Source organism: Mercenaria mercenaria, unplaced genomic scaffold (genome assembly GCF_021730395.1).
Source record: "Mercenaria mercenaria strain notata unplaced genomic scaffold, MADL_Memer_1 contig_1922, whole genome shotgun sequence".
NCBI lineage: Eukaryota > Metazoa > Mollusca > Bivalvia > Venerida > Veneridae > Mercenaria > Mercenaria mercenaria.
This window is the reverse complement of record NW_026459941.1, coordinates 3495-75583: the sequence shown is the minus strand read 5'-3', so window position 1 is coordinate 75583 and position 72089 is coordinate 3495. Positions and strand designations below refer to the sequence as shown.

General features: G+C 34.2%; 2 protein-coding genes and 1 long non-coding RNA gene across 3 annotated transcripts; 2 read left to right on the top strand and 1 right to left on the bottom strand.

The window, feature by feature from the left end:
- Positions 1 to 11465: 11465 nt before the first annotated feature.
- On the top strand, positions 11466 to 18530 carry LOC128551997 (uncharacterized). The gene is made up of 3 exons (XM_053532980.1): positions 11466 to 12166; positions 14207 to 14561; positions 16460 to 18530. Exons 2-3 carry the CDS (start codon positions 14230 to 14232, stop codon positions 17820 to 17822), a joined length of 1695 nt encoding a protein of 564 aa, XP_053388955.1. The 5' UTR covers positions 11466 to 12166; positions 14207 to 14229; the 3' UTR covers positions 17823 to 18530.
- A 15068-nt stretch (positions 18531 to 33598) lies between these two features.
- Positions 33599 to 48306, top strand: LOC128551995 (uncharacterized). Its single transcript, XM_053532979.1, has 4 exons — positions 33599 to 33645; positions 40035 to 40389; positions 45550 to 46802; positions 48194 to 48306. The coding sequence occupies exons 2-4, from the start codon at positions 40058 to 40060 to the stop codon at positions 48304 to 48306; spliced, it is 1698 nt and encodes a 565-aa protein (XP_053388954.1). The 5' UTR covers positions 33599 to 33645; positions 40035 to 40057.
- A 19727-nt stretch (positions 48307 to 68033) lies between these two features.
- LOC128551996 (uncharacterized) lies at positions 68034 to 70300 on the bottom strand. Its single transcript, XR_008368943.1, has 3 exons — positions 70009 to 70300; positions 68770 to 68905; positions 68034 to 68164 (listed from the first exon to the last, which is right to left on the bottom strand). It is a non-coding gene; the product is annotated as an uncharacterized LOC128551996 (long non-coding RNA).
- Between the last annotated feature and the right edge of the window lie 1789 nt (positions 70301 to 72089).

Genomic DNA, 72089 nt, shown 5'->3' with positions numbered 1-72089 from the left:
ATCTTTGAAAAGGCCAATTCTTGAATACGGATCATGTGTTTGGTCTCCATACTTAAAGAAGCATATAAAGAAATTAGAAGACATTTAGAGAAGGGCGACTAAGCTCGTTAGATCATTGCAAAATTTATCATATGAACAAAGGTTAGGAAAACTTGGTCTTGTGAGTGTGACTCTGGAATATCGAAGGGATCGTGCCAATATGATACAGATTTATAAATCAGTTCATAATCTTGATGATTTGAAGTGGGACAGTTTGTTTTCATTGGCTCAGGATGATTTGCGTGGACATTATCTGAAGTTTAAAAGCAAAAAGTGTAAACACAATATGAGATTAAATTCCTTCAGTCAGAGATCAATTTCTTTTTGGAATAATTTATTAGAAGAAACAATTTCTGCAACTAATCTAAATCAGTTTAAATGCCTACTAAATGAAGAGGACTGGAATACTAAGAAATTCAAGAGTAGTTGTTACTAAGCGCAGTATGAGAACATTGATTTAAGACTACTTATTTAGAGAAGAGGATTGTATGAAGAAGAACTTTACAAGAGGGGCCATTAAAGCTTAGGCTAATACTACGGCCCTGGATACAGGTAGATTACAGGTAGGTAGACTCTTCTTTTAAAGTGAATGTAGGTTTTCGTGAATTCTTTTGAGTACTAAGTCACTGTAGTGAATAGTTTCTTTGTTACATATAAATAATGTATATATTTTTAGCTAAACCTGATTTCTTTGAGCTCGCTTTGAAGCTTTGCCTTATTTCATATTAATTCATTTGAACATCTACCAGTAAAACTAAATATAAATAGTGTTGAAACATCTATAGTTTTTGTCATTGAAACTGTCTAAAATCACTTTATAACCACTGGAAAACACTGCTAGCTGAACTAAAACAACATCTTATTGCTGTTGTATTAATTTAAATCATAATTACTGTTATTTCTAGAGCAACGCAGCGGGGCGCCCCGCCCTGCCCTTTTAATTGCCGCCACGCTGCCCTTATAATGTGCCCTCCTGCCTTTGATCTTCTGCTAAATCCCACCCTTTATCCTGTAGACATGCCTCGCTGATTTTTTGATCAGCAAATTACGTAACAGCGAGTGCACACAGGTAACGAGAATCAATGAGGTGTTATGATTAATTGATAAAGTATTGATTATGTGTACTGTCAAAAAAGCGCCAATTAATAAATTATCCGTAAGTGGCCAGCTGATTACCGAGCACGTGAAAAGCGCCCTGTAAAATTTCTTCATGCAAGCTTTAAATTAAACCATTGTTTAGTATAATAAGAATATATCTTTGCAGTCTAATCCTACCTTCATTTATACTAGAAAATCCACAAATTTTAATGAATTTCGAAAGCAAAAATAAGTTAAAAGATATCCGTTCACGATTCTCATTACACCCGATGTCGTATGCAAACAACAACAACAACATGCAAATTTTCAATTATTCCTTCAAAAAAGCTGAATATCGCTGTTATTTTTTATGAAAAGTATCATCATAATTTGAGGAATTATCTCTGGTTTACCTTAGTGAGTCAAGTAAACTGAACAAAAACCACTTTCACATGTCATTCCGAAAGTGTACCAGTATCCGGATAGTACATTTTGGATACATTTTTTACAAACTTTTATAGCACTTTTCTGTTAATGAAATATTGATGAAAGACCTAATTAATATGACATAAATTTTGATACATATAAGTTTACAATGTGACCTGAAACTGACCTTTTTATTATGTTGTAACATGATCTTGGCTTCAAGCTTATTAGACACATATAACATATAAAAACCCTCCACTATATCATAATTATCCATATGAGTTGACATCCTTGGTAACATTTTTTGAGAAAAAAGCTTCAATGAATGGTTTGACAAAAAATATAAAGTAATGTTAAACCCCTTGTAAACTCTGTTACTGGTTTTGGGAACATATCTTTTACCACTTTATTATGTTTTTAAAGTATATGCACAAAAATCATAAGTGTAATAAATACATAACTATAAACACATAGAAACGAATTCCGGACCATTCACTCCCAAGTCTTTTCCTCCCCTGTCTTTTCCTCCCCTGACTATTCACTCCCAAAATGGGAGTGAATAGTCACCTTATGGGGTGACTATTCACTCTCATTTCATTTTTTTTCTATTATGATAATTCATTGTTTAATATTTAGGTTGGAACTGAATTCTAAATAGATATTCCAAGAATATTTGAATATTATTGCAAGTATGATATATAATATTGAAATTTCATATTTCTAGATATAACTGAAACTGGATAATTTGATTAAATGCTATACATTACAATGATATATTCAATGACATTGTACATACCGTATTTTCCCGAATTAAGGCCCCCCCTCTAATTAACGCCCCCCACCCATTTTGGATGGGGAAAAAAGTCAATCAAGAACGGGAAAAAATCACCTACCTCATTTTTATAAGTCCACATAATAAGTAATTTACAGTACTAAAGTCCAATGTATTAAAAATTAAACACACTTTTAAACAGTCCATGTACCGTAAGTCCAAAACATTTGTACTAAGTACGGTATGTAACAGAAAATTAAACGGTAAATACATTTTTGATTTGTTTTTACACCACTCGCGCACACGCTTCCTGCCGACTTTAAACAAACTTGCAGCAATGTGTTTACGATATACCCTTTTCTTCGGCAGTTTTAAGAACTTTTAATTTAAAAGCAGGCACAGCAACGTGTCAAACCATTGACATTGTGTATTGCGCAATTAGCTACCCGCATGTACTAAGGAAAATGTTATCGGAGTACACAGCTGTTTGGGTCATGATGTAATGTGTAGTGTCGCGAGCGTGTCAAAAAGCCAGACATGGAATACACGAGGTACCGTATTTAAATGCATAAAAGACACCCTGCATTAAATTGGATGCCAAATAATTACGTTTTGGGGGGATTAAACAACACAGAAACACTTTACAGCTAGTTTGAACGATGTTTTTAAGTTTTGTAAAAATTTTCATTTTTTATTTTTTTACCTCAAATAAACGCCCCCTCTTTGGAAAATGTAACGCCCCCGGGGGCGTTAATACGGGAAAATACGGTAATAACAATAATAATTATTATATAATTATTATAACAATATTAATAATGACAATAATAATAGAGCCCCGTCAAGCAAAAAGGGTTCTTATAGTATTTTTTTTATTGCTTTTACTTTTTTTCCATTTTCTGAAAGAACGATTTATTTTGTATCGGAAACGAAGTTTCAGTTGCCTATCATCAGTAATTATTGAAATATGAATAAGATGTAATTTAATTAAGTTATGTATTGTTACTACAGCATCTTTGATGTCCTTTGATGATTTAATAAGAGAAGTGATATAAAAAAAATATGCATTGTTATATTAATTATCAATCCCTCATTGAAAAACTTGTTATAACCACCGTTATATTCCCTAGTATATAATCCAAGCATTTTAATTTATTTCATTCTTGAGTATTATTGTATAATTATGCTAAATTTTATTCTGGTGTCATAACTGTTTGAAAAGTGAATTATGAAATTGTTGGATTATGTATTGTAAATTAAATTTCATTAATTATGTCACAGTTAGATTTATGTATTGGCTGTAACAGGAAGGTTCGTCCGAGCAATCCCCCAACTATCTTACTTCAAAATTTAACCACAGCCAAATATCTGATGTGAACTTAGATCAAATCAAAACAATGAACTAAAGATACCAAAAGAAAGCATAGAATTTTTTCATAAATCTTTGAGCTACTCGGGACCCACAGTCTGGAATAACATACCTAATCATATTATGCTCATCTAATAATCTTGCAAAATTCATTACGTTAAAGCGTGCAAATTCACGACATGCTATATTTCTTAAGAAGGCTTTAAAACTTAATTATTGACAAACTATAGAATCTACTACAGAAACACATGAGAATTTGCTGTTTTTAATACTTTACCCTTCCCGGCGCATTCATCTTTTTTTTCTTTCTTTATTTGGAATTTTAAAAATATTTTAGAAACAAAAACTCATATTCTTATGTTTATAATATGACCAAACTTCAATTTGAAAGAAAGATGTTTCAGCCAGATCTTTACATTACTCTTCTTTAAAACCTACTGTAATACTTAAAATCATTCTTGCTTTGGCTTAAAGATCTTTTTTTATCATGCCAGAAAATTTTTAAGTCTCATTTCCTCAAAAATTCCTTAATTTTGTTTTTATAAGATTGTTTTCTTTACACTCTATGTTTTGTATCATTTTTGTTGCACTAACAATGATACTTAAAAAAAACAGTCTTGGGTAATTATTTATCTTATCTTACATATCTACATTAAAAAATAAAAGAGAAGTGAATAAATTAATAAATTATTCAGTTTTGTTGTCTCTAAATATAATCCAGCTAATGAACATACAAGCAATAATTAATTAACCTAACCTAAATTATGTTATGTTGTGTTATCTTATGATGAATTTTAACTTTAAAGACATGGGAAGTATTGGTTAGCAATTTCTATATGATATTGATCTGAAAGGTGATGATTAGGGTAGCAACTTTCAATCAAGGAGTGTTAAACAAACACAAGTGATAATTGATAACTTTGTTAATATACAACTAATCAAGGAGGTTTATACATCTCATGTGATGAGATAATTGGTAGCTTTTAAGTATACGGAATATCAAAGATGTTTCACAAATTATTTCACAAGGTATAAGGTAATGTTATTACAATTTAAAAATTTATCAAACACAATGCTATAATGACTTATGAAAATTTTGACCAAAAGACTAAAAAAATACACACATAATAATCAAAAGTTTTCTTTTTTTCTTTTGATACAGTGAAGTATGAATTTTGTTAGAATGTTTTCCAGTTACATTTTTAGTCTCTATTTATAGCTTCTATTAGTCCATTTCAATAAATGCAAACCCAAAAGTTCTCAGCAGTTTAAATTACATATTTAGGCCATCACAGTAAAGTTTTATTAAATAGGTATTTTCTTAATATACTCTCTCTTTTTCAATATCCTCTTTATACTGAAAATACTCAAAACAAACTAAACTTGCATTTTCAGAATATTAATAATTAAACTTGCATTTCAGAACTTATTAATAATAACACAGTCAATAATATATATATAAAAATAAAAACTTCATTAATAGGGTTGGATATCGTTAAGGACGAAGCGGTCCGATACCGATACCGATACCAACGAAACGATACGGTATTTTTAACGATACCGATACCGATACCATGCTTTGTAATACATTACATAAGCAATGATTTGCTTAGTATTATATACACCTATGTAAGTATATATACATGAAAATTTGCTGTGATAAATAAACATTTTAAATCTGTTAATGGAATGTTGTATGTATTAGATTATGAAAGAGTAAAAAATAAACCTATCTTACAGACTAGTTTTCCAAAATAAAAATCTAGAGCAGATACCTCGCTCACTATGCAATTTAAATCTATGAATACACTCACTGAAGTAATGCTTTTAAAGCTCAGTACTGTCTAGAACTGTTAACTAAACACTTACTAGCTTTCAAATTACCCCTCTAACAAGTCAGACTAATTCTCACTCATGATAATCTTGGACTAGGTTGACCAGTAATGTTTTTAAAGTGAAACACTTTGCAACACATTTTTAATTGAACAATAACCTTCAAAACACTTGAAAGAACCAACATTCCAACAATAACATTATTTCTAATGGTTCGCGAAAACCGATAATTTGTTTACGTAGGTTACAGCTTAGTCTCGTAATTTTTTTATTTACATCATTTTTTTTTCATTGGTTTTAAAAGAAAACTACAAAGAAAAATAGTGTCGTATATTTTGAAATTATGTATTGGTTTGCGTTGTATAAAACGACGAGAAAAGAAGTATTTCAGGTAATATTTAGCATACGAAACTATTCGCACGGTTAGCTCTCCATGTCAAGGGAGGTTACTCTGAGTGAGCGGTATCACAGTAAACAATGTCGATCGCGTTATTACGCTATTTGCTTAAATTTCTGCTTTATTTTGCCGCAGATTTTGTAAGAATTTTGTTTTTACTTTTATGGAAATACCAAAATCGGAACCGGTTCTTTTACGAAACGGTATATACCGGTACTTTACGAAGTGATTATTCGGTATTGTACCGATACCGGGAACCGGTATCCAACCCTATTCATTAATATTTCCAAAGTATATTTTGGATTATCTTTACAGTACCCCTCTCAGAAAAAAATAATCCTACACATTTTCACAATACTCAGTATATATAATCTGCATTATAAAAAAATACATAAAACATTAAAATTTTCAAAATCATTAATTTTTATTGACCTCCCAATAATTAAAACAAAATTTCTAGAGAACAAAATAAAAATGTGAGTGAAAAGTCAACTCTTTAAAGAAAATGGGAGTGAATAGTCAGGGGAGGAAAAGACTTGGGAGTGAAAAGACCTGGGAGTGAAAAGACTTGGGAGTGAAAGAGCTGACACCCCATAGAAACTACTGCTGTGGTAACTTTCCAGTTTAAAACGGCACTATGCCCCTTTTTGGCAGCACCCTGCCCCTTTTAGACAGCACCCTGCCCTTTTTGAGCTCTAGAAATAACACTAATAATCATGGGTTGTCATGTTAAGCAAACATGAAAGGAAAAAACAAATATCCGATTTTACTTACTATCCGAAAATGAAAATGAGATGAAAACAAAACGATGACACAAATAGAACACTTATGTTGAAAATATATTGCGAAGAAAAGGACTGACTATTGGCGGAAGAAAACTGCATTATCAGTGCGGTTTCATGATGCAAAGTTGACAATATCAGACGATATACTACCAAGAAATTCCAATAAATGTTTTGTTTACCTTCCCAAAGATTCCCCATGTCGGCCATATTAGAATACACGGTGTCAAAATCGCGGAACAACGTAACTTCATAAAAGAAGAAAAACTACATTATTATTAAACAGAAATACAATTCTTTGTAGTTTAATCAGTAGCTTAGTCGTTATTTCAAGAAATATGAAATAAATAACATTTTTAAAATAAAATATGAGCAGCTTGCTTTTATTAACGACTAAAATAGTTCATAGTCAATGTCATCCACTGACTAGAAAGCTGAAATACGGGAAAAGTAGAAAAGTAAGGTATCTACTCACCTCGCATCTTATCTTCGTCGATGACTTGTCCAGTAACAATACACTTCTCTTGATCCATGATTTAATTTGCGTCACATTTAAATATATTATATTTTATGTCAATCGATCTTGTAGGACAATATATAGAAACAGCAGGCATGAACAACAGCTGCCCGACAACAAGAAAATCTGTACCATTCAATAACTTCATTTAAAAGTGAATGGTAATGTTGTATACAAATATGCAATGTACAGGTTTATAAATGCATCCACCGCACGACTCTTGTTTTGTCAGGGTTAGTATTGCATGTGTCAACCCTAGAGTGCACGAGCACATGTTGATAACCATACATACTAACCTGATTCAAGTAGATTATAATCTAAATACCAACCTGTATGGAAACCACCTGCAAAATACTTCACAAAACGTATGCTCTAACCTGAGAACTAAGTTTCCCATCTTAGTTTCTTACTGATAAGTTAGGTCTGCCGATAGCTTAAAATCGTATATGGCCAACAAACAACATGCGCTACAATTTAAAGCTCTTGTACGACCAACTAAGTATCCGACAACATGTACTTACCTGTACGCATTTACCGTCTCTCTCTCTCCCCTCCACGATGCAGTCGTTAGATACTAGTACTGAGAGCCAAGCAAGGGAGCTAGCTATACCAGTGCCGCGTTTTACATTTTTGATGTATCGTTAAAGGAGAGTGACCCGGTGCATCCACCAGAGAGCACACAAACAGGGTCATGGTACTATATATTGCTCTGTTATCTCTTTGAAGCGAGTTCAGGTTCTGACTTAGGACCTACATGTTGGTTTTCAAGTCAAAGTTGTGCACAATTATTATCAGAACCTAGGTTTTTACAAGTAAAAAAAACATGTTTTGGGCTGAGAACCGAGGTTCTCAGTTCAGATGATAAGTTTCCCAGAGAACCTAGAACTTCAAACTGCTGTTTGCTCAATTCTGAGTCTAAGTTTAGTTCTTATATGGACTTTTTAAAAATATTTGGATGGGTAAAAAAGTACATTATGTTTTAGAGCTCAAAATGTAAAAATAAAAATAAACCGAAGATGAGATTAGTAGCCTGAAACATATCTTCTGTAGGGATGAATTAATATTTCCCGTGTAAATGAGTAGTTAATAGTATACATTTCACAAAATTAAGATGTGATGATAGTGAGCCTACGTACAGATTTTAAGAAAAGCTTGTGCACTGATGTTGTGAACCGCGATTTGCAAATACTACTTACAATCATAAGATAAGAATGTTTCACAACATTTTTTCTCCACAGTAGAAAATATGATTGCATCAAATAATATTAGTAACTACTATAAAGTAGCATTAAAGTATTGGGCTAGACTTAGAAACTGCTTCAGTCCAGAAGCAACATAGGACATAGGAAATATGTATATTGTTTGCAATAATGAAATAAAACATCGCGGCGATCCTTTAAATTTCGAATCCTTTTTAAAGAGTAACATCATTTCGTTAAAACAAATCTGGGATTTTTCCAGAAATACTTTTATTTCATCTGAAAGCTTTATCTAGACGAGCTGCAATTAAAACATATTTCACGAAAGTATATGAAGCCGGAAAATCTAAAACTAAACCAAATATCCGAGATATTGAACAGGAAAAATTTTAAATTCAAGTCGGAACATAAATGGGAAAACGCGCTTAATAGCACCTTACCTTGGGAAAGAATCTGGATTCAGATTTCACGTTCTTACTCTTCAAAAAAGGCGAAACAGTTTTAGTAGAAATTTATACATAGGGCTATTTTTACGGAATACAGACTAAATCTTATGAAATTATCAGATGGGAAATGTATCATATGTAAACAACATCAAGAAACTTTATTACATTAGATGTGGGAATGTGATTTTGCCAAGATATCTGGAATGTTTTGACTCAGAAATTTCAATACCAAACAATATCAAAGGATCGAGTCGGGTGATGACTGCAGCGGTCAATTTTATTAACAGAATGGGGGCGTGTATCGGGGAAGGGAGTTCTACACTCACATTCTTTATCTGCTGTCAGACCATGATCCCTATTTTTCGTGGATTTCAAGTTTATTAGAATTATTCTTTTATCGATGTGGGTTCAAGCCTCACACGGGGCGTTGAATTTTTCATGCGAGGTAGCCATCCAGCTGGCTTACGGAAGGTCGGTGATTTTACCAAGGTGCCCGTGATGAAATATTGCACGGTGGGGCGGCTGGACTCTTTCTCTACCATCAAACCTGGAAAGTCGCCATATGACCTATCAGTGCTCCAGCTAGGATTAAAAAAGGGCAGGGTGCTGGCACTGAAAAGGGCACTTCTGGGGTGGTGGTCGGTCCGGGACCGTGCTCCCCCGGTAAAAAAATATAACTGGTCCATGCATACAGTGCATTTTAACATACTTTAGGCATGGAATTTGGTATAATTTAGGCATGTTTTTGGCACACTTTAGGTATGGTCTTTTAATAGGCTATGTCTGTCATCTCTAATGCACCTATTTATTAACTAAAAATTCTGCTGTTTGTATTTTACTTGGCATTGATTTTCAACTTGTAACATTTCTTTGTAATTGCATACTGAATAACAATATCTATCTGTTTAGGCCTATTTTACTTGTTACAATTTCAGTACACATCTTCTCCATGTAGGCTACTTGATATTTATAAATTTATACCTGTAACATATTATATACAGAAAATAAAGTTTAAACTTCCACATAAATAAATGAAATCGGGCAAAGTTTTTAACTTACAACAGTCTAAAAGCAAGTTTAGCACTTGTAATAGACGTATTCCGGGTATCCAAAATTTTATATCCGGATATGGTTACACTTTTTTCTAAAAGTCGTCGAATGTCCAGTTTAAACAATATTTTTGAAAAAATATTATGATGCAAAGACAGTTTAACAGCATTTCACAGTATCTGACATTAAAGTGTACCCTGTCATTACATCTTAGTAAACAAATTTCAAAGAAATCTTCATGAAAAATCGGCAATTTCACATAGCAGACGACAACTTACTTTCGATTTCAAAAACTTGTAAAACGATAAAATCAAAATATTTTCCAATTTAAATTTGATTGTGATCGATTTTTATTAATTACATATAAATGTCTGTTGTCTGGACTTTAGTTTCAGTTGTGTATAAAGGGGTATTTACGACTATATTACCGAAAACGAAAGTACACTTTGACAGGTGGCGCGAAATGATAATGATTTCAGACTGGTTTGCAAACTGTTTTAACACTAAGGTTCAATGATTTTAATGCTAGTGGAGCAGTCTAAAATATCATGGTCTGCCTCGGGCACGATTACAGCAGGTAATTGTTTAATTGTTTGCTAATTATGTCAATGCCCCCCGGCGTGTATCACTCGATAAAAAGGGGCAATAAAGCAGTGTATTATAATCACTGAGGCAAAAAAGGGAAGTGTGGCTAAAAAAAAAAAGAAATGAATGGTTGTAAAACGGGCAGGGTGCCTGGCGGGGCAACAGGGCGGAACGAATTTCGGAACGGGCGATGCGCCCTGCTGTAAATAGCTAGCTGGAGCACTGCCTATATATAATTGTGTGAAACCCATCAAAATAAATTTTCTGCACACGGTGTATTTTCGATTATATTAAAAATTTCGAGTATTAAAAAGATCCAGAATATAAATATGAGAGATACATTATCTATTTTCCTTAAGTAAATGAATTCCAGTCGTGATTTAAGTCCTTAATACGATTTTTTTTTACTTATGAACCAGCTCCGTCACGTGATATATTAGACCGCGTACGCACTAACTATGGCATTGATGATTGAAGGGCATATTAGCCGGCAAGTCACACCAAAGATATATGCATAGGCCTTGAATTAGGTGACATCCTCGAAATTACTTTTACAAGACAAATTTTCTGGTCTTGATCACCAAGGTGTCCTATGTTTTATCATAGTTATGTCACAAATATAAGGAACAACTTTTATATTTGTTTTGTGAGTGGATCTAGACTTGCGGATGCTTGTTTTGTTAAGACGAAAATATAACCATAGGCGGCTTCTCAGGTAAGATATAATTAAAACATATCTATCTCTAATCAAGGCATTCTGTACAATAAATTGAGTGATCAAAATCTTTTTATGTTGGCAAAATAATTAGTAATATAATGATGATTTAATTTTGGCTACTAATTGTTGAGTAGTCTTCTGTTTTAAAACACGCAAAGTGCGCATGCGCATTAAAATCAAAACATCCGGTAAAATATCATGGCAACAAACAACGTCGTAAATTCGTCAATACAAAGTTTTTTGTTTTAGGTTATATATTAAGTTTTATCAGCTTCAGTTTACTTCTTTACCTAGACTTTATGCCTTCCAGAAGCAACAAGACTACCAAAAGGTTACTTCAGATACACAAGAAGTTAATGACTGTGTTAACTGAAGTTGTATCTTGATGCAGGAATGTGAATTTAGTTGCTATCAGGACCGTTACATAATACTAATTCCAGTCCGTCAACTGTTCTCCAATTAATTAAATCCAAACCGTTACACACTTGGTACATGCGGTTGACTTAAGATGTTTTTATAGTTTCTATATGCTTACAGACCAATGGCAATATATCCAAAAATATTTCTTCTTTTTTTCTTTTTCCGTTTTTCCTGATGATACAATTTCATTTCGTTTCTTGACTGCCATAATTTGCACCTTTTCTCTTAGTAATTCAAACTAGAACGGATGTTAGAATGAAAACTTAAACCGTAATGAATTGTTATGCAAATAGTTATGATTGATAGATATCAGCAAAACTTAAGTTTGAGGCCATATATTGGACAGTTCCAAACATACGGCTACCGCTGTAGTTACCATACAGTGATACTAGGTAACAAATATTAGTGCATACAACTCGGAAGTACTTGTATATGGAGTTGATAAACGGCAAATGATACGAGATTAAGACGGGTTATATTCTAGTATGGGGTTAACGAAAACGAAACTAAAACAAATCTGTTAGTGCATCTACTTAAGGGTAAGTGTGTCTTTTTTCATTTTAGCATTTTGCAAGATTTTATCACGTAATTTTACGTCTACTAAGAATAAGCAGCATAATGTACAGTGTACTCCGTATTCCGAACCAGTTTTCAGAAAATGAGATTGTACAAGTTTTTTGTTTTTTATATATTGACTCTACTGAAATTCGTTCAATCCACATTGGAAACTCTTGATACACACAAAGCAATTAATAAAATAAATTTACCCTACTTCTAGTGTGCTGATTTTATAACAGGAAGCTGCTGAGAAGTTCCATGGTTTGTGGCACAGTGCCAATTTATAATATATACTATTAGGTTATTTAACATTGTTCTGTACAATACGGAGATATATTTGGATGAGTACCCAGCTGAGAAAACCATATTGGACGAGCCGCTAGGTTTTCTCAGCTGGGTACGAGTCCAAATATATCTCGTAGGCCTATTGTACAGTACAATGTTAAATAACCTTTTTATTCTATATCAATTTTATCTTAGTTTAAATTAAAAATGTTTCACTGAATATTGTATTCCTGCCTTTCCTGTATTTTCCCAGCTTGGTATATTATACAGAACAATGTTAGGCCCTAAACAACCTTTTTATTCTATATTTATTTCACTTCATACGTAATGTACGTAATTCATTGAATGTTGTTTTTCTGCGTATCAGTATTAAATAAAATATATGGTGCAACCTCCCTACAACAGCCATTTGGCGATTTTGGTAGTTATAATACTTGGCTGAGATATTATGCCCACAAACATTGTCAGTAAGTTTGGTGAAGATCCGATGAAAACTGAATTAGAGAGCGTGCTTTTGATGCCGACCGCCCGCCCGCCCGCTGCCACGGGTGTTCACATAATATGCCAAGATATTATGCCCATAAACATTGTCAGCAAGTTCGGTGAAGATCGAATGAAAACTGTTGGATTTAGAGAGCGGACAAGGCTAAATTTGCAGTTTTCCTGTACGGACTCTCTATAGGTCCGGTTACCAGACCCCTAGCCACTGCCATTCAAAATTTTCTCAACCTGTGACAAAATAACAGATTTTTCCAATCAATAAGATTTTCTTCCAGTTATATCTAGATCTATTTAATTTCTATTTGGGAATACCTGTTCTTTTTCTTCTGAAACTTGTTCTAACTCAGATAGCATTGCCATCACTTGAATCGTTTTAATGTGTTGTAAACAAACAAACAAACGACAATCAAATCCTGATTTCAAGATGATAATCAAACTCTGTACGTAGAGCGCCTACTTCATCCGATTTACATTCGGAACATTTTCACGCGTTGCGGGCTTAATCGTATGTTGAACTTGGGACTGTTGAACCGTCCAGATACAGAAAATACAGGAGCTTTTGTACGCACGTGCGTCCAAATACAGAAAATACAGGATTTTTGTACGCACGTGCGTCCAAATACCGTAATAGTACGGTCACGTGTTGCAAATGAACGTCCGCGATTGGAAAGATAAAATAGATATAGAATAATATAGTATATCAAAGAAACATTTAAAATATTACACACCTTTTCGTATTTTATATTGATTTTAAAGAGTTTTCAAATTTTACATTTGGGGTATAATAATAACATTTAACACTATAACTGAGTTTAACAATGATATGTGATATCTCGTGTTTAGTTAATCTGTGGCCGGCTGATAACAAGTTTACCAACATTTTTAGCAGGAGTGACAATCACGAAACAAGGCTACGTCAGTATCCTATATAGATTAGCAGACTACACGTTTGCGGAAATCGATAAAGGAAAAAAATAATTGGTGCATACTTTATAATTTTTATTGATTGAACAAAACAATATTTTGAATAGGATTTGTCATATGTTCCATCAGTGATATTATAAATTCGTTATCTTAAGAGCATTTCGGGTGTATAGCGTAATTGATGCTTTATTCAAAACGATCACGCCCTCTCTTACTGTTTACTGCCTCAACAATTTCAATATTTTCTATAGGCCTACGCTGAAGTAACAAAATGACAGCAGTAAATGTTTTTAATATTCATTTTATTGAAGGAATGGGTACAGTCAAATGAAATATGGCTGAAGGAGGTGACTTCACATCTATAAAAGATGGGTCGGATGCTGACTTTGAGTTAGTCTGTACGCCCTGTGGTGAAGATGAAATCAGAGAAGAAGCTGTCAAATTCTGTGTAGAATGCAACCAGTATCTCTGTACAACATGTTCTAGATGTCATAGAAGAAATACGGCTTCGAAATCTCACAAGTTGTTGGATAGGGAAGACGCCAATGATGCGTCTATGGTTGCCATGACAACAAAATGTCGATACCATCCAGATCGAGACATCGAGATGTTTTGTGGAACACATGACATGGTCTATTGTGCAAAGTGTATAGCCACAGAGCACAGGTATGTTTGACTGCAATCCGAGGCAACTGCAACAAATCCGCTTCACACAGAAGTGCAGCTTTTACATAAATGTACATAAACATTTTAATTTGCAGGAGTGTACTTGCTGTCCTTTCTTTTCTTCAAAAATAACTTTTGATAAGATTGGAATGGTGACATATTTCTTCCAAGCTTTAGTCCAATTACTTACGTAGATGTTTTAGAAAAATGTTAGAACCATTTATCATCTTCCGAGTGGAATAAAATTTGAAAAGTTAACTGATATAAAGGACATGGCCCTGCGACTTTCCTTTAGAGAAGTAACACAAAATTCTGTTCTTTGGGGTTATATGCACAAACTAGGTCACCAGAAAATGCTCAAATGGGTCTGTCAACGAACATCCTTAAGGCTTTACAATACTATTGGAACTAATGCGGGAGTCATCTGGTCTAGTTGATAATGACGGACAGTTATTAAACACTAATATTTTATTTGAGGTGGCCACAGTGGTATGAATTCAGGCAAGGTCTCTTTTAAACATCATTGTGGATCTATTTCTGGTAGAAAAAATAACGAGAAACAAGCTAGGCTGTACTTTATGAAATAAAACATAGTTTTAAGAAATAGTAATACCAACGGTTACTATGATCATTTTATGTTATTTTTTCTTTTGGATAATTCTTCAAAATGACAGAAGAATAAATTCTCAGAATGTATGTAGCTATGTGTTGAGCTCTGTGAACATTGTCAGTTTTATATAGAATAGGGAATAACATTTAGGTCTGTTGAACCTATAGGGTTTACTGCATAGCGTATTTTCGAGGCCAATGTCGCGGTCACTAAAATTGAAAAAAGTCACCAATAATTTGAGTTAGGAATGATATATTACATAGAGAACAGAATTTATATAGTTTACATGGAGACTAAGGTTCATTTACATTTAGTGTTGCTAAAGCCAAGGTCACAGTCTAGCTTTTGCTCGATAACTCCAGTTGTGAATAAGATGGATAGATCATAGGTGGAAAAATATATTTAGTTTGTATAGAAATCAAGGTTTGTGGTTGTAGCTTGGGTCAATGTCAACGTTTCTAAATATAGAAGAATGATTTACTTTAATGACTTTTTTTTTGATTGAGTTAAGTTAGGAATGCGGTATTTTGACCAAACTTAGTATATAAGTATATTGACTATTGGATATTACTATTGGCAATGATGTACTTTTACTGTTATATATTAACTGATTTAGTTATATAATTTCAGCCAGAAATGAGACATAGGCACGAAACTGACCTCCATTTTGAAAAATAAATAAAGTTTTTTTGTAGGCAGGGAATGCTTTTAAGTATTCATCCTAGGTCCGTTTGTCGGGCAATATCAGTTCATTAAATTTGTTTCATTATTATATCAAATATGTAGGCACGTTACATGTATTAATTAAAAATAGTAACACAGTAGATGGTTACCAGGGTAATAATAATACTCTGACTACATTCGAAATGACACTATTAATTTGTAATTACTTCCATTTATACCGATTTAATTCATAAGCAGAAACAATTTACCTTTCTGAGAAGTTATTCTTTATAATTGTGCCATAAATATTTCTTGATTATGTTGTAAGTTTATATAAGCTAGTGTTTTAATACTAAATAGTAATAAATACCATGGATTGTCCCAGATAATCAAAATTTAACAAATGTATATTAAGACGAAATTATATTTTTATGGAACCGGTGATTAATAGTGAAAATGCAACTGTCATTCTCACTATACAACGAGAGTATATTGTTATCTGTTTGGATTTAATTGAATAAATCAGGCTAATGAAATTGTTTACTGCACATTCTTGCTTTTTATGTAGTTATTTCATTCATTAGATCTCATTAAAGACAAAAACATTCTGCATCTCATTTTCCAGGGCTTGTGAAAATGTTAAGAGCTTAGACGATATGACGACATTTCTTATCCCACAGAATGACATACAGCGTTTACAATTTGAAACTAAAGCTGTTCATGACCAGTTAGTAGCTGCAAACAAGAAGAAGCAGAAAAACGTCGATTCTCTTGAAGTACGGAGAAGCGATATACTACACAATATCGAGGATATAGAAAACACTATTGTAGAATATATCGGGAAATTGAAAAGCGAAGCAGTTGTGAGTTTGAACAAAACGTGTTCAGAAGTAAATGGCAAGCTGGAATCTGAAATCAGCTTGATGGCTGATGCAATAACAGAAGTCGACAAATCGAAAAGTACATTGCAAACTGTAAATAGAGTGGATGCTAGACAACAATTTGTTCAAATAAAACTGATAGAAAGGACTGTGAAAGATGCAAAGAAATTGTTTGAAGAAAGTGAGTCAGAGGGAACTACAATTGTTCGTTTTACAGAAAATGCAGACCTGAAAAGCATTTTAACGACTGTCGCTGATTTAGGACGTGTGGAGCCATCGAGTGAAAACAAGACGCAGATTACACCGAGACAATACAAGGTAAAAGCGAAGAAAGAGCATAATGTCAGAATGCAGAATGACAGTCAGAAATGTTATATAACTGACCTGTGTCTGCTTCAGGATGGTACCGTCGTTCTGGCTGACTACGTTAACACGAAAATAAAGAGGCTTGATACAAATTTTAGTATAAAGGACGCGTGTATTCTAACTTCCAGTCCTACGACCATCTGCTGTACTGCTAAGGATGAAGTTGCAGTAAAATTGGCTAACGACACAGTTCAGTTTATATCAGTTGGTCGGGCATTGTCTGTTTTGAGAAATATATCTATAGTAGGGGGTAGTTATTTTGGAATGGTGTATTTTGCTGGGGAGCTTTGGGTATCTAATGCAAGTAGTGTCAACGTGTACAATACATCAGGAACACTACTGAAGTCTATCAACAAAAACATGAATGGACAGAGTATATTTAAATCTTCTCCTAAACGTATGGTTGTCAGTGGAGAGACTGTTATTGTAACAGATGGAAGTGATGGAACCGTCTGTTTAGGAAGAGATGGTGAAGTGACGCGTGAACTGCGGGACGCAAGACTGAAATACTGCATAGGTGTATCTGTATCAGCTGATGGCACCGTCTTCCTGTCTGGAACTAGCTCCCATAATATCGTGATTTTTAGTGGTGAAGGGAAATGTCAAGGAGAACTACTAACGAAAGGAATGGATCTTACTCATGTTTCCTCTCTCTGTTATGTTAACAAAAGAAATTGTTTAATGCTAGCACGTAACATTTATGAGCATGACAGTATCGACATTCTTCAAATGTACGATTAATTTGGCAAATTACAGATAAAAATATGTAACTTGGAGTCAACAGAAAATATCGATAATTTGCATATGTTTTCAGTCCTTGCTACTTCGAACATGATATCTATTTTATTCAAAGATATTTGTTTAATAGTCAGATTTGGTAAATAGTTAAGATCACAAAATGTATTTGGGAACTGTTAGAAACAAGTGTGTCAATCTCTTACAACTACAGAAAAGTTTATAATCAAATACCTGTAAATCGTGAGGACAAACGTTGTTGTATCACTGAACTATATAACTTGAGAATTCCTTTTGTAAACAAAATTTAAAATAGGTATTTTGTGACTGAATTTGTGATAGAATCATAGATATTCGTTGCTTTTTTTTCTGAAATATTACCGTCATTGTATTTGCTGGATAAGTTTTCCTTAATAATATAAATCATATGTTTTGATTTCTCTTTGATACATTGTGTTTCGTGTTTTCAACTCTCATATAGCCTAGTTCAGAGGAAAATGCAATTATTATAAAGGAGCTATAAACATATAATAAACGGCACAGCGCACCTTCCTCTAACGACAATTTTTGCATTATATGTATATTAAAGCATATGCGAAATAAACTCGCCATGTAATATTGCGTACGCAGCATATTATAATTCTCAAATGTTAGCATTTTCCAAAAGCTAGACAACGGCCCTTTGATTGCTGTTGCTAAGGCGCAACATACTCTGGACTGAAAGCAGTATCCGAATTCACTTCAAAGACACATGTAGAACAGTACAAAATGCACATATAGACTTCATAAAGTAAATGAACTCATGGGTAAAACGGTAAGTGATCATACCTATCTGTGACAGGTGTTTTAGGTATTATTTAGTAGTTGTCTTACGCAAGCGTGTTTTCCTATATCTAGCATGATTTAGACTTAAATTATTTTTTTCAGTTACTTGTAATTGTACTTATCTGTAATTATGTCGAATCACATATTGTACCACATACACCGCGGCATAGACAAAAAAAACAAACAAAACAAACAAAAAAAAAAAACAAAAAAAAAACAAGAAAATAAAACACTCGTACAACTTTCATTGAGTATTAAAATCCCTTTGGGCAAATCACGATAGTTTACTAGCTCCTGTTAGCGGTTTTCAGGTTGTCAGTTGCTTATTACACAGAAAGTAATGTAAAGTACCTCCATGGTGTTCTAACGTATGTCTGTTAGAGAGGAGACTGTTATTGTAGCAGATGGAAGTCATGGAGTCGTCTGTTTAGGAAGAGATGGAACGGTGAGAAGTGAACTGCGGGACGGAAGACTGAAGAACTGTTATGGTGTATCTGTATCTACTGATGGCACTGTCTTCCTGTCTGGTTGCTACTCCCACAATATCGTGATGTTTAGTGCTGACGGGAAATGTCAAGGAGAACTGCTAACGAACAAAGTGGGCATAATTAATGTTTCCCCTCTCTGTTATGTCAACAAAAGAAATTGTTTAATGTTAGCACGTAACAGTTATAATGACATTCATGAAATGCCCGATTAGTCAAGGATGTCCGTGGATTAATTTGACAAATTACAGACTTGGAGACAACAGTATAGTAATCGATTATTTTCGTATTTTTTCAGGTCTTGCTTGTTCCAAAACGTTACGCATTTAATTCAGATATAGATCTATTTGTTTAATAGTCTGATTTGATTAATAGTTATGTTCACAAAGCGTATTTGGGAACTGATGTTAAAAACAAGTGTGTCTGTCAGCATGGTGCAATCTCTTACAACTACAAAATAGTTATAATCAAATACCTGTAAATCGTGAGGACTTACGTTGCAGTATGACTGAACTATTAACTTGAGAATTCGTTTTCGTAAATATTGAAAAAAAGGTTTTTCTTTTTTTTTTACTGAGTTTGTTATAAAATCATATAGATATGCGTTGTTTTTTACTAAAATATCATACCGTCATTGTATTTGCCGGATATATCTTTCCTTTATTTGATGCATTTTGTTCCGGGTTTTAAATTAGCATAGCTAGATGTCTCGAATCTGTTAACATAATAAAAAAAATCAGGACAACAGACCTTCCTCTATCGATAGTTATTGCATTATATGTATAAGCATATGCGAAATTAACTGAAAATAATTCAGTCGCCATGTAATATTGCGTACGCAGCATTTTTATAATTCTCAAATGTTAGCTTTTTCTAAAAGCTAGACAGCGGCCCTTTGATTGCTGGTGTTACTGTTCAACATACTCGGGACTTAAAGATATGTGGGTATGATATGATTTCATTTCAAAGACACATGTGGAACAGTAAAAATGCACATATAGACTGTCATAAACTAAATAATTTCCTGGGCAAAATTAATAAAAAAATAAGTGATTTTATTCAGCTGTGACAGGTGATTTGGGTATGATTTAGTAGTTGTCTTACACAAGCGTGTTCCCTATACCTAGCATGATTAGACTTAAATTCATTTTTTTCAGTTACTAGTAACTGTAATTATCTGTAATTATGTCGAATCACATAATATAGCACATACATCGTGGCATAGACAAAAATAACTTTCATTTAGTAAGTCTCTTTGGGCAAATCGCGATAGGTTACTATTTGGTTCTCCAGTTAGCATTTTTCAGGTTGTCAGTTGCTTATTGCATTGAAAATATTGTAAAAATACCTCCATGGTATTTCAAAGCTTCCGTCTTTTCTTTGTTTTCGCACAAAAGTTCTATTGTTAGTATAACGGCTAGTGATGATAATATAATTGCTATTCTTTGATTTGAAGTTAAAGGATTGAAGACTGGTCCTAATTATGCTGTATTTCTGCCTGTATTGGAAATATTTAAGCCCCGAAGATCAAATTTCATACAGAAGTCTTAACATATACACGATATTACACATATTTCATACATATAAACACAGAGCTACGATGGTGTAATAGATAAGTCGACTTTCCCTGCTATCCGGAGGTTGAAGGCAGGAGCCCCGCCAGAGGCCGGTCTTGTTATTAAAGAGTGGCCGGTTGGTGAGATTCCCTACCTGTCTGGTACTCTGCTATTATGTAATGGCATCGGATAATCATGATGATCAATGTATGCAGATGTTTCCTAAGTCAACCTAAGATGGTCCTTTCTGGAGGATGTTATAATAAATAATTACTTAATTATACTTCTTATAAACAACAATAACATGTACATTCGTTAAAGTTTTCACTAAACCATTTGATCGCCTGAAAAGTGCAAAATCGATAATTTCACGAAAAGGGTCCGAGCATTATATGTCGTTTATATAAATAGTATGTACTTTTGATTTATAGTGCAATGCCATTTGTAATCCCGCTCGAATGTAGTTGAGAAATATAGCCACATATACCAAATTATTCCTTGGTAAGGGTCGATCACGTGACTTATGGCGAAAAGTTTGGAAATTTTGTGCTCTGACAAAAAAGTGAAATATTGATGATTATGGATATTTTTTTTGGAAATTTAAAAATGGAAAATTAATTTTACAGGGGCGTCGGAAGTGGGGCCGCAGGGGCCGCGGTCGCGGCCCCAATAATTTGCCCAAAAACGATTTTTTTGTAAATTCATAGGTTTTTGTAAATTCATGATCCGCGGACCCAATATTTTGTATAGTATACTAAATTTTGCTTCCCTTTAAACAATACACGCTGTCCAGATTAGTGTGTTACCGTGGTGACGGTGACACGATCGGGGGTGTTAATTGGAGTCATACACACGTGTCCGTGATTGGATTTACGCATGAACAAATCAGCATGTTTTTATTTGGCATGTCTTTAGTTAATGGTACGTTTAAGCTATATCCCGCCACAAAGATCTAACGTATTAACTTATAAAATTCAGAAAAATAATTATCATGTTTTTATTTTATGAAAGAGGTAGGTGTTAAGATTTATCACACCGCTAAGATGTAAGGAATTAATTACATAAACTGTTCTTACTAAAAAAAATGATATTACAAAATAAGAAATGAAATTTAACTTATGTCATATCTTTTATGATACTCATAATGGATACTCCTAACCTTGAACCACTAAATTTCAAATTTCCAAAACGCACTTTTGGAATAAAAAATCCTGAACAGCACTCTTTCAATGTTCAGTGGTTCAAAATTCATCCTTGGATTCACTATGATGAGGTTTTGGAAAAGTTTAAGAGACTGAATAAGTCCACTTAGCTGATCTGAGAATGTTGAAAACTGTTGAGTGAACTTACTTGAGTTTATTGAATGTAACATGAATGATTATTGTTCAATACATTAAATACAAAAAAAAAAAAAAAAAAAAAAAAAACATACATGCATTCTTTGTATTGCGTTCCACATTATTAATTCTGATAAAAGTTTATTAAACATTATTTTGCTTATAGTCATGTAAATAGTAAGAAAACACTGGAGGCTTGAGATGCGATTCAGTACCCCTAAAATGCACGTCCCCCTTACCCCCCCCCCCCCCTCTTACGCGAGGGGGATACCCCCTCCCGTACCTACACCCCCCCCCCCCGAGGGGCCCTCGCGGCCCCAATATCAAACACCTTCCGACGCCCCTGTTTTATAGTACGTGCTGATATATTCTGAGGATAAAAGTTTGACTTTATAATCGGAAAAAAGCTGTATTTGATAATATGGATTTTTACCTGTGTGTCGGTATACTAAATACCTGTGAAAGTCTTACCTGTATTATATCATGTATCACGAACAATGGGATTAAAGATCAGCAAGTCGATCAGCGAGTCGAGCGGTACGTTATGTTTTTGCAAATATAAACTTTAGTGGAAGCATTTGAATTTGAACTTGAATCATTATTACAAAATGCACAAATATGAGCAATTATCAGACTCAGCCAGGGGCTTTCTATACACCCAAGCAAAACCCTCCGCCTAATTCACAGTTTTTAAACGCGTCCCCGCAGTTTCAGTCAAATGGTCCGTCAGTTTGTAATACATATAGTGACAATTTTCAAAAATTAGTGCTAGATCAACTGACGTCTTTAGACAGCCGTCTAAACAAACTAGATTCCATTGAGCAACAGTTGTCTAACCTGTCTTCAAAACTCAGCAATATGGATACTCGAGTTACCTCCCTTGAGAGTACAGTCCGCGTAGTTGATGCCCGAGTTACAGAAGTTGAAGTGAGCAGAACGTTTGACTCTCAAACATGTGAGGAACTAAAATCAAAAAATGTTGAAATTGAAAAGGCTCTTCAATCGGAACGAAATAGAGTAGCAAAATTAACTTCTGAGTATGAGTCTTTGAAATCGGTGCCAGACGACATTGATGACCTGAGAGCCCGATCAATGAGATGCAACCTCCTATTTCATGGCTTTCCAGAGGAAAAACACCAGCAGCAAGAAAGACTGAAGACTGTGCTAAGCTTGTCCTTAACTACTTAAATGATTCTTTAAATATTCCCAATGCGCATGACGTTATAAAAATTGAAAGAGCGCATAGACTTAGTGCAAAATACGATAATCGCAAAACAAGACCGATTGTTGCTATGTTTAACCACTATCCTGACAAGCTTTTAATTAAACAAAAAGCACAAGAATTGTGGAAAAGTTATAACGAGGCGAGGAAAGCCTCTTACAGTGCTAAGGGACCTCATGCTACTGGTGCTAAAGCATCAGGTACTTCCGACGACAGGCCGTCGGATACAGATGTCATGCAGGAAGTAGCACCGACGAAGCCGATGATCAGCGTTAGTGATCAGTTCCCGAAGTCCATTCAGGAACGCAGAAAAACTTTACTTCCGGTAATGATCAGCGCTAAGAAAAGCGGCAAGTCAGCATACTTATCTTACGATAAGCTGTACATAGACAATAAAATGTATACTGTCGATACAGTGGCATCTTCCGGTTATAGTGAGAGCTAGGAAAATGATCAGGGACATTTATCGTTCCTTTTATGGAATGTGCAAGGTCTTTGTTCAAAATTACAAGACTCTGATTTCTTAAATTTTGTTTGTGATTTTGATTTTCTGTTGTTTAATGAAACCTGGAATGCTTCTAGTAAAAACGTAAATATTGACGGTTATGATTGCTTTAATTGTCCACGTCCGAAATCTAATACAAAGGCTAAACGATACAGCGGAGGAGTAATTGTATATTATAAAAGCTGTTATAAAAACTATATACAATTATTAAACATTGATCATAGAGGTTTTATCTGGTTTAAAATTGATAAACTCTGCTTGAAGTCTGACAATGATACTTATTTCTGCATTTGTTATATTCCTCCGGAAGACTCCGCTGTATACCGAAATGTTAATTCTATTCTGTATGATTTTGATTTCTTTGAATGTTTGAATACTGAAATACGTAAATATTGTAATAAAGGAGATATCTATTTATTAGGTGACCTGAATAGCCGAACGGGAATTTATCCGGATTACATTACTGACCTTAATTTGAGCCGTTATGTCGATTTACCTGAGACAGGTATATCTGGGGCTGATTTACCTGTGCGTGAAAATCAGGATACTGGGTTTAATAATTATGGGTCGAAATTATTGACTCTTTGCAAGGAAAATAATCTTTGTATATTGAATGGTAGAAAAGACGATGGTAAATGTACTTACAATTCAGTATATAGAAATAAACCCGTATCTAGCTTAGTGGACTACGTAATTTCAAACCTTGATAGTTATAAGAATATTTCTAATATGTTTGTTTTTGATGTTAATGAATATTCTGACAATTGTCCTTTAACATTTTCTCTTTGTGGTTGTATAAAAGATATACCGAACGATTATTTAGAATTTGATAAAATTGTATGGAACTCGTCAGAAAATGAAGAGTTTTTAAATCTGTTGCATAGCAAATGTAACAGTTTTAACGAAATAAATGATAATCTGTTACAAGGTGTATACGATATTGATCAGTGTATGCAATGTTTTTCTGATACTGTCTATGATATTTCATTTTCATGTTATGGTAAAACATATAATAATCGTCCTAAACAAAAGAAGCGAAAGTCGCTATGGTTTAATGATGAGTGTAAATATGCTAAAAAGATGTTCTATGATTCGAAACGACGTTTTGCTCGTATAAGATCGGATGAAAATAAATTATCCATGCTAAATTGTAGAAAACAATTCATCAAAATAAAAAGACTGGCTAAAAACAAGTTCTTTAATAGAGAAAAAGTCAAGATGGCTAATATAAGCAAAACGTCTCCTCGCAAGTTTTGGAAATATATCAAAAAATTTAGATCTGCTAATGGTTTCAATTCTAATGTTAGCCTTGATGAGTTTAAAAATCATTTTCAAAATATATCAAATGATACTCAAAATCAGTTCATGAATGATCAATTTCATTCAGAACGTGATGGAGCTGTAAATGTGGAATATCTTGATAGAGCCATTTCTGTAGAAGAAGTCAAAAAACAATTTGTTCTCTTAAGAGATATAAAAGTTGTGACTATGATAATAATGTTTCTGATTTCTTTATTGATTCAAATAATGTTATATCTCCTTATTTATGTACCATTTTTAATTACATTTATGATAACTGTGTATACCCTGAGGCATGGTCTAAGGGAGTTATTGTCCCAATATATAAGAAGGGTGATAAGGATATACCTTCGAATTATAGAGGTATCACATTAATAAACGTTATTGGAAAAATATTTTCATTAGTATTAAGAAATCGTATCAATAACTGGTGTGAACAAGAAAATGTATTTAATGATTTTCAATATGGTTTCTGTGATGGGCGTTCTACAACAGATGCTATTTTCTTATTACATGCTATTATACAAAAGGTTTTATCTAAAACGTCAAAATTATGGTGCATTTTTGTTGATTACCAGAGGGCCTTTGATACAGTTAACAGAGATGCTTTATGGACTAAATTGTTACAATCAGGTATAAGCTGTAAAATGACTAACATGCTAAAATGTATATATTGTAATGTTCAAGCCTGTGTAAAAATGTCAAGTAATATGAATATTTCTGACTTCTTCAATGTAACTATCGGTTTGAAACAGGGTGAACCCTTATCTCCCTTGCTCTTTATACTCTTTATAAATGATATTGCTGAAAATATTAATTTTGATGCATTAACTGAAAAAGATTTTGAACTATTGTCTGTGTACATGATCTTATTTGCTGATGACATAGTATTGTTCACTACTGACCAAAATAGTCTGCAGTCACAAATAGATGCTATACATCATTACTCTGTAAAATGGGGCTTAAAAATCAATGTTAGTAAAACGAAAATATGTGTGTTTGAGAAAAGGAAACAGAATGTTTATCCTGACTTTTATATAGATAATGAAAGAATTGAAATTGTTGATAATTTTGTATATCTTGGAATTAAATTCACCTACACTGGTAGCATGGTAAATGCTGTTAAAGCACTACATGATCAAGCCCTTAGAGCATATAATAATCTCTTAAATGTTTTTGATAATGTTAGTCTTGATATTAGAACAAAGTTATCTTTATTTGATTCTATGATTGTTCTTATTTTAACATATGGATGCGAAGTATGGGGTGTTTATAATTACAAAGAGGTAGATAAATTACACATTCGTTTTTGTAAATATACTGGGTGTTAAAAGGCAAACCCCTACCTATGCTGTATATGGCGAACTTGGACGCGTGCCTTTATCAGTTATTTGTAAGGAAAGAGCTGTTAAGTTCTGGTTAAAAATTATGAAAAATAACGAATTACCTATTTACCACATGTATAATGATTTATGTAATAATGTTAATACTGCTTGTTGGGCTAGCAGAATGAATTCTATCATAGATCACCTCGGATATTCGAATATCAGATTATTCTTTGATACCAGTGTAAATTATTATAATTTGTTAAAAACAAGAATAAGGGACCAATTTGTCCAAGAGTGGAGTGTTAATGTTAATGCCATTTCAAAATTAGACAGTTATTGTAAATATAAAACTGCATTTTGTTTTGAAAAGTATTTAGATGTCATATCAAATGACAACCTAAGGAAACAAATGACTAGTTTACGATTATGCTCACATAATTTAGAGATAGAGCTAGGAAGATATGCTAATGTAGAAAGGAATAATAGATTATGTAAATTATGCAATCAAAATGTCATCGAGTCAGAATACCATTTCATATTATGTTGTCCACGTTATAGTTGCATAAGATCCAAATACCTGGGCCGATGCTCATGGCCTACTGTGCAGAAGTTTAATACACTAATGTCATCCAGTAGTAAAAAATGTATATATAGTCTTGCAAAATATATTAAAGAAGCATTAACTGTAAGAAAGAATACTCTTGAAAATCTACTTGTCTTCTGATCGAATACAATTATTCTGTTTTGTTCTTTGTCTTCTGTATATATGTTCACTTTCTCGTGTATGATTGTCTTTGCCATAAGTTTTTTATATTTGTAAATGGCCAAAGGCAAATGTATTGCTGATTGCCAATAAACTGAAACTGAAACTGGTAAGACAAAAATAATATGTATGTATCTCTTCTGCCGACCGCGACTGGATCCGGAATTGACGTCATCAATATGGCGCCCGATCACGAAAATAAATTTGCTGAATAATGTCTAAGAAATTCAGTAAAATTGCCGGATATCATGTGTAATGTGTCAGTTGAACAGATCGATTGAAACCCTTTTAATGTTATTTTTTTTTTATATTTGATTCGGATGTACACGGCTATCATTCTGACAATAATGGGTCAGTAAATAAAATATAAAAAATACTTTATTGACAAGTAACTGGTTCAAATTTCAAGTACAAAAGAGAACGATTAAAAGCAAAACAAAATGAAAGTATGGTGTGGTCTACACAAAAATCTCAAGTGCCTTTAGTGGGAATCGAACCCGAGTCGCTCCGATGTTGGTCCAGTGCTCTAACCACTGAGCCAAATTGTCGACACACTTACGCACTTGTCAGAGATTAAACTTAAAGTTATGCGTAAGCGACCGAAACAATGCAGTAAAATCATGAGAAGTCCGTGCATGACATTTAAGGTGAACGCGTGATTGACTCCGAAAATATAGTATCAATTGTTTCAAAAAGTACGTTTTAAGTGAAAAAAAAAATTCACCAGTTTTACATATCTTGAAAATTGATCTTAACATGACTTTACTGTAAAATTTTAACATCCAATTTTAAGCAGGTCTTGATATTTGTCAGAAAGTTAAAACGGGCATACGCTTCCGTCAGAGTGGAGAATGCTTCATGAAACAGGACATTTTATTTTACATAGAAAAATATTGACAATGATATAATTGCAAAAACTACAAACTACACACATTTCCTCCAAGTTAATTAATAGTCTGCTAATGAAAATTGTGACGATTTTCTGTACACTTAACATGGAACATACATTCCGAGCGTGTCTGAAATAAGACTGACAGTTTAAACTTATCTAAAAGGCAGTTTTTAGGTAGTGGAAATTGGTGGGAAACTGGTAAAGTACATTTCTTGTTTTCTGAAAAATGTTCTAAATTTGCTACATGTCTTTAGTTCATATCGTTTTATGCCTTTAAATACTATTAGATATTTTGCACTGTACAAGATTTCATTGATTCTATACTTGTATTGACATCCACAAATATATGACAACTTCTACACGTGAATCAGGTGTGGAGAAACAAAACGACATTAAACTATATAATGTTTATTCAAATCGTTGCCATGTCAATCAAAATGGAGGCCTCTAACTACAAACATCTTAATTAGTTGTACTCATTACTTTCATTGTCAAGAAAACTGAAGCTTTTTATATCGTCCGCGCAGTTTTTAGCACATTTCGTTGTGTCTTTTTGGCGTGTGCTAAATCATGGTATATTATGATACGCATTTCTTGTGATAATGTAATTATAATCTATATCAATACATTTTGTACGGCATTATATATTTAAGTCTCAAACTAAAGAGCTAATAAACTTTTTTTAAAAATAATTATGAAAAAAAAACAACAACATAAAATACCATTCGCGTCAAATTCTGATTGATTGACTAGACACACATCGATGATCTCGATATTTCCCAAATGTGCACGGATTTTTCATGCAATACAAAATGTCATGTCCTAATTGCTGACAAATATTTTTACAGGTTCGTAGCACGTTGGGCATCATGTTATATCAATAGTATCAAATAAATTGTGACACATATTGTCTTGTTCTTTCTTCTAACTATTTTTATCATACATAACACGTTACAAACGTTCTTCAAATCCGAAACCAATCTGGACTATGTAAAACAAAGAAGCATGTACGCTCGCTCGGTTCACAAATCCCTCACAGGTCTATAAACACCAATGCAGACCTATTCCTCCAACAATAACTATTACTTATTAGTACTTTGTATCTGCATAACGTCTATAACTGTAAAGACAATTAAATGTTAGTCAAACCAACTTATTTTTACATTGGTTTTTGTTACGCGGTATACACTGTATTTACTATTGTATGTAGTGTAGTATGTAGAAAGCAATAAAATGTTGTTCTTGTTTTTAACAAATTGTTACAATTTGCACTAGGATAAAAGAACAATCTGACATTCGAACATCCGAGATGGTCTATAAAAGAATTTATTCTCCTCAATCTGACTAAAGTACTTGATCTTCTAAACGAAGATCTGAGAACGACCCATTCACATTCGTCTTCTGTATATTTTGGATTTCCAGTATTGCTATTTTTATTTTATCCAATCAGACGACTTGTTCGAATGTCAAAGAGTAAGAAAAATGTGCAGTCATTCCAGGGCTCGAACCCGGGACCCCTCGCTTACAAAGCAAGTGGCCTACCGACTGAGCTAACCGGCTATCTGATACATTGTGACATAAAAATTGTAAATATCAAAGGTCAAGGCTACAGGTAGATTTGCAAGATGTTGTAAGTTAGGCTCTGATTGGCTAGCGAAAGGGTCGTCAGAACGAGGCAATGAATAGGTCGTTCTCAGATCCTATGCGTAGCGTAATAGGATATGTACTTTAGTCAGATTGTTATTCTCCTAGCGAGATAGGCATAAGACAGGCCCAGTTTGGTGGCATACTTTGCATTTGTTACATGCATTACATCAAACAACATTATTCAAAATTACATAACAGCTAATCAATAACACACATATGCACAATGCCCTTATTTAAAATTTCATCTTCTTATGTCAGGGTCATAACTTTCAGACACACGTAACATTCGTAACATACATGTAACACGCATGTAACATCCTTTCAACACCCCTGATACATCCATGTTACATTTATATTACACTACTAAGGACGTTCTTCTGCCAATTTTAAGAAACAGGGTGTAAATGCGTAACATTTTGACTACAAATTGACACCTCTTCTCAGACATACGTAACAATATCATGCCCAAAAGTACAATTAATTTCCGGTAGCATGTGGTAGAGCGTCCGCTTTGAGTGCAGGAGGTCATGGGTTCAATCCCCGGCCGCGTCATACCAAAGACGTAAAAAATGGTATTAGTAGCATCCTCGCTTGGCGCTCAGCATTAAGAGGATAGTGCTAAGACTGGTCAGCCCGGTGTCAGTTTAATGTGACTGGGTGGGGTATCATGCCACGTGTCTACGGCGTGATATTCCAGTGAGATAGCACTATAAAGTTGGGCATTGTGCTCACTGCTACAAGTAGTCACCGTCGTCTAGTGGTAGAGCGTCCGCTTTGAGTGCAGGAGGTCGTGGGTTCAATCCCCGGCCGCGTCATACCAAAGACGTAAAAATGGTACTAGTAGCTTCCTCGCTTGGCGCTCAGCATTGAGAGGATAGTGCTAGGACTGGTCAGCCCGGTGTCAGTATAATGTGACTGGGTGGGGTATCATGCCACGTGTCTACGGCGTGATATTCCAGTGAGGCAGCACTATAAAGTTTGGCATTGCACTCACTGCTACAAGTAGACACCGTCGTTTATATGACTGACAAATTGTTGAAAAGGACGTTAAACTCGAACACACACACACACACATAGAATTACATACAAATATATCAATGCAAGGCTTTGACACAATGTTCTGAAGACAAAAGGAAATACCTTCTCTTAAGAAATCTATCTGAGAGAAACACAAAAGTCCCGTTTAAGTGACCTGTTGACCTGCTGCTTTTCTCCTCACATCTGTCAGAATGAATAGTGTATTGCATTTAAATTTAAACAAAGTGAAGCGGTCCAGCCTACTTTTTGTACAAATCCGCATGCAGTCATTTGCAAAAGAAATCATGACTTTCCAGCAATTTTTACCCCTTTCTCTTCATTTACATCTGTTCTTCAAAATTTGTTTGCTTGCAGAAGCTCATGATATCTATTTTCAATCAAATCCATCATGAAATGGGGACCTCTTTTCTCTCGGATACACTTCCTTTAGTTTGGTAAAGAAAGGCAGGTAACTGTACCTTATTACCATAAGTAACATCCATGTAACACCTCTGTAACATCCATATTACATCTATATAACACTACTAAGGACGTTTCTCGGCAAATTTAGGCGAATTAGGTGTAATATGCGTAACATTTTGACTACAAATAGACACTTCTTTGAAATTATGAAACCGAATCACATAACACACATGAAAAGTTGTCAGCACTACCGTCTTCTTCTTCTGTTGCGGGTCTGTCTGAAAGTAGTGCTTTCCTAATCCTGTTAATTAGGCATATTCCTTACTTGGATAACCGCTTTATTTATGTTTATCATGCAATTAATTGACTATGGACCTTTAATGAATAAAAATGGAAATTAATTAGATTGTTAAAGGCTCATAATGCCTTTGTTTAAAATGTGGCTGTCCCTTTACGGCTGTAACTATATCAGTTCATGTGACGTTGCGTACGTTGTTGGCGAACATCGGAAATTTTTCAGTTTCGTTCACTTCAATGTTTCATGAAATTCGTTTTAGAAATACGGTTGTTTATCTTCTTATATCACAAGAAAGGCAAAACAATCTCCCTGTTAGTAAATATGATCGCATTTACGTTTAACAATTAGTAAAAATTTAATTCGACATAGAATCATAGAAAACAACACTAAAACGTCATGTAAGATGTAACAGAATTCACCAATGCGCATTATTTAACGGCTTGGTAAATTCATAAAATTATTTTTTTCCGTCAAATAAGAAGACTCGGTGACGTGACGTTAACTATATTTGACGTCATTGCAGTCATTTGCTGTTCAATACTTCCTGTAACAAACAGGAAGCAAAAGACAGATCCAACTTAAAACGTAAGATTTAATGTCTTCCCTCGACAGGATTTGTTAAAATTTCTGTATTTTCTTTAACTATTGTATGCTTTCTATAATATTTATTTTGACAAAAAGTACATAAATTCTACTTTTGAATTAGTAAGTTTTTGTCGTATATTGACTTTGATAATGGCGTTTAATATATGTATACTTTAATCTAGCCGCGATGTCACACGTGTCAAAAAATGCAAAAAATAAAATTACGAAGTTGTTACGTGCCGAAATATTTAAAGAAATATGTATTTGTTTACAAAACAGCGACTACAGTCTGAAAGTACATACAATTGTCTGCAAATTGATATGCATAAGTCTTACGTTGAATATGAATTAAAATTGCAAAATCTAGCCGAGATGTCACAGCCGTGAAATTAATGTAACGTCGACGTTACGTTTGAAAACTAAATAATGTATATGTATTACAATTGTATCTGAACACCGCAATATAATTAATTCACTGTCTGATAAATAATTATATTGAATAAATATTATACAGTACATCTATATCAAATATTTCCTTAAATATCGAAACGACATGATTTGTGAAAACTGTAGTCCAACCACCCCAAGTAATCCCTTTAACGTCTAAACGGCTAAAAACGACGATAACGTCAGTTACGCTAATGTACGCCAACAATGAGCGTAACGTCATGTGCAATATTAAAAGCAGGCTTTTCTAACCATGTAAGTAAGCATAACATCTATTTGGAAAGCTGTTTCATCTGTTTTTAAGATAAAAATTCAAAACATTATGGACCTTTATACTAAACGTAATTAGGTCTTTACAAATTATTTTTATCGGAGCAAAGGGCCGAGCCTGCAGCAACACAGTGACAGGGTCATTCAAAAGCACAATCAATAGCTCTCACAAAAATCTAAATATACTGGTGTGTTGTCATTATCACATTTCAAGCATATGCCTGGAATGTTCAATACTGTTTCTCGGCTACCGTGTCTGAATGGGTTTAATTTTGTATTTCAGTTCTGTAATGGCGGGAAGATAACCTAACCAAGTTTCCTGGATTCTCTACAAACAAAAGTTACCTAAGATGTTTTTCGGGATTTTTGCGGTTCAACGTGACACCTATGTTTCAGCCCTGACGACCATAAGTGTCGTGTTTCAAACACAACCGAAATCTTTCTTTTCTATCTTGATATTTTTCTATTTTTTGACTTTGCCTTCCTGTGTCAAATTGAGCATGTGTTAAACAGCCAAAAAGATCCGTCCACGTTTAGTTCTACTTTAAAATGGAACGATTTGATCTTTTTGCATCAAATAAGTTGGATGTTAGAATGAAAACTGAAACCGTAATGAATTATTATACAAAAAGTTTGTGTTTGATTGTAGATATCAGCAAAACTTACGTGATACATTTTGCTTTTTTTAGCTCGGGAGAAGCCATATTGGACAGTTCCAAACATACGGCTACCGTTGTAGTTACCATACAGTTATACTAGGTAACATTTTAGCGCATACAACCGTATATATGTAGTTGTTCCGTATTAAAGTATAGACGGATAAAGAAGCTGTTTAGTGTTTACCACGGCAAATCAAACGCGATTAAGACGGGTTATATTCTAGCAATTATCGAAAACGAAACTAAAACACATTTGTTAGCATATCTAAGGGTAAGTGTGTCTTTTTCATTGTAGCATTTTGCAAAATTTTATCACGTAATTTTATGACGACTAAGAATCACACTGGATAACCGGCTATCTTGACGCCCGCTGGAAATGTAACTCAGCTGGAAATGTAACGCAGCTGTAAATAGGTAGGTAAAGTTTTTCATTTATTTCTATTAAAACGAAGCCAATTCTTGCAAATCAACTTGACAGTTTTATCAAGGAATGACCATTGCTTACATTTACAATTTCTGGGCCAAAAACGATCGTTATGTTTTGAGATATTCGCTAACAATTTCTTCACTTTGAAAAATCGAGCAAAAATCCAAAGTTTTGCGCAAATTGTTTTGTTTATGAACAACCTGTGAAAAATTTTATCATCTGGTTGAACAGACGTGTCCTTTCGGAACACCTGTGTGAAGTTTCCGGGTTCTACGTTATTCCTGAAAAAGTATATTAGCCGTTAAATAGGCATGGTCGAAAAAAAAAGACTGTCGAAAACGGCCGCTGTATTTGCAAAAGGCAGTCGTTGAAGTCAGCTGTCGGCTATCGAGAATACAGCTGTATCAAAGTAAAAAAAATGTCTTGTAGACATGTAATATGCCCCGTAGAGTCTCTTCTTTATGTATATTTTGGATCTGTTTTGTCTGTCTGTGTTTTTGCGACTTCTTTCGTCTTTAATTTGTGTAAAATGTGTATACTTGCAGTCCGTAAACAGTTTGAATATACTTATGTATGGTCCTTATTGCCTTGTCGAGTAATTCTGGTTGATTTCATTATCATTGTCCGTTTGGTTTAGGGTCTAAAAGTTGCTTAGTTCCTTTCGTCTGTCCGTTCGTCCGCCCGCAGTGTCTTGTCCGGAATCTGATTCTACATGCATGGACTGATTTTTAACAAAGACCTATAATACTTCTTTGTTTTTAAGTATTAATTTTTAAACTTCAAACATATGTTACCAATGATACAAGTATTGCTGAGGCCCATTCATTAATGGCCACCTCCAATGTCGGTATAACAAAAAAAAATAACACAGACCTATATATAAGTATTTTGTGTCAGACTGGCAATTTCTACATGCATAGACAAAATTTCAAATATATGGTATTAATTCCATTTTTTCCATAGGTTTATAAAGCAACATTTTGTTTTGTCTGGCGTATGACTTTATCATTCATCGAGAGATTTTGAAATATGTTACGCAAATGTTTACTACAGCCAAATTATCTTAGACATGCAAGAGTCGTCATCCTTCCTTGAAAATTAAGGTCGCAGTTTCGAGTCCGGTCTCCAAGCAACAATTCGTGTCCGGAGCATAACTTTGTTACTCAGTGTGGTATTTTGAATTAATTTTATATTATTAATTACACAGTGAAACTCAGGAAGGTCAAGGTTGTATTTTCGATTAATGTTTGTACTATAGTGTCGTATAGTATAACTTTTATTTGCATGTGGTTTTATTTGATTGCTAACTATGTATTGCAGGGCAATTTAACTTGTTTCAATATGTCCTTTTCCTTACCTTTTTTCAATAGAAAAATATGCTGGATGAAGTAGCTGATTTACAGTTGGTAGGCAATGATATAATGGGTTTATTTCTTTTTTTTTCACGTAATACATGATTTATAATTTCAAAATTCAATTCAATTCATTGTTATATTGTTTATGGATCATGCATGTACTTATTTATTAAGTTGCCAGTCGTTTCTCGATAATGTATATAGTTTACATTTGATTTCAGAATGATGTACATCTGTTACTATTGTTCAGCGGTGTATGAGGTGTACAGAGACATTATACATCATCTTATCAAAAATCATGACCACAAATGCATGAAGTACAAAGAGACAGAATTGAACTCTGAAACTGGAAAATTTGGGTATAGAACTAAAAGTTTCGAGGATATTATTCCAAAAGAGTGCAAAATAAGTATTATTAAATTAAATAATTATGTATGAGCAAATAATATTATACACCATCTAGCACCATCAAGGACTGACGGCCAGAAGCAATCATTTGCACTTGCAAAACCCGAGGTGAAATTACTTTCTGTAGTAGCCCGGAGGCACCTGTAGTGGTTTTCCTCCACCATCAAAAGCTGGCAAAATTGCAATATGTACTATATTGCTTCGGTGTAACTGCAAAATAATATATGGTTGGCTTTCGCATGCTGGAAAAATGGCAAGAACGCGTGAACTACGTTTAAATTCAGCCCGGGTGTGAAGGAATATAGTCCTAAAGCCTCTTGAAATGAAAGTGCCAATTTTAAAAATAATTACGTTTCCGTCAAATCACTGCCAGTAATACATTTTACTTACAAAAGTATTCTAAATCATCGGAGTTAATGGATAGTCTATAAATGCTAACATCTGAGTTCAACGACAGCACTAGCGGCCGTTTTCGACAGTCTTTTTTTCTCGACCCTGCCTATTTAACGGCTAATATACTTTTTCAGGAATAACGTAGAACCCGGAAACTTCACACAGGTGTTCCGAAAGGACACATCTGTTCAACTAGATGATAAAATTTTTCACAGGTTGTTCATAAACAAAACAATTTGCGCAAAACTTTGGATTTTTGCTCGATTTTTCAAAGTGAAGAAATTGTTAGCGAATATCTCAAAACATAACGATCGTTTTTGGCCCAGAAATTGTAAATGTAAGCAATGGTCATTCCTTGATAAAACTGTCAAGTTGATTTGCAAGAATTGGCTTCGTTTTAATAGAAATAAATGAAAAACTTTACCTACCTATTTACAGCTGCGTTACATTTCCAGCTGAGTTACATTTCCAGCGGGCGTCAAGATAGCCGGTTATCCAGTGTGAGAATAAGCAGCGTAATAAACAGTGTACTCCGTATTCCGAACCAATTTTCAGAAAATGGGATTGTACAAGCGACTCGACTGTATCTTAAAATTTAAATTCGTTCAAACCACATAGCTTGGAAACTCCTGATACACTCAAAGCAATCATTTTACCCTAAATGTCTACTTGTCACTTAAGTATAGTGTGCTGATTTTATAACAGGAAGCTGCTGAGAAGCTCCAAGGTTTATGCCAATTTATAATATAATACTTGTTTAAATGGAAATAGTATATCAAAGAAACATTTAACCAAATATTACACACCTTTTCGTCTTTTATATTGACTTTAAAAAGAGTTTTCAAGTATAATAATAACATTTAACATTATAAACTGAGCTATTTTGAAATACATGTATGAATGTTCAATAGGTAAGGTTTGATATCACTGTTTAGCTAATCTGTGACCTACTGATAACAAGTTTTACCAACATTTTGGTGGCAGGGGAGCGGTTTCGTAGTTTGGCCCCGGTCGATTTTCTGTATAAACAGGACAGGGTAGATATAAAGGCATATCTATCTTACTGGTTATTTATCATCATGGGCGTAGGAGCGAGTTAAACTTTGGGGGGCCAAACCTTTTCGACCGGCAGCGAGGGGGGCGGCAAGGTATCCCCGGTGCATTATTCATGACAAAGCCTTGTACAGGGGCCAAATGGGCCATAGGCCCCCTCAAGCCTCTATGTTTTAGAAATCATTGAGTTATTCTGATGATACACATACGACTTGAGGCACTGAACTGTCTTAATCAGTCATATTATGTATTGTTCTAATTAAGTGTGCTATTTTTTTTACATTCTTCTGTTGAAGCCCTGGACATACAATCAATTAGCGCTGCATTTGTCTAATTGTGATATAAAGTTGTGGAAATATCATTTCCCTAGAATGGAAAATGAAAAACAAAAAAAATACATAACGTTTACATGCGTAAACAGGGTTAATAGTTACACAGATTTTGCAGACGCTCAAACCGGAACTGTAGTGATTGCGCAGAATGATATAATATTTTATAAAATGTAATCAAACAATCCTTGGCATGGTGCGTACAGATTTCAGTACTCACTACGGAAAGAGACAAGTCAGAATACAAGGGAAGGCCAAATGCAAATCAGAAATCAGGTAGAAAAGAATTATATGATGCTAACTCAGTAAGTAAATGTTATATTAGACTGCAAGTTATATCTCTTTTCCAAAATATTGGGAGGGCCAAACTATAGTTGGGCCCCCCCCCCCCTCTCCTAGCTTTGGGGGGGGGGGGCCTGGCCCCCGCTGGCCCCCCCTGCTCCTACGCCTATGAATTCATTATTATTTCTTTAATATATCTGGGGAATGAGGAACGGTTAATGATTCTACACGGCGGGTGTTTTAAAATTCCTAGCTCCGTACTTCCGGTTGAGGCTAAAACATAAACTTCAGAACAAAAAGTCGGCCAGACGCTCGGCTGTCATCCATCCACTTTTTTTCAAGTGAAAATTAGGGAAATAAAGTGGTGGTTGGGAGACACATTCCACACCACCTGGGTATGCATCTATGTTCGCACTATACATATATGCTACGAAATTGGATTTAAAAATACAAAATGGATGAATGGCAGAGTTCAAAGTGAGGCCCGGTTAGGCTAATTTTGGTCTATAACATTTGGGTGATTTGGCCAATTTTCACTACATCTGGCATGGAAAGCGACAGGTGCATAGGCCCGGAGAGTCGTCTTTATGTAGTCTATAGTATCTGCAATAGTCCATAGTAGTTTCAAAGAAAAATAAGCAAAAACGAGATTTCTATGGATATTTCAACACTGGTACCCACACGTCAATGTGGAATTCGCGAATCTGCACTCCCCTGCCACCTTAAGGAAGATAGGCAAATTTTCAAACCACTCAAATATTGACTTTTTGCATGTATTTAAACCCATTACGGAATGAACTGTAACCTATAGTGGTTTTTATTCATTTCTGAGTACTAAATTCGGCCTAGCGAGTCCCAAAATGGCAGTAGGTGGCCATATAATAATGAAGCTAAGGACCCCCAGCCAGTACGATTCGTATCATAAAACGGCCAAAAGAAGAAATTAGTGCCTAGATAATGACTATTCATGCCATTTTGTTTAAAAGCAACACCTGTGTCTATATCTAGCAATGCCATTAAGCTATATAATGGCTGGGGTGGCCCCATATGATGGATGGGTGGCCTTTAAGGGGTGTCCCGATAGGATAAGTACGGTAATCTGCATTTGTATACCAAAATTATGTTAAAAGTACATGGTTTTAACATTTGAAAGGCTTTAAAATGTAAATATCGTGTGAAATTAACTTTAAAGGCAGTAAATAGTTTTTCGGCGTTACTTTGATTCAGAATGCAAATTTTGGCCGATTTTTGCGTGGAGGGGTGGGCACTTTTGTTGGCTTATTCACCGGCTATCTTGCAAGGTACGGCAATACTTTTTGTTCAGTTGATATCACTATAAGTGTCTTAGGATTCAGGACAGGCTACATTTTATTTTATTTAAACATCTTAAAAACTTAAGGTGGCAGGGGAGCGGTTTCGTAGTTTGGCCCCGGTCGATTTTCTGTATAAACAGGACAGGATAGATATAAAGGCATATATCTTTCTTACTGGTTATTTATCATTATTATTTCTTTAATATATCTGGGGAATGAGGAACGGTTAATGATTCTACACGGCGGGTGTTTTAAAATTCCTAGCTCCGTACTTCCGGTTGAGGCTAAAACATAAACTTCAGAACAAAAAGTCGGCCAGACGCTCGGCTGTCATCCATCCACTATTTTTCAAGTGAAAATTAGGGAAATAAAGTGGTGGTTGGGAGACACATTCCACACCACCTGGGTATGCATCTATGTTCGCACTATACACATATGCTACGAAATTGGATTTAAAAATACAAAATGGATGAATGGCAGAGTTCAAAGTGAGGCTCGGTTAGGCTAATTTTGGTCTATAAAATTTGGGTGATTTGGCCAATTTTCACTACATCTGGCATGGAAAGCGACAGATGCATAGGCCCGGAGAGTCGTCTTTATGTAGTCTATAGTATCTGCAATAGTCCATAGTAGTTTCAAAGAAAAATAAGCAAAAACGAGATTTCTATGGATATTTCAACACTGGTACCCACACGTCAATGTGGAATTCGCGAATCTGCACTCTCCTGCCACCTTTAGCTGGAGTGAGAATCACATAACAAGGCCAGTCAGTATATAGATTAGCAGACTACATGCGGAAAGGGAAAGAGAAAATAAATTGATGCATACTTTTTATTGATGGAATAAAACAATGTCTTGAATTATATTTAAGTCATATGTTTCGTCAGAGATATAAATTCATTATCTTAGAGTATTTCGAGCCAGCGACCACGAACTGCGTAGCATAACTGATGCTTCGTTCAAAACGACCACGTCCACCCTTACTGTTTACTGCCTCAACAATTTTGGAATTTTCTATACAGGTAGGAAGTAGAGCTGAAATAACAAAATGATCGTTCAGCGTGATAGTAGTAAATGTATTTTATATTGATTTTATTCAGGAATGGGTACAATCGAATAAATTATGGCTGAAGGAGGTGACCTTACATCTGTCAAAGACGGGTCGGATGCTGACTTTGAATTAGTCTGTACGCCCTGTGGGGAAGATGATATCAGAGAAGAAGCTGTCAAATTCTGTGTAGAATGCAACCAGTATCTTTGTACAACATGTGCTAGATGTCATAGAAGAATTGCGGCTTCGAAATCTCACAAGTTGCTGGATAGGGAAGATGCCAAGAACGCGTCTATGGTTGTCATGACAACAGGATGTCGATATCATCCAGATCGAGGCATCGAGATGTTCTGTGGAACACATGACATGGTCTTTTGTACAAAATGTATAGCCACAGAGCACAGGTATGTTTTACTGCACTGTAAGACTGTTGAAGCAAATTCCGTTTCACACCTAAGTACAGCTTTTGTAGGTATGTACTACTGTCTTTCCTATATTTCAAACTGACTGTTGATAACTTATGAATAATGGCGTAATATATATGTAGTTTGCATAGAAAGCAAGGTCTGTGGTTGTAGCTTTAACCAAGGTCATTGTTTCTAGGTACGGATGATTAATTTTTTTTAATGAGTTAGGTTAGGAATGCGGTAAATTGCGCCTAGACTTGGTATATATAGGTAATTTGCCTGTAGACAATGCAGATTTCCAACAAACTGAAGCTGAAAGAAGCCTTATTGTGGATATAATCGGCATTTTCCGGTTCGATGAATTCAGCAGGGTGTCACATAGCACAAACACAACACCACACAAAACGGGTCTGAACGTTTTTGATGTTTATTTGCACAATGGAATATTTCGTACATACTTTCATAATTTATTTCGTAACTTCTTAAGCCTTAACAAATGTCATATCTAAAGCCTAACTTAATATCCGCGAGACCCATTACTAGGTCTCGCCTGGTGTCTCTAGACCCTTCTGATCTACCAAAATATCTAACCATCAATATATAAGCAGTTCTCTAACATCAGTCTGACAACTTGACGTATAAAACGTGTGGGTTTGATATAATAAACAATTACATAAATGCACCAACAATATATCAACTTGACAGGTGTGTAGCTGGTTTACAAACAATAAAATAATCTTTCATTATTTTACACTCGTTACCCACCGAAAGAAAAAATTTGAATTGCAAATTTAAATTTTTCAGACTTGAAGTACTTTCTATCGCCTTACAATATGACATGTAGAATGATATTTAATATGATCAAGAACATTAGAATACAATCTGAAGGAATAATATTAAAAAACAGTGTTAAAGAAAAAATCTTAAGTCATTTATGCAATTAATGTAAACAAGAACAAAGGAGAATAGGATTTTAAACTAAACAATTTTCACATTTCATAGAAAGTCTTTTTTAATTCTATTTCGGCCTTTGTAGTGGCACTTCTCCTTTCTTCCTCCAAAACTTTTTCTTTAACCCGTGTTACATCCATATTTCACAAAACCAATAATGATAAGTAGAAAGAAAGAAAAAATAATTAGTTGTTTTTCAAGTGTTCTGCAATTCTCCAGCTGGACCATTTTCTTCGCCAAACTCCACAGGCTTCCCAGCATTTTCAATCCACTTCGCCATTGTCGCTTGGTTTCGCCATCGATCCTTCTACACATTTGTCTTTTGGTTTCGGCATCCTTCTACAGTGTAACGCATCACCAACAATCTCTGTAGCTAAGAAACTCCCGTCATAGGCCATAACGTTGTACCGCGCTCTCCAAGTTTATGATGTTCATCCATCTAATTTCATTTGCTAACTTCTGAAATTATCTAGAGTTCTCCAAGTTATAATATTATTGTTTCATTAACGAAATGTTCAATATTTCAGATGCATTTTCTAGAGTTCTCCAAGTTATAATATTACTGTTTTATTAAAGTCATGTCCAATATTCCGATGACCTCCGAAAATACTTTGTTATTCATTCTTCCCATTTGTCATAAATGACAGTTTATGACAGATAAAATCAAGTCTGCATGTTTACAAATTGTCATAATACAAAATGCAAATGTCATCATTTTGCTTTGACAGGTACTTCTCGATATGTAACCATAGGTATAATTAGTTTCCCTTTGGCTATTACATAATGACAGTCCACAATATGACAAGACTTATAATGTTGACTTGGAATACACTTTTTCCCATGTTAATTTGACAGTTTGTTGGTATTTTATTTCGGACAGTTCGTATTTTATTCAAGGCAGTTCGTTCGTAATTTCTTTTCATAAGTGGTATCTGTACTTCGAATAAACCGTTATGTTACCGAAAACCTTACTTCTTTGTACTTTTTTACAAGCTATGCCCTACGTTTTACATTATTCGAAAAATAAAGATATCAGCCAAAATATGCTCCTAACAAAAAGCAAAAATATGTTCTTATATGAAAAATACTAATATATTGTATTTAAGAATGCATGTTAAAGCTATAAAAACTCTACAAAATAAAGCGCCTAGTAATACCTAAATACAAACAGAAACACATACAAAACCAACACCAGTATATAAACAGAATATTTGATAATGATTTCTTCCATGTTTTTTTTTTTTTTTTACACAATGTAACCTTTCTAGATGATCCCACAGAAATATTATGTCGTCCGCGAGAAAAATAAATTTTCCGACAAAATTCTCTGCTTAAAAACCATGAAAGGTAACCTAAAAGTAACAGCACGTTCGACTGTTTTTTGCAACTCTTTGACAAAAATACTACATCAGGTCTCATAAAACAAAAAGCTGTTGCGCTTAAAATATCTGGTACACACCCGTACCTCATAATGCAACATATGCATCGATTTCACGCCATGATAGTAAGACTCCGACTGAAGATTTCGGAAGACAGTATCTGTGTCTGTATAATAGTATACATCTTACAAAACAACTGGGATCACAACTTCCAGTCTCACAAAGACAATATTAAGAACTCTTAGTATCTCACAATATATATAAATTCAACCTTACTGGAATCCACATGTTCCAGCGACAATATCAAGTCATTTTTGCATAATAAACATATTCTTGTGCCATAACAGGCTTTAAAATATTTCCAGCACAACAGACCAGACCAACCTTTAATTTACTGAGACCCGAAGTAACCATATTTTTGAAAAATAACAATGTAAACATAACCCAGCCATGCATTTTCATGCATGAATCATCTTGAACATGAATTTCGCATATCTAACTAGTTTTCAGCCGTTCCTTGTATTTTCACATATATTCGTGATGTAATATTACCCATAACCTCAACAGAAACTATTTACAACTCATTTTGCGCATATCTATGAATACAACACAAGTTTCATAGGACAATCCATCTTCCTTCATTTAAACAATTTGTCAATGCAGGAATGCTCAAAACTGTTTAAATGTGGCCATAAGGGAAACAAATATCATATGGAACAAGTAAAATAAACATAATATGACAAGTAAAATTTTCGAAAAACAAATATTTTCACATTCGCATTTCTTAATTCAGTCTCTTGAGTATTTTCCTCAATGCATTGTTTCTTATTGTTTTACGTTTTTTTTTCTATTATTTTACTTCTTTTTTTTAGAATTTTCTTTATAATGAGTTAGGTTTTATCCTTTATAATTGTGTATTTTCTTTTTATGTATAACAATTAATCAAAAATAAATTTACCTTGAAATTTTGTTCAAAAATAGAAACAAAAATTTAATAAAAGAAAAGACTAGCTTGCAAAATTGCACTAGAAGATAGGTAAAATGGTAACTCACAGTTTCTCTTCTTTCGACTCGGCAGCGTGTCGTCGTCGCAGAAGTACTTCGCTTCGTAATGTCGCAACAACCCATCTTGAAATTCGACATCCTGTCTGCGGCTCCAAAAATTGAATAAGTTGTGTCACATAGCACAAACACAACACGACACAAAACGGGTCTGAACGTTTTTGACGTTTATTTGCACAATGGAATATTTCGTACATACTTTCATAATTTATTTCGTAACTTCTTAAGCCTTAACAAATGTCATATCTAAAGCCTAACTTAATATCCGCGAGACCCATTACTAGGTCTCGCCTGGTGTCTCTAGACCCTTCTGATCTACCAAAATATCTAACCATCAATATATAAGCAGTTCTCTAACATCAGTCTGACAACTTGACGTATAAAACGTGTGAGTTTGATATAATAAACAATTACATAAATGCACCAACAATATATCAACTTGACAGGTGTGTAGCTGGTTTACAAACAACAAAATAATCTTTCATTATTTTACAAGGGTAATGGCTCTTGATTCATAAAACCTAATGATGTAGTGACCACATCTCTGATATCATTAGGCGCATTTCCACCAGACCTTACACGAGTGATCTGTGCTAAGCCTCTTATGCATAATGTCGGCAGGTTCCGGTTCAGTGATTTGCAGTGGAGTTATGGCCCTCGATTTGTTGTATTTAACCTTGTCCGGACAACTGCTCCAATACCACCAGGATATAACCATTGCTATGCCTGTTTGTGCAGTTCTTGGGAGTATTCCGGTTCGTCATATTTTATGGTGTTTTAGCCATTTCTGATATTAAAGAGCGGATTTCCACCGAACCTTATAGGAGTGATCAGTGCCAAGTTTTATTATACATATTATTGGTATATTCCATGTCTGTAATTTTCAGGGGAGTTATGACCCTTTATTTGTCATATTTTATGATATTTTGGCAACTTCTCCTATACTAATAGACAGATTTCCACCAAACTTTACAGGAATTATCAGTGCCAAATCTAATTATACATATCATCGACATGTTCCGATTTAGTGGTTTCAGCAGTGTTTATTGCCCTTGATTTATCATATTTTAAAGTTGTACACTACTTACTGTATACAAGTAGGTTGAATTTCACCAAAGCGCACGGGTGAAGCGTATTGTCATGTTCTGATTAAATGATTTTCAGCGAAATCATGACCCTTGTATTGTCTTTTTTATCACTGTTTCCTCGTCATATACCACTAGTTCGAATTCCATCAAATTTCACGGGATTTACCGCTGCCAAGCTTAATTGTCTATTTCGTTGGAATTTGATAGTTCAGTGATTTTCGATGACGTTATGGTCCTTGATATGGTCAAGTGGTGCGAGACGTACGTTTTTCGAGATAAAAACCTCTGTTTCCATTTATAACGATTACATACAGTAGCGGAAAGAATTTATCTTTCTAAGAAATTATCATTTATAATTATGCCTTATACACATTTCATTATTATGCTGAAAATTTATATAAGCCAGTGTCTTAATACTAAAGGCTTATTGATACCATAGATTATCCTAGATAATCAAAATTAAACAGATACGGTTTTATACGAAATAATGTAAAATGGAACGGCTGATTCGAATTAAAATGATGCTGACGTTTTAACTAAACAACGACTGTATGCATTAAACTTTTGGTTGTTATAAATGAATTTTCTACTGGACATTCTTCCTTTTTATATTACATTCATTAGTTCTCATTTCAAAGTTAATTTATTGATAGAACCATTCTGCATCTATTCTCCAGGGCTTGTGAGAATGTTAAGAGCATAGACGATATGGCGACATCTCTTGTCCAACAGAATGACATACAGCGTTTACAGTTTGAAACTAAAGCTGTTCACGACCAGTTAGTAGCTGCAAACCAGAAGAAACAGAAAAATGTCGCTTCTCTTGAAGTTCAGAGAAGCAGTATACTGAACAATATCCAGGATATAGAAAACACTATAATAGAATATATCAGGGAATTGAAGAAAGAAGCAGTTGAGAGTTTGAACAAGACGTGTTTAGAAGTAAATGGCGAATTGGAATCTGAAATCAATTTGATGGCTAATACAATAACAGAGGTCGACAAATCGGCAAGTATGTTGCAAACTGTAAATAAAGCAGATGCCAGACAACAGTTTGTTGAAATGAAACTGATAGAACGGACTGTGAAAGATGCAAAGAAATTGTTAGAAGGAAGTGAGTCAGAGGGAACTAGAATTGTTCGTTTTACAGAAAATGCAGACCTGAGAAGCATTTTAAGGACTGTGGCTGATTTAGGACGTGTGGAGTCATTGAGTGAAAACCAGAAGCAGATTACACCAAGGCAATACAAGATAAAAGCGAAGAAAGAGGTGAATGTCAGAATGCGGAATGACAGTCAGGAATGTTATATAATTGACCTGTGTCTGCTTCAGGATGGAACCGTCGTTCTGGCTGACTACACTAACAAGAAAATAAAGAGGCTTAATACAAACTTTAGCATAAAGGACGACTGTTATCTGACTTCAAATCCTGTGGCCATCTGTTGTACTGCTAAGGATGAAATTGCAGTAAAATTGTCTAACAACACAGTTCAGTTTATATCAGTTGGTCAGACATTGTCTGTTTTGAGAGATATATCTGTAGCAGGGGGTAGATGTTTGGGAATGGTGTATTTTGCTGGGGAGCTTTGGGTATCTAGTGTAAGTAGTGTCAACGTGTACAATACCTCAGGAACACTTCTGAGGTCTATCAACAAAAACGTGAATGGACAGAGTATATTTAAATCTTCTCCACAACGTATGGTTGTCAGTGAAGAGACTGTTCTTGTAACAGATAACAGTGATGGAGCCGTTTGTTTAGAAAAAGATGGTGCAGTGAGGCGTGAACTGCGGGACGCAAGGCTGAAATACTGCACAGGTGTATCTGTATCTGCTGATGGCAGTGTCTTCCTGTCTGGACATAACTCCCACAATATTGTGATGTTTAGTGGTGACGGGAAATGTCAAGGGGAACTACTAATGAAAGAAATGGGTCTGACTTATATTTCTCCTCTCTGTTATGTTAACAAAAGAAATTGTTTAATGCTAGCACGTAACATTAATAACAGTATTAATATTCTTGAAATGTACGATTAAAAAAGGACGGACTAATTTGACAAATCACAGATACAAATATATAACATGGACTGCCCTGCGCGACGGAAGGCTGAAGTTCTGTACTGATGTGTCTTGATATGTTGATGGCACTGTCCTCCTGTCTTGATGTAGCTCCCACAATGTCGTGATGTTTAGTGGTGACGGGAAATGTCAAGGGGAACTACTAACGAAAGAAATGGGTCTAACTGATGTTTCCCCTCTCTGTTATGTTAACAAAAGAAATTGTTTAATTCTAGCATATAACGCGTATTGTGACATTATTAACATTCTTGAAATGTACGAAATGTACGATTAATCAATGACGTAGATATTTAAGTTCTCGGATTAATTTGACAATATACAGATACAAATACAGTTGAAACACGATATCTCGAATTCAAAGGGATCGAACGGTTTACTTAGAGATAACATAAACACAATTTAAAGTGATATTTTGTGCATGTGCTTTCGAGACGCGTCTTGAAAAATTCTTCGAAATAGCCAGAATTTCGAGTTTAGCAAGTTCGAGATATCGAGTTTCAGATGTATATGACTTGGAGACAACAGTAAATATCGATCATTTGCATGTATTTAATTCAGATATATTTGTTTAATTGTCTGATTTGATAAACAATATATTTCGGAACTGTTAGGAACAAGGGTGTCTGTCAGCTTGGTACAATCTCCTACAACTAGAAATAGTTCATAACCAAATACATCTAAATCGTGAGAAGGACTTACCTTGCAGTATGACTGAACTGTGTAACTTGAGAATTCCTTTTCCTATACAGTGCAAAAAAAAAACAGGAAACGCTATTAGACCGCTAACGTCTATTACTTAATAGATAGCTGTTTTTTTTGTGGCTGAATTTGTTTTATATATGTATATGTAAATGCTTTTTTGATATATTTTGAGTTCTCGTTGATATAGCATTGTTTAAATATATTCAATTTGTGTTTCGGGGTTTAGGTTTTCATATATCCCAGTTTAGGTAAAAGTATGGTATTTTATTTTCAAAGATGTCTCGAAGCTGTAAATATATAAGAAGCGGCACAGCAGACCTCCTATAACGACCATTATTGCAATGTATGTTTAACCAAATGCGAAATGGGCTGCAAATAATTCACTCTTCGTATAAAATTGCATACGCAGCATCTTGTGGCAAAATAGTCTCCCAAGAATAGCGTTCATTATGCTAATGTTCACCATAACCGAGACTGAAGAGTGTAAGGTTATGACCTGATGTTTAACAGTATTCAAATTTAATTCATTTAATTCAAACGCAGATATAGACAGTAAAATGGCACATGATATAGACAGTTATAAAGTAGATACATTTATGTGGAAAATTAGTAAACAACTATACCCATTTGTGACAGGAATCTTGGATATGATCTAGGTGACAGGAATCTTGGTTATGATCTAGATTACATTCGTCATTAAATGTCTTTCCTGTATTTTACAGATCTAGCCCGATTTAAATCTAAATTCAAACTTAGATGTCTTTTAATTGCAATCTATGCCGAAATACATAAAATAGTGTATATACCGCGACATACCGCTTGCATTTAGAAAGTGTCTGTTTCAGCTAGTTTTGATAGGTTAGCTAGTTCTCAGGTTAGCTAGTCTTCAGATTGCCAATTGCTTATTGCACAGAAAGCAAGGTAAAATTACATCCAGGGTATTCGAAAGCTTCGGTCTTACCCAACCAAAAGTAACGAAATACCTTCTTACTGCATTTATAATGATTTATTTAATTTGTGCAATAACATTACTACTGCTTGATGTACCAGTTGAATAAAGTCTATAACAAACTATCTCGGAAATACAAATATGAGCCGCTCCATGAGAAAACCAACATAGTGCATATGCGATCAGCATGAACCCAGACCAGCCTGCGCATCCGCACAGTCTGGTCAGGATCCATGCTGTTCGCTCTCAAAGCCTATTGCAATTAGAGAAACTGTTAGCGAACAGCATGGATCCTGACCAGACTGTGCGGATGCGCAGGCTGGTCTGGGTCCATGCTGGTCGCATATCCACTATGTTGATTTTCTCATGGTGCGGCTCAAATTATTATTAGTTTGTCGTGGAATACTGTTTCTATCTGTTTCAAAGATACAAACAATAGTACACACATTTTACCACATAACACAAAACTAAAGGGCTGGGCTACAAGTTATTCTAACATCAGTACACAACCCTTCCAGTAAAACGAATTTTATACACGACCAAACAATGTTAGCGAAATACTTGAAAAACGGAAAGCATATGAAACAATGCATTTTGTAATGGAGCAACCGTTACAGTATTATTTTTTAAAAAGCCGTAGCCGATCCGGCAACCCCACGACCCCTAAAAAACCAAAAAAAAAAAAAAAAAAAAAAAAAAAAAAACCCGCTGAATATAACTGAATATAAATCATAACTGGTTCAAGCAAGTAAGAACATCATATGATATTTAGGTTGAAACCTTTATATTTCTGGATAAAGCGTTTTGATTGTGGAATAAAAGCGTGCACTGCTAGAAAAAGTATACTGTTTGCTTCGTCTGTTAGTCCTTCCTTTATAAGTAGGTGAAATATTTCTTACGCGGGCATGGTAAACTGCGTTATCTATGTTATCCGCGTTATCTCTTTCACCAGTGAGGAAATGCTGGCTTCAATCAATTTTTTACGTTTGCTTTATGTTCAGGGAGGAAGATGGTTTTAATTCATTCCATAGTTTAAATGATGAAGATATGACAGATTTTAAAATTATTTTTGTACGCCGTCTTACAGTCAAAAAGTTGTCATTATTACAAAAGTCATATGGCGCGGATTCGCTAGCTAAATGTGGGCAAAGGTCTAATAGCTTGGTAATGTTCCGTGCTTGCCTTTATTTATTAAACTCCATTTTTGTATTTACGCCTAACAATGGAGACCCAGTCAATTTCTTTTATTAAATTACTTATTAAAGCTAAGCGCGGTAAAACAGTAACTCCTCATATTGTAAGTTTTCGAGTGTTTCTTGTTCATAACAATATTTGTTATGTATGTCATGTTCCATCTTGACTTAATGTTACACCAAGGTGTTTGTGACTTTTAACGATATCATTGTACATCACTAAATACTAAAGAGGACAGCTTTAACTAACAAGTGGTAAAACAGAATTTCCGTTTTGTTATGTGTCCGGACATCAGGTGAGCTAATAAATTAAAATGAAGATTAACAAACATGATTCTCGGTGGAAAAAAGATCATGTTTCGAATATTTCAATTTCTTTTATGCATATTATAAAAAGAAATTACAATGTAACAGGGGTCAGGTTAGAACGTTTTATCAGTATGTATACATGTTATTAATGGCGTTTGTAGTTTTTTTAAATAAAATATTTATAAACTGGAAAAAGAGCAGGATTTGGTTCACCCTTTACCGATTTAAACTTTCTAGTGGGACTGACCACCCCAAGGCGGCACCTGTTTATTTTGTTTGTTTGTTGTGTCTATATGCTTTTGTGGAAACGTTCATGATGTTCATGTGTATACACTCTTTAAACGACATTTGTAGCTCTTGCGTTAATACATTCTGTTTTTAAGGCGACCTGTTGATAGCAATCATGTGTGGAATCTTAGCAATATTTGGAAGTGTGGGGAATATTGCATTGCAATCCAACAATATGCACAAAATTACTCACAGAGGCCCTGACGCGTTTAGAATCGACCATATCAACCATTTTCCAAACAGCTGTTTGGCTTTCCATAGACTTGCTATTGTAGATTATCTCTGTGGTATGCAACCTATGAGGACTTTTCAGCACCCAGACATTTAACGGAGATATCTGTAACTTCAAAGAGGTGAAGCTTTTTCTGTTTTTCTTTTTTCTTTTTTTTTTTTTTTTGGTTTTGGTAGTTTCAAGTCAGTCTCATAGCAAATGTCTAATATGTCTTTAAGGCTGGATTAAGTAGTATCTGTCTGGACACATGCAAGCACATATATAGCACCACCAACCTTAAAGAAACATAGTGACTAAAGTGCAAAATACAAACAAGAGATACATATATATTTTTGTCCATAAGAATACAGTTAGATTTATTTATATATGTGTACTATATGGATAACAGTATACATTTACTTACTGTATCCATTCTAAATCACATTTCAGCTTTCTTGAAATAGAGAGATTATTGCACTTATGCATTTGATGTCCAGATGAATTGTTTTGTACTTGTAGAGACTTGCGATTTTCCTTACCTGTCCCCGTCTTGATTTCGTATAAAACAGATTAGACTTTTTGAATTACTTCCCTTTATTCTTAAACTTTTCATATTTTTTTAAAGCTTTTTTAATGATAGGTTCATGTTATTTATTTCCTATATTTAATATTATCTTTTAATAATTTTTGACGATTGATGTAAAAGTGAGCCAAACTATTTGTTAAGTTCATCTATTTTATTTTGTAAATATAGTTGTAGTATATATGCGTGATATGCAGTTTTTCGATGTAACCCTACACTCATGTGTCCCGCAGTGACTTGCAGCTATATAAGTACAATCACACCCTATAAACGACTGTAGCCTCCCTCTTCCTCTTGCGAGTGATCAGAACAATAAACAGACACGCGAAAGGTAAGAATCGTCTTCAGATTCATTATTTTGCTTTACACTGTATGTGTATTCCCAGGAAGCACAGTAACGTTGTGACAACGTTGTTTCAACGTTGTGCTGTACGTTGTGACAACGTTAGAAACAACGTTGTGACAACGTAAAAGTGTGGAGTCGTGTCAACGTTGCGACAACGTTGTGGCATAACGTTGTGTTGCCGTCAGATAAAACGTTGTGACAACGTAAAAATGTGGAGTCGTATCAACGTTGTGACAACGTTGTTGGTTAACGTTGTGAAACCACCAAAATACAACCTACTTTTGACAACTCATGTTTAAATAAATAAGCAAAACAAAATTTCAATTACATATTTTAATTCAAGATCTTATTATAAAATTTACTAAAATATTTGTTAAAGTTCAGAAACAACGAAAGTAATCCCTTAAGCAGTATATTGGAATACCGCACCCCTTGATAATACAATATAGTTTAAAGCATACATAACAATTATTTAAATCCATCAAATACAAAAAACTTATGTAGTTTAACAATATATGATAATTCAAGTCCAAAATTATAAAAAGATTATGTAGTTTAACGATAACGATAATTCAATTTAATTAAATACAAAAAGCTTATGTAGTTAAACGATAACAAAATCTAATACAATGACATGCCCACAGGAACAAGGTAAATACAGACTTCATGAGCTGCAAGATCGGCAAAGTTGAACTAGAAGATGATTTTGAAAAAAAATGCATGTCTCCCCAAATGCATAGTCGTATAGGCAAGAAGTCGATAGGGGACAGGAGTAAAAGTCAAAGAGACAATGATGGTTGGCTGCAAAAGGGATCATCTACTTGGCATGTCCAATCATCCGACTAAGTTTCAAAATTCTGGACTTAGTGGTTCTTAAGTTATGAAATGGAAACTTTTTCTCATGTTCAGGTCCAGTGACCCCCAAAATAAATAGGGGTCATAAACTCTGCATGTGCAATCATCCTATTATGTTTTAACATTCTAGGTAAAGTGGTTCTCAAGTTACTGATTGAAAAAAACATCTATGCTGTACCACAAAAAGGTGGTCTTGGTTTTTCCATATGATCAATTACAAAAAAGTTACAATGTTAGTTATTTATAGTAACAACTAAGGGAAGTTAATCTTTAAAAAAAAAATCCCCCCCCCTCAAAAAAAAATTGCAAAGATCTTACCAGGTAGAGACAGGTCAAAATACATCTCAGAATTGGATGTATCATGCATGTTGCACTACAGAAAAGTCATCTCCATTTTTCCCTACGACTAGTAATGAAAAAGTTGCAATATAAGGCGTAAAAAAAATTGTTTGTTTCCGGTATCCCTACCTACCCTATATTTTTGGCCCGACCCTAAATGTTTTTATGGCCTTTGAGAATATTTTTTTCAACTTTTTAACAAAAAGTTGAAAAACTGCACTTTTCATGTTTAAAACATGGCCAGTGATGTTAGAAAACAATTTACTGATGCTCTAAAGGCATAACCTCCTTATTTGTATCCATTTTTTGACACAAAAATAATTTCCGAAAAGTCTCCCTTTATATATTTTCCGATCTACCTACCCTAATTTTTTTGAGCATGTTACCGGAAACAAAGAATTTTTTTTTAGGCCTAAACTATTTATAGTAACAACAAAGGAAGGCAATTCTAAATAAGGGACCTGCGCATAACACTCCGTCTCATGATGGTGTACAATTGTGCCAAGTTACATCAAAATCCCTCTATGCATGAAGAAGAAATGCTTCGGACAATGTTATTCTTGTATCTGAACTTTAGCCTCTAAGTATGACCTTGACCTTAGACCTAGGGACCTGGTTCTTGCGCATGACACTGTCTCGTGGTGGTTAACATTTGTGCCAAGTAATATCAAAATCCCTCCATGCATGAAGAAGAAATGCTCCGAACAAAGTTTTCATTCTTGTATCCTTTGACCTCTAATTGTGACCTTGACCTTAGACCTAGGGACCTGGTTCTTGCGCATGACACTCCGTCTCATGATGGTGAACAATTGTGCCAAGCTTCATCAAAATTCATCCATGCATGAAGAAGAAATGCTCCGGATAAAGTCATTATTGAATTTAACCTTTGACCTCTAAGTGTGACCTTGACCTTCGAGATAGGAACCTGTGGTTTGCACATGACTCCGTCTCACTGAGGTTAATATTCATGCCAAATATAAACGAGATTACTCCATGCATGTCAAAGTTACAGTCTGGACAATCAAATCCGGACACACGCACGGATGCACATACTCTGAACAGCCCTAGTGACCTGGTTCTTGCGCATGACACTCCATCTCATGATGGTGAGCAACTGTGCCAAGTTTCATCACAATCCCTCCATGCATGAAGAAGATATGCTTCGGACGTCACCTGCCGGCCCGCCAGGGGCGTTCCCATAATACGTCCAATTTTTCAAACGGGCGTATAAAAATGGCAATAATTCTTAGAAAATGATCCTTGATAGAGTTACCTCCTCTTGTCTAACAAATTGGGTCATCACAATAAATTATGTCTAGTACCATGTCAATACCTATGATAAGATACTGGGTAATTGGATTGAAAAAAAAAACAACTGAAATTTAAGGTCGAAAAAGTGCAATAGCTCAACAAAAAAATCATTGAAAGTCACCTAGTCAGCAGAATGAGGTCACCACTGTAAAGAAGAAAAATACCTTGTTACATTGTATTGAGAAATTGGAGACTGACAGGCAGTAAGAGGTATTACCTCTGTAAAAACAAATCACAGGGTTACCTGCATTGCAATGAATAAAATGTGTAAAAGTGAACAAGTTTTCCAAGTTTCAAATGGTTACCTTTGACAGTTTTTGAGAAAAACAAAATTTAAGTAACGCAGACGATCAATAATTTGATTTTCTGATAAAAAATAGTAAAAGAATAAACAAAGAATGTGTTAGAATCAACTCTCTTTTGACCTTTGACCAAAGTGTGACCTTGACCATGGTTATATGGATGCGACTTGTGTGCAACACATCAGAGTGAAGATTTGCGACAACAAATTTGAAATTCTCTAAGGGGTCTCAACAAAAAGAGCTGTCTGTAAGACAGCGCGCTCCACTATTCGGCGATTTGACAGTAATATGGCAACTGGAGAGTCTTGCATCAGCTCGTGTTAGCGCGTTTTATTATTTCACGTTATATTATTTCAAAGTGTTTGCCGATTTGATCAGTCGTGATCAAATCAACAGATGCTTACTGAAATATTAAACTGGCAGCACAGCCGGTGTAATATTAGATACTGACCCCATTGATCAAAATTTAATGTTGAAATGTTGGTGGGGCCATTTCTCAACGCTGAAAAAGGATCTTTTGATCAAAATTTAATGTTGAAATGTTGACGGGGTCAATTCTCAACGTTGAAAAATGACCCTTTGATCAAAATTTGATGTTGAAATGTTGACGGGGTCAATTCTCAACGTTGAAAAGGATCTTTGGGGTCAATTTTCAACGTGGTCAGTATTTAATGTTACACCGGCGTGTAATAAACCGAATCGAGCCCATTTTACAACAACTGTTGATTTCTCAGACTTCCAATCAAAAATTCATTGCTTTCCTGTGTAGAAAATACTGATAACATTATTAAAAAAGTACCATTAGCATTATACACAAACGATCAAGTTTTCTTATTTCAAAGCATTTGCTGACGATCAATTGTGATCAAATATGCTTACTAAAACGAGATCTCATTCAGTTGCCATGTGATGTTGGCGAGATTTGCTCTATACGCCTTTCAAGTTGCCAATCTATTTTTCTTTGGTATAATATACAAGTTTGTAGTCATGCTGCGAAATATTTAAAGAGCGTGAAAAGTTTTTGAGTTAATTGAAGAATATTAAGTTATAGATATTTTTTTTTACTAAGATCCTTTATGAATACAGGCCCAGATCTAGTTTAACAATATCAATAATTTAAATCACTACAGTATGTTTTTATTTTATGCCTTCTTTTGGTTCATAAATATCATTCAGAGATCAGGCCATATGATTATCTGTATCGAGCAGTGAACTTGTTCACTTTCTACAGTATATAATCATGGGCCTATATCACCAATACTGGTATTAAACAAAAGCTCATGACGTCAACAAGACCGCTTCAAAGTTCTTTGAGTTATGTAGTTTGAGCAAATTGTCATAGCTCAATTTTGAAAACTGACATACTTTCACACACACTAAAACCCTTGTGAAAACTTAAATCACACGCAAGTCCACATTAAAGACATTACAGTATATCTCCAAATCCTCTGGCTGACCGTCAAATCCTCCCTGCCTGCAGTAGCCACACCCGTCACACCTTTCTGTAATAATATTGAATGTTTTTGTTTTAATATAATTCATTAATATTAAGTACTTGTGTAAAACAATGTCAATGATAGAATGATTCTGGAGCAATGGCACTTCTGCTTGTAAAATGGGAACTTATTTCATTCGCAGAATGTATTTTCAGTAAAATAAGACAAGTTTCATGTTAAAGTTCGTGTGTTTATGGCAAATACAAAGACAAAACTAAAATAATGTTGTTTACTGTGCGACGCTGTCAAGAAAGCGATCCACAAAGGATTAGTGGATTCAGTCTGGCGCCGTTTCACTCCAAATCACCCCATTCACTGTTCATATTTTCACACCTTGTTAATTGTAGTTGCAATTATATACTGGTTTCAATGGTTTGAAATTCTAGAAAGTATAGAATTGTATGCGACACATCGTCTAATTATGGTCTCATGATGGTGAAGTTAATGCCAAGTTATTTCAAAATCCCTTAATGCATAAATAAGTTACGGCACTGACACAAAAAAAGCAGACCATGTTTCACCTTTAAGTGTTACTTTAAAAAGAAAAAGGAAAATAATAAGATGGACATTAAGTATATATTGCCGATGTTTGTACGTAATCTTTGAGAGAGGTAGGTGTAATAGTATTGAAGTAACTGCACAATCAAATATATGAGGACACATATATAAACAGACCAAACAGACAAACCGCATGTTGCCTGCTATATTGCACCCTCCTTCAAACTTTGTTTGCGGGTTATAGTTATGAAGAGGTACTACAGGAGCATAGGAAACGACGATATTTTATAAAGAAGTCACTCACAAACAGGCATACAGTCTTTTTACGAAACTCGCAAGGACTTGTACAGTATTTAAGCAAGCATGCATACAGTCAGGAAATAACACCAAATCTTCTTTCATTGACGGTTATAAACAAATTGGAGAATTTATCAATGATTTGATTTTATTTTACCAAACTAGTATTGTTTCTTTATCCATGAAACAGTGAAATTTACATGTAGGTCATTCTTCAAGCAAGAAAATAAGTTCTTTTGACGCCGACAATGTACAGTTCTGGACAAAATCAGTGATCAATTGGGTTTTTTTGCTATAATTCTACCTGTCATCAGACTAACACATTATATACAGAAACAAATCATGTTCAGCTTCCAATAAAATATAAATATACATACCTTCAAAGCAAATTAGTCACTTTAAAATGTTATTTTTTAACTTTTAGCGGTCAGTTTATTGTTTTGATCACTCGCAAGAGGAAGAGGGGGCTACAGTCGTTTATAGGGTGTGACAATATATACCGGGTATCTTCTGGGGAAAAACAGAGAAGGGAACCATGTTCCTTAATTGTCAAAACATTATATATTTACCTCTACAGAAACAAGATTTTCATGTGCACAGTTCTTTTTTATCTGAAAACTGTGCGGAAGTCGAAACAGCAGGATTTTGGGGAAGATAGATCTAGATTCTAGTTTGGTGAACACCATTGACTTCTACTATTATTTTAGCAGGGTCGGTCGTTTGTAGAAACTGTTTTAACAAGGTAGCGGAGTTTAAAGGCAACAGCCCATGAATTAAAGAAGTGGTGTTGCAGCCCCAGTGTAAGTTGTTTCGCAGAAATGTGTAGAATTATACAACCCGTGCTCCAATAATTTTGAAAGTTGTTGTATATATGTGATATCGTGTTGAATTTTGAAAAACAATTAGATTTTTTTTTCTATTTATACGATACTTTCAAGCTAGCTAGATAGAAATAATTTTAAAATTTTATCTTCTAGCTTCTAGTTAAGAATAAGAGAAGGGACCCATGATCTTTATTTATCAAAACATTATTCTTTTATCTGAAAATTGTGTTTTTGTTTTGTGGAAATCGACACACCAGGGCTAAAGGGCTATTCTTGATAAGTAGCCTTTATCGTTTATTATAGTTCAAACATCGTTTTTATCCAATGACAAGCAAGGGATTTTCAAAAAAGTAACCAACTTATTTTCATATTGTTTCATAACTGAAGAATCTGAACTACTTAATCATGAAGTAGTTCAAAATCAATGAGTATTCATTGTTCCGCCTACTATGGATTTCCCACATTCTAGGAGGCGGAGCAATTACCAAAGGAGGGACTGCATACAAGAAATAATGTGTCTATGTAATAAACGGACCAAATAGGTAAATGAGCCGTGCCATGAGAAAACCAACAAAGTGGGTTTGCGACCAGCATGGATCCTGGTGCCTGTGCAACCGTGCAGTCTGGTCAGGATCCATGCTGGTCGCAAACAGTTTCTCTAATTCCAATAGGCTTTGAAAGCGAACATCATGGATCCTGACCAGACGTCTGGATCCATGCTGGTCGCAAGCCCATTATGTTGGTTTTCTTATGGCGCGGCTCAAATATCAAATTTCAAGTTTGACCTTTCTGCACCTTTCACTACCTCTACTGGTCTAAAAATAAACCAGGGTGCATTTAAATTCTACTCTGTCTTGATTTATTTATACACGTAGTTGCTTAAATTGTAGTGTTAGATCATTACGAGTTAAACCTGCATATTTTATTTGCATTGAATAAGAATATAAAATTTTGTTCCACAAACTACTCGATAAGACTTAGTCGTCTACTATGTATTTATGATAACTAAATTAAAATCTTCTAACCGCTGTTTCGCTGGCACTAAAATGACCTTGTATAAAGTTGTAGTAAACATGTACTTCTCCATCATGAGTGAAGATAAGACTAGTCAATTAATTCCAAGAGACTGAAGAAGGCGTGGTTTAGTTTACTTTAGAGAGAGCTTTTTGTTTTTTTAACCTGTCAGTTAAATGAAATGGGGTGTTTAAACTATAAATAGGTTATAGATACACTTATTGAACTTCTAACGCATATTTTTGCCTTCACTGCGCTACGCTCCGTTTCGGCAAACTTAATTGCATTAGAAGTTCAATAAATGATCTATAACCTATACATACATAACGATTTGTCAAGAAAACATTCACTCAAATATATACAAGTGACTGGTGAGCATGTAAAGTATTAAATAATTGGTAGTATTGATTACGTCAAGAATATAAGGATCTTACATGCCTGCCTGTGTAAGACGGGGTTTTCCCTACCCGAGGGACAGTGTGGAATGGAAAACCGAGCGTTAGCTATTAATTCGGACGACGTTTAACCGCCCGAGTGTATAAATAGTGATAAAGCACTGTTTTGCTATAAATTATTTCGATTCTAATATGTTTTTTATTGTAAAACTTATATCAAATATGATGGAACTGTTTCTTCGCGCAAGCATGGCGCCAATAATAGGTATTTGTTAAAACACGCCAAGACCGGAAACGGTAATACGAATTCAGTTCGAGCGAAAATTATTGCGAATTATTCAGCAAAGCGAATAACTAATTCAGTATGTGTATAAATTAATCAAAAAATTTGTGCAATGTGACATTTTGTTTAAAACATGTTATTAATTAAAATATTTCATGCAATTTGAAAGCGCTATTTCTTGATGCGGACATGGCGCTAAATATCACGTTGACCTGACGTCAATATAACATCGTTGTGATGATTAAAGCATTGTAAGCCATATTAGAATACATGTTAAAGACCAATCACAACCTAGTGACCTACTTTTTTCCTCCCGCATGAACTTCGTGCGAATCATTCCGATATTACTGGTATAATACAGCTATTCTACAAGGTGACATGTGACAATTTAGAAATGTGTGCAAACATATTCTGACAGTCATTGTATTTTCAATATGGTTTTAGAAACATAGAATAATAACTTTCTTATACTTTAGAAACAAAGAATGGCCTAAACTCACTTTAATCTTTCAAGAAATGTTCATACTTTTTCATTACTTTAACAAGAGTGCCAGGTTGTCACAAAATACGCCCGTCGGATGAAAACTGTTCGACGTAGAGAGCGGACAAGGCTAAATTCGCAGGTTTTAGTAATTCAAGGGCCATAATCAAAAGAGTGCCTGGGGCGATTTGGCTGGTTATTGAACAAGGCCGAGATATTATGCCCACAAACATTGTCAAGTTTGGTGGAGATCGGATGAAAACTGTTCGACTTAGAGGGCGGACATGCTTTGGACGCCTCCCGCCCGCCCGCCACGGGTGTTCACATAATACGCACCGCTCTTTCAGAGACGGGCGTATGATAATATATTTAGACATTAAACACACTGTCTTGGCCTTATATATGTCACTGCAAAGCATGCATAATTACCATCATGGAAATGCAAAAGAATACAGTTATTTTGTGGCATGCCTTTAAACCTGACTCTTTGTGAAGAAAAAAGATCTGAAGAGATGCACATGACTACTTATGGGATTGACATAATGCAGTGAAACCATGGTCACGTGATTGATACACGTGATGAAAACGCTAATACTGCATAGGTGACCATCAGGAAATACCTACTTTCACTTTCATTTTACCAAACAGCTTCGACTCACCTTTTGAAGCATATAATGTAGCTTAAAATCATCAGCAGACATTCCTCTTTACAATCGAGTGTCAATAAATTATATATGGCATGAAAATGGCCTTTACTAGCCTGGAAAATTGCAAATATTGATAATGATTACATTCGAGTATACCATTGAGGCATATTCGGCAAATAATTACCTTCATGCCTTTGATACCAGCTCCTGTGACATTGTAGGCTACATACACACTTCTTACCAGAACAACATGTTTTTCTTTAGATTTATAATTTGTGAACAGCATATTGAAAGGTTTCAACCTTTCTGTGCTTTCAGCGCTTTGATTATCTTATCGTTTAATCACGTTAATTCCCGGATTAACGGTAATCAGTTTGCGCATGCGCATATAATTCGTGAAATGGACTATTGAGCAATATCCCAAGATTGGGTACAACAACGTCACTACATTGCACGCGCATTGGTTATCGCAAAATTATCAAAGGCAAAGAAAATCTCTTATATAAGTGACCCCCTAAATGCCAGACATTTTAAACCTTAATCCCCAATAAACAGGATCCTGTTTGGTCCGGTCTGATAATGGTCCATATAACCCCTGTAGACTCGACATGTAGTCATAAATTTTATTGATATATTTAGATTATTGGTTATTTCCTGTGTTTTGCATGTTTTGCATGTAAAATTCTGATGTAAGTTGTAAAACTAACTGCTGCTAGCTTTGTATGAATCGGTAAGTCACCTTGGCGCGGGAAATTCAAATCACGGAAGGGTTCCGTGCTTGTTGATAGATACTCAGGAACTTTTTCGCTATTTTGTGAAAAAACGAGCTGAATGGGCCCCCATTCCGTTTATATCCTTTAGTTCAGTAGGGACTATTAAATTGAGAAATGCAATAAAATTGGGCATTGTTCTTGCAGCGGATCATTGCAGCTGTTCAAAAAGTGCAAAATTGATGACATGTCCAGAAATGAGACCGTGTTTTGAAGAGTATTGTCCCTTGATTATTAAGCCAGATCGGTTAAATTTGGTTGTTTCCCTTTATACCATCTTAACGCGAGTATCGGCTTTTGTTAATCTCTCTTATCTTGATAAGGTGAAGTATGGCGGTTAAAAAAAATAGGATAAAATTTTGAACAAAATTGATAATTTTTGACTGGATTTCAAGTGTAAATTCTGATTTGACAAATGATAGCATGTATAGAAATGCTGACTGATGAATTTAGGATTATTTTAAGTGTGATAAAAGTTTTTAAAAAGTGTCAAATTGGACTTAAATGTTCGAATGGGTTCACGGAACAAAGGAGCTAAAAAAAGGACAAAATCTCAGTCGTCTCCAGGTTTGGTGAGTGAAACTCCCGCTAAGCGACAAACAAACTTAAATAATTCTCAATCTCAATCAGCGAGAATGGCGTCTCCACAGTGTGTCATGCCTCAGGCTCAGACTATGCCTTTTCCATATTTTACGCCTCCACCATATCCAAGTCAACTTAATCAAACGTCGCCATTGTCTCAGCCATTACCTCAGCCACTGAGTCAGCCATTTATCTCACAGCCTGCACAAACTACTGATTTCCAACAGATAGTTCTCACTAAACTTAACAATTTAGAAAATCGTCTGCAGAAACTTGACAATATTGAACATCAGTTATCCACAATGACACAGAAAATGACCCTGATGGAAAATAGAGTTTCATCTCTTGAATCATCGGTGCTCGAAAATAACCATAAAATGGCTGAAATAGAGGCTAGTCGGTCTATGGATTCCCAGATCTGTGATGAGATCCAGGCAAAGCAAAAATCTATTGACTCAGACTTAAAAGGTGACAGAGTTCGCATGAAGCAGCTGTCCGAGGACTATGACACCCTGAAGAAACACAATTCTAGCCTCGTGGACGAGGTTCTCGATTTACAGTCTCGTACCATGAGAGACAATTTACTATTCTTTGGAATTGCGAAGGTAAAATGCCTGATGACAGAAAATCTGAAAATTGTATGCATAAGATATATGACTTTCTCAGTGATACACTGGATATTAAAGATGCTAGAGATAAAATCAAGATTGACAGAGCGCATCGCATTGGCACCTATGTCAGCAGTAAAACGCGACCGATCGTTGTCAAATTTAATTATTATCAGGACAAATTAACGGTAAAGGATCGTGTTCGTGATGTGACCAAAGATCAAGAAAAGCCTTTGTTCCGGGTCGGTGATCAGTTTCCAAAAGCTGTGCAAGAAAAACGAAAGAAACTTATCCCAACCCTTGTTTCTGCCAAAAAAGACAATAAAACCGCGTGGTTATCCTATGATAAACTGTTTATTGAGGGGAAGATGTTTACAGTTGATACGGTGTCGAGAGCCGGGTATGATGCTTATTAGGAAAACACAGAGAAACAGTTATCTTTTCTTCTTTGGAATGTCCAGGGTATTAGATCCAAATTAAATGATTGTGACTTTCTTAATTTCATCTCAGATTTTGATTTGCTATTATTGACCGAGACTTGGAACTCTAAAACATCAAACGTAAATATTGAAGGTTATAACTGTTTTGAATGTCCAGACCGACAGTAAACCGTAGAGCAAAGCGTGATAGTGGTGGTATTATTGTATACTACAAAGCTATTTACCGCAATGCCTTGGAGCTAGTTTCTGTGAATTTAAACGGTATTTTATGGTTTAAACTGAAAAAAGAATTTTTCGAATTCTACAAATGATCAGTATTTTGTATCTGTTATATCCCGCCGGAAGATTCAGCTATGTATAGACATGTAAACTCCACACTTTTTCAATTTGACTTTTTTGAACACTTAAATGCGGAAATTATAAAATACAGTGATTAGGGGCGAGGTGTACTTGTTAGGTGACCTGAATTCACGTACTGGTGAAAACCCAGATTTTGTGGCTGACATACATTTAGACCGTTACATTGATATGCCGGAGAATGTGGGTCAAGTTATAAATCTACCTGTGCGTGAAAATCATGATAAACATGTTAATCCTTTTGGTGTAAAGCTATTGACTCTTTGTAAAGAAAATAACCTAAGTATTACGAATGGTCGACTTGCACCTGGCCATTGTACTTTTCACTCAATCAGGAGAAATAGGCCTGTAGCAAGTACCGTTGATTATTTAATTACCAAGTATGAAAATTTTAAATACATATCTAATATGTGTGTCTTGGATGTAACCGAATATTCGGATCATTGTCCAATAATATTTTCTTTCAAGTGTAATGCTTCACTGACAAATACCGAAAATCATATTTCTTATGACAAAATATTATGGAATACAGAAAAACAGGAGACATTTCTTAACCTGCTCTTAAGTAAAACTGAATTATTTGATGATGTTAAGTTGAAGCTTGAGTCAGGTGATATTGATATCAATCAGGGTGTCGACTTATTTTCTAAGCTAGTACATGATGTATCTTATCAGAGTTTTGGCAAGACTATTTCAAGTAGACCTGTCCCGAAGAAGAAAAAATCCCCATGGTTTGATGAAAAATGCCGTGATGCGAAAGACAGATTTTTTCGTTCTAAACGAGAAGTCAAGATGAGTTTGAACCGTAAGATAAATTATCAAAATTTATAACTCCATATCCATAATTTAGATTTTAACTTTAAAGTGTTTATGCAAGAGCCGTAATAATTGTCCCTTTAGGCCGCGGGGCATGTCAGACAAACAGATACTAATCCAATTAGTAACGGTAATAAACAGAAATATGTCAGCATTCGGTTAACTTATTGTCAAACACGTTATTTGACTTTATCATACATATATAATCTTGTATAATATTGTCTAACAATTTAGATATACATCATTTGTGAAAATTGATATATAATATGAATTGTAATTGTATTATAATGTCAAAATGTAATATGTCATACATTCTCCTCTTATATGTATTCACTGTTCGTCATATATTATGTAAATGTTGCCACCATGGACTTAAAGTCCAGTGGAATATATATGAATAAACTTGAAACTTGAAACTTATAATCATTACAAAAAGATAAAATAAGAATTTTTTAACAACAATATTATAATACTTACAAACAAAAAACATAAAATTTACACCCGACCCAATGGACTTGTTATATTTAAATGTACAATATTCAAGTTTAAATATGAACATGTAGTTTTATGTTAATCAACTTTATGTTATGTTACGTTTTAATGCAATAAATAATTCTAGTAGTGAAAATGGTATTAAATGAATTAAAAAATGGAATATTTTTATTTGGGTGCGACACCTTATGTACCAGTCACTTTATGTACCAGTCACTTTATGTACCACTTTGACACTTAGTGTACCACCTATATATTATATAGTAATTGTATCTCATTGTGTAGCACTGTCAATATGTGATAATTACCTGTGAAAACAGCTTTGATTTAATCAGCTTAAGTCCATAGAATGTTGTTAACATTCCTATGTGCATATAAATTACCTTATTAATTATGACAATTAACATTTAACTTAGTAAAAAAAACATTTCAAGTAACATAAAATAAAACATTTTCATCAAATCAAAACAAAAATGATCATCTACTATATATCATATATGTGACCATGACAGAAAATGGGTCCAGATGAGGAAATTTGACATTTTCAGGTTTTTGCATATTTAGAAAGTATACCCATTCAGAAATAAATCCTGAAAATTTCAGATGAAAATCTTCAAAATTGTCAGTTTTATGACAGATTTTGTAACATAGATATTAAAAATAAAAACAGAACATTTCAGTTATTCTTTCTTTCTAGTTTATTTCTCACTTACAGGTAATGGTTCATAATTCTGAAATAAATTTATCTTCTGTTACAATTGCATGATATATATTAGATCCCTTCTTATTACACAAAATGATAATCAACTAAAATCTACAACAATTTCTATAAAAATATTTCTCAAATTGTGTTACCATGGCAACAAATATATTAAATTCCCTTTTCTATGATAAAACTTTAAAAAAACTTGTTCACTTAAAGTAAGGACTTTAAAAAGTAAAATATTAGAAGGCCTATGTATTTATAAAAATATTCTGAAAATTTCACATGAAAATATTAAGAATGTTTGGTTTTATGACAAGTTTTTGTAACATGGGTAATAACCATAAGAATAAGTTAGATTTGTCATTGTTTCTTCGTAACTTGTCTTTTAGATACTGGTAATAAATGACTATTTTGGGAAAAATGAACCTTCTTTTACTATGAAATTTTATTCTTGTGATGCTTACTTAAAACACAAAAACACAGCTAATTAAAATCTTTCATATTTTCTATGAAAACATTATTCAAATTGTGTTACCATGGCAACATATGCATTAAATTCCTTTTACTACAATAGAACTTAAAAATAGAAGATTAATTTGAAATAATGTTTCTTATAAGTTGAATATTCCGAAGTATATGTATTCGAAAGTAAAATTTGAAAATTTTATGGGAAAAGATATAAAATGTTTGGTTTTATGACAGATTTCGTAACACGGGTAATGGCCACAAGAATAAACTATTTCAGTCGTTGTTTCTTCAGTTTGTGTTTTCACTTTTTGGTAATCACTGGCTATTTTTAAATAAATGAATCTTCTTTTACAAAGAATATTTAGATATTCACTTAAAGTGCAAACATCTAGCTGGCTAAAGTCCTTCACATTTTCTATAAAAACATTATTAAATTATGTTACCATGGCAACATATGCATTCGATTTCTATTTTCTATAATAATACTTTAAAAAAGAGCTAAATTTGGAAAGTGTTTCAGATAACTTGAATATTATCAAGTGGTGTGTATTCAAAAATATTATCTCAAAATCCCATGTTAAAAAATTAAAATGTTTGTTTTATGACAGCGTTTGTAACATGAGTAATAACTATAAGAATAAGACATTTCTGTCATTGTTTCTTCATAACTTGCCTTTTACCTGCTGGTAATAAATGACTATTTTGAATAAATGAAACATATATTACTATTGATTTTTTTATTGTTTATGCTTATTTTAAAGTAGAATACTAGAAAGTACAGCTAATTAAAATTTTTCCAATATTTTCTAAGAAATTGTGTTACCATGGTGACATATGTTTTAAATTCCCTTTTCCTACTATAATACCTAAAAACAAGAGCTTATTTTAAAAAAGTATTTCTAATAAGTTAAATATTTTAAAGTATAAGTATTCAGGAAAGAAATCTGAAAATTTCACATAAAAAACTTTAAAATAACAAAACAAAAGAAGTAACAAAAGTAGTTATCGTAAGAATAAACATTTCAGTCATCCCTTTCCTCATAATCTGTTTTTTTCACTGGCTAGTTATAACTGACAATACTGAAGAAAGTGAACATTCTTTTACCATTACATTATATACTGTAGATCCCTTATTGAAATACAAATCCATAATTTCAATGAAATATAATTTGAATTATGTTACCATGGCAACATACATACTAAATTCCTTTTTTCTAAAAATACTTTAATAATTAACACAATAGCTTAACTTTTGATGAAGGTTACACTGCTACAAGCTCTGGTGAAAAGTAAATATTTTTTTCCAGCCAATACTTTAATGTAGGTAACTGAAACTACAACCTTAACTCGATGTTTAACCTTAACAGCTAAACACATCTATATGAACAGCAAAACAGGCTAAAGTGTTGTGTATTAAAACGTTTGAATTCAACAACAATTTCTATCTTTTATATTCACTTCCTTTTTTCAGTTCTCAGAAAAATCCTCGTCAATCACAATTTCAGTTTTCAGTTCAAGTGGTCTGGGACAAACAGACTCCTTTGACTTTTCAGACAAATACTATTCTCTTAGGAGTTCATACAGGTACCATTGTCAGGCTTGGGTCATTCCATGTCAGTAATATTCGTTTGGCAAGGGGGAGTATATATAGCAAGTTATTGTCTCAACTGGACTGTCACTTTTAACACTAACAATCCAGGTGTTTCTGCAGACATGGTAAAGTGGTAATACTTAGTTATCTTCTTCAAAAGTTTAAAATATTGTGATAAGATATTTCTCCACTGGTAGAATGTGACAGGATTTAAATCATTGTTGACCAACTGTGCAATGTTATTGACCTTTCTTTGATGACTGACACACTGTGTCAGCAATATCATGTATTATTAAAGGTCTCAGCATTCACCCTCCTCCACAGATTCTTCTAAATTCAAAAGTGCAAGTCAGATTCAAACTTTGCATGGTCTGTGATCATTGTTGAATATTAAATTCGATCTGTGATATCCTGTAACAAATAAGTAAAACATTTTATTTTAAAAAATTAACCTGGGAGTCGCTTTATTTAATAAAAGCAGAGTTATCACTATTTGATAATAGATGATTCTTACAAACCAATGCTCTAAAATATTGACAGACTGACAACAGCGAGCTGTCAGTATATAAAATGTACTTTGTTTGTAAATTTTGATTACTGCAAATAGGATGTTCTAAAACACATTTTTGCATTACTGTGTTAACCCTTAACCTGCTAAATTTGCAAAATGGACAAACTCCATCTTAAATAGAGACAGTACCATTTATAGCTTATAGGGAATTCTCATAGAAAATTTGCTGACTAAATATCAAACACTGCAGATCAAGATCAGACTGCACAGATGTGCAGGCTGATCTTGATCTGCACTGGTTGCAAAGGCAGACATAGCTGCCTCATTCAGCCTAAGAGTTAAAAGTATACACTGTTTTAACAGCTATAAAAAATGGTTTTTACCTAGTAAACTCTCCACAGACCATACCACAGCAAAGATGTTATTTCTATTCTAGCTAGCAGCATTGTCAAAATGGAATACCAATACAGGTAGTGATGTACCATGCTCACAAGTTGTCTGCCCCTTAACCAACTGAGTTTCTTTCATAAACAAGAGGAAACACTTGCCTTCCTGAAAAAAGATTTAAAAGTCTTTGGTAAAAGTATCTGTTATCTTCATGTATCTCAGGAACCTTTACAGCCTTCATTCTAATCCATATTCTTGGTGCAATAAAACTGGTAAAAAAATTCAATCACATCACAATTTCTAAGTCAAGAATGGGTTAATTGAAATTGAAAATAATCACATTACAATTAAACTAAATTACAATTAATTGATTTACTTCAAATAATTAATTAAAATTCCTATTATTTAGAACTCTTCTACAATTTAATGAGATATCAACTTATACACATGTACATGTAGTGTTAAGCATTCAAATTATCCATGTACTTATTGAGTGCCACAGACTTTTCTCAGGCTAATAGCCAATGTAACGAAGACTTTTCACAAACTGATCCTCCTCAAACCGGATTGTTGAAATGAAATTTCAATAATGCCAGTTTTGTCAGTTTAAGCCATTCAATAGTCATAGTACATGTACATACATTGTACAAATCATTAGTGTAGAAGTAGACTTATTTTGTATAGGCTCCAACAAAACCTAGACAGAGGTATAATTAAATAATATATTGCATTAAAATAATAATAGGAGCCATTAGCTGCATGTTACTTACCTGATTCCTCAAAGCACATCCAAAATATGTTTCATTTTCTTCAGATCTTAAAGTAAACAGACCAATTTCCTGGCTGTTGTAGGGTATATGAACCAGCTGTAGTGGAATGAACCATCAAAGGAACAAGGAATATTATCTGAAAGAAGATATAATACATGTACTGTAAACATCACTAAAAATCAAAAACTGAATATTTAATTAATAATGTGATTGTGAAAGGTTTCATTAACTTAATTACCACAAAATACTTTAAAAGTTATTATACTATGAATCTATTTTTTAAAGGATCATAAATTGTTTTACACACAGCAAGGCTCAAAAATTTAAAAAATAAAAAGATTTTCATTATATAGCATAAATTCCCACTATCCATATTACAATCATCCTGTTACAAAACATTCTGAATCAACAATAATGGAAAGAGAGTAGTCACCAGACAGAAATAACAGGACTTATGAGACCCACAGCAAAAACAGTTACCATTTTATAAATGGAAGCGTCTAGACATCCGGTAACCAGAAACCTATATATAGCCAGTGTTTTAGCCAACCGGTAACAGGACGCCTAGCCTATCCGGTATCCTATAGGGGTTTTCTAGGCGTCTGGTAATCAATTTTAAAATATTTTCTGAATAAGCCTTACATGTGAATATTCAAACCTTAGTATGCCAAAAAAAATATGATACAATAAATTTATTCATTACAGTATTCATATATAAAATGATTGCCGAACAGCTAGAAAAACATTTGCGGAGAGGCTAGTCGTCTTGTTGCCGGACTGCTAGAATGCAGGGTAGGCGTCCGGTTACCGGACATCTACATATTTCCTTTTAAAATACCTTTGCTACTACTGTGAGAGGGGACTTTTCGAGAAATGATGTGACATAGGCAGGCATCTATAAGTCTGCATCAAATTTATTACTTATCATAGCTACATGTATTTTGTATTTTTCCATACTAATGCTTACTATGGACAATGAAATAATTTGATGAATCCTGGTCACCTTGAGTAAGAAGCTGCCTGCCTTCAATAATCTTTGTGACAACCCAACTGGCCATTTTATATTAAATACACAGGCATAATGAAATCATCTGTGTTTAGTGGCCACAAGATAAATTTAATAATTTTCTCTCGGTATGTTTTGGATTCACTTCCGGGTAAAAAGACAGACTTATTTCAGTGAAAGTTTCAAATATTTTAGAGAATCTACATTAACAACTGTTTATAATCGGTACTTACCAAATCAGTAAACAGTATTACAAGTCTCAGATCCCTTCATCGTTGAACAAAAGGTAGTTAAACAAAAGTAAACTTCACATGCTTCTCTGATAAAATCCGAAACCGGAAACATACAGTAGCGAAGGGGAAACAACTGATTTTGAACGAAGTATTTTGTCTCAGGCGTAATACCACTATTTTTTTTACAGGTCTGATGTCTAAATATTCTTTCTGTAGTAGGCTGTCATCAATCATGTAACAAGCAGTCGTACTTTAACGGTCAAACTTTTGCTAATTAAAACATGTGTAAGAAAGCTGCGCGCGTAAACATGGCGCAACTCTAAACGTCGTTTCTCGATATTACGTCATGCCGCATCTGGACCGGTTTTCAAAGACGACGTCACATATGTGGTACATAAGGTGTCCAAAGTGGTACATAAAGTGTCTGGTACATAAAGTGACACATTCTTTTTATTTAAACATGTAATTTAAAATAACTTTATTTTCTTTTAATCTGACAAAGTAATGAATTAAACACGGAATTAGATTGACACACATGTCTATCTAATTCAGTTTATCCGGTGTCATCAGTACACGTGTACTGTGATGGGCAAAATTTTCCAAATTAGTAAAATCAGTGATATTCAAACGTTTAGGGAAGCAAGAAGACATAAAAATAATTTAAAAATAAACTCATTGAAAGAAAGATTAACTTTTCTAGTTTACTTCAATAATTTAATAAATGTTGTGAGATGATTATAAATATAAGAATAAATCATTCTAAAAGACCATGTAAAGCTTAAAAATTGTCATTTCCTACAGAAATCAATGGGACTCGGGATCAAAATTAGTTACTTATTTCAAACGCTTAGGGAAGCAAGAAGATCATATTTTATTTTATTAAAAATTATATTGAAAGAAAGTGCAAATATTGCAGATTACTTCAATAACTTAATAAATATTGTCAGATGATACTTTTGATGTCATTTGATGTGTTAAAGATTTTCTCCTTCTATATTTCAATAGGCGTAAATTGACCGATAATGGCTAATCGATACACCCGATAACCTGTTTTCAAGGGAGACAATTTCGCCAATAAGCCAGCAAATTGGCTTAGATTTCTGGGTATGTTTTTGCATGCTATTTTTAATGGAATATGTAAAACTTTCGTTTTGATAACTTTCTGTATTCTTGTATGAGAGTCATGATCTTGCCATTAATTAAAAGCACAAAACATGCACGAAATTTATAAAATGGCCACCCTGATTCTGCTTATTAGGGAAGTGCAATATTGCGACTCGCTACAAGTAAGCCTGGCCGTGCCCAAAATTTTCGAATCTAAGTGTACCCTGCTACCATTCAGTCACAGCCCATTTTTATTAGCCTAGACGCTTACTAAATACTACTGCTTGCAAGCGTTTTCTTGTATTCAGAGTCTTTGCAAAATGATGAATCTAAAATACTTCAGTGGTGCTCAACCCAACAAAAAGCGAATTGTACTTTTATCAAATCATATAAATATGAACACTGATTGTAAAATTTAGTTTAACTGTTATGCGGTGATTCGCACTACATTAAAAATAAATCAAGTTCAGTGTAGTTTATATGTTTTAGTTTAAGGAACACCAAGCACAAATGGAAACGATAAAGTCCATGTGGAACACCACAAATAAAAACAGTAAAGTTAATCTTTATGATGGAACACCTTCAACTTTGTCATCCAAGAGTAAAGTGCAAATACATGCTATTTGAAATCTGGGACAACTGATACTTACTAGACCTTCCTGTTGAAATTAATAGAAACATTATGTTAAAATAGATGAAGGATTCTCATTGGTTATGTGAAATGACATGTGACATTTTTACACATATGGCTTAAGTAATTATTTAGTTATTGTAACACAATATTTGGCAGGTACTTAATGATTAAACAGAAGAACTGTGAACACAACACAAAGCATTTTTTACAAGTTGACAGCTTGGCTTCCTGGCTTAACAATCTTTCTGAGACTTTGAGAGAGCTTAACATAATCTGACGCATAATTATTTTTTTTTAGTAAAAGATGGCAATAAATTTTTTCCATTTATTGAAATATATCCAA

Coding starts and splice junctions, on each gene's coding strand:
- LOC128551997 (XM_053532980.1), top strand. CDS start 14,230: ATGGCTGAAGGAGGTGACTTCACATCTATAAAAGATGGGTCGGATGCT. Junction 14,562..16,459: donor TGTATAGCCACAGAGCACAG/GTATGTTTGACT, acceptor CTCATTTTCCAG/GGCTTGTGAAAATGTTAAGA.
- LOC128551995 (XM_053532979.1), top strand. CDS start 40,058: ATGGCTGAAGGAGGTGACCTTACATCTGTCAAAGACGGGTCGGATGCT. Junction 40,390..45,549: donor TGTATAGCCACAGAGCACAG/GTATGTTTTACT, acceptor TCTATTCTCCAG/GGCTTGTGAGAATGTTAAGA. Junction 46,803..48,193: donor ACTACTAATGAAAGAAATGG/GTCTGACTTATA, acceptor ATTCAAACGCAG/ATATAGACAGTAAAATGGCA.